A 68,043-nucleotide genomic window follows, 5' to 3' on the forward strand; every position below is an offset into this window, starting at 1 on the left:
ACAAAGCAGGCCGGGCCTTTTGGGAAAGGCTGCAGTGGGATCCGCGGGACAGGCCCTCACCCGTCCCAAGGGCTGCCCGCCCCGCTGGCCCGGCTGCGAATCTTCCTTTTTTTTTTTTTTTAAGATTTTATTTATTTATTCATGAGAGAGAGAGAGAGAGAGAGAGGCAGAGACACAGGCAGAGGGAGAAGCAGGCTCCATGCAGGGAGCCCGACGTGGGACTCGATCCCGGGTCTCCAGGATCATGCCCTGGGCTGAAGGCGGCGCTAAACCGCTGAGCCACTGGGGCTGCCCCGAATCTTCTATCACCACCCACCCCTCAGGCCCAAGCACCGAAGGCTGCACGGGGCCTCGCACCCTGACCTCCCAGGCCAAGTGCCGCCTGGGCCTGGGCCTCTCTGGGCTTCACGTGCCACCCGCCCCGGAAGAGAGGAGTTCGGTAGAGCCCCCCACCCCCACCCCGACGCTCTCTGGCCCAAGCCCCCTCCCCGAAGCCCCACGGCCCCACCCAGGGGAAGCCCGACCTCCCCGTGCACGGCCCACCCTCGTCACCCCCTCCTCCCGACTGATCGATCGGGACAGGCAAACGGGCTCGGGCCCCGGGGCAGCAGGGACGGTGGCCCAGAGCAGAGGACACAGGGACAGAGCCCCAGCGCCGCAGCCAGCACCGGGGAACTGCAACGACCTCCCGCCCCTTCCCCGGCTCTTAGGCCTGCTGGGCCCGGCGCCCCCACAGCCGTGATCGGGAACCACATGGAATTTGCCACATTTATGGGACGTGCTTGAGGCAACTTTTTCTTTTAAGGGCAGGGGAGTTGAGGGTTTTATGTTTCTTTCTCTAAGGAGAAAACAGAAACTAGATGAGATGGCTTACAACGTGACCCCAGTTCCTCCTCGCCGCCCTAACTCCCAGCGTTTCCCTCCGCCTCAGGGCCCCATAGGTATGGCTGCACACACCCTCCTTGGCCCCAGGAGAGGCTCCAGGCTCCAAGGCCAGACTACAGCCCAAGGTCCTCTAGTTAAGCCACTTCTCCCACCGACCCCCCCACCAGCTTGGCATCACCTCCTTCTTCCCAGATGTTCTACCTCTGTTGATGGGTCCTGCTCTCCATCCTCACTCTCCTGTGGCAGCTGAACTGAGAGGTCTAAGTGGTCCAGGTGTCTGATGCTGCTCACCGACACCTGCTGCCTGATGGGCCCCTGGGCTGAGTCCAGGCCTTGAAAGTTAGAGGGATTTATGTCAAGGCCACAGGGCCCTTCCCCCCTGCACTGGGTCTTCAGGTGGCTGACTGGGCTGACTGTCCCACCCCCCACTTCTGAGCTGTGGACCTCAGCAGGACTCAGCCAGGGGTCCCCACTGCAACAGCGAGAGGACGAGAGGACGCCAGCCACACAGTGCTAGCGAGCCACCTCCAGGGAGCGCTCCCTTCAGCCACCCCGAGACAGCCTGCTAGCAACCACGTTTCTGGGAGTACCTGGAGCTCAGCCAGGAGGCGACAATCGGGGGACACCTGGCCAGGAGGGGGCCGAGCCAGCCCTCCCAGAGGGCCTGCACGGAGGTCCGGAGCCTGGCCTTCTCGCCACGGCAGGGTCCGGCCTGCTCTACGCCGAGACAAATGCTCCCCGCTCTAATATCGACATTTCCCATAATGATGATCATATTTTCCCCATCGGTCGAGACCTGAATCAATGGCATTTGAGTAATTGGAGATTGATTTTAATTAAGTCTTAGAAGTTTTGTGACCGTGCCTTAGAGGACTCCTTCCTGGCGGCTGCGGAGGGAGCCTGTGGGAACGGGACCCTGGTCTGTCTGACCCTAAGGGGGTGGGGTGCAGGGCTGCCTCCTGGGGTGTCCTTGGGCCCTGGCCTGAGACTCCCCCACTGGCCCCGCAACATCAACCCTGTCTCTCGCTCCAGCCCGGTCTGAGTCTCACCCCAAGGGCCAGGGCTGGCTGGGGTGACTTCTGGGGAAAGGGCCTGGAAGGTGGGGCCGGCCCCGCTCCCACAGCTGAATCTTGGACAGTGCCTCGTGCCAGTGCTGGGTCCCTCTCCTCCCTGACCTCAGTTTCCTCAAATGTAAAGTGAAGTCATCATGCCCTCACCCCCCAGGCCAGTGACCCAGTCCCCACCCCCCAAGGAGCATCACCACCTGGTTTCTCTTCTGTCCCCTGATGAATTGTCCAAACAGAACATGCCCAAGCCTCCTTCTCCCCACACCTCAGCTTCTAACATCTCCACCATCCCCAGGTTCCTGCCCCCAGGCGGGAGCCACCCTAGCATCACACACACTGACCACAGGACACGGAGGGTTCCTCGCCTGGCACCCCCACCCCCACCAGCTGTCTTCTGGGCCAGGCCACTGCCCTTGCTGACCCTCCAGAGCTTCTCATGACAGTGCCAGGGCCAGGGGACCCTGCCCATGGCCCCCCACCCGGCCTGCTCACTCCTGGGGAGCCCGTGCCTCCCCGGCTGCCCCGGCAACCTCCCACCACCCACCACAGGTCTCATGCCACAGAGGAGAGAAGGTCATTAGCAGGAATGTATTATTAATGAGGAGGCCTAATTAAGCAGACCACTAAATCACTCGGCCTCACCCTGAATCCCTGAGGACTAATGGGGAGTAGTCAAGTCCTCGGGAGCAGCTGCCAACTGCTGGTGGGTGGGCCCTGGGTGCTGAAGACACCAGGGGGGCCCAGGCCCTAGGCAGGAGCTCAAGGATGATCAAGGCCACGGCCCTGGGGATGCTCAGCTCTAACTCCTGCCACTGGCCGAGCCCAAGTGCCCCCAGAGAGCCCGGTCACCCCACCTGCTGCGCGGCTGCCACTGGTTCAGGGGACGGTCATGGGCAGCACCTCCCTGGGCCTGATCCCACGGTGGGAGCTGAGTCAGAGTCGGTGGGACAGTCGTCGCCCAGGCCAAGGGTGTCTGAGTAAGACCCTCAGGGCTCTGCCCTGTGTCCCTCTGTCCCACCCCCCACTTCTGAGAAGGGAGAGCCCCCAGGAATAAAGCTGGCTTAGCAACCATGGGCCCCATGGGCCCCACGCTGGGGCTCCAGAAGATGTGCCCACCCAGCAGCCCCACTCCAGGACCACATGGAGCCTGCCACAGGACCGGCCTCATCTGTCACCCAAACCCACTTTACAGATGAGAAATTGAGGCCCATGTACAGAGCAGAGACTGGGCCAGGCCCCTCCAGGGACCCAGAAAGCCTGTTTCCATGCACCTCCAGGCTCCTGTGGTTACGGTGCGTCCTGGAGCCAATCCCCCAAGACCATCAGCCCTCCCAGGCCCACGGAAGGATGGGGAGCAGTGGGCAGAGCGGCTCAGCCTGCTGCGTCGCCCGTGGGGTCAGGGCCATGGCCCCTGGGTCTTCGCAGGGGTGGGAAGCCAATCCCTGAGCTGGAAAGGACGTGTGCCGGGCACAGGAGAAGAGCAGTGGGCCCGGGGAGGAGGCCTAATGAGCAATCAGGCTCAGCGGAGCTGCATCCGCTAATGGTCTCAGAGCCTCTGGCCTCGGAACAGAAAAGTGTGACGGGCTAATGAGGGAGCGCGGGCCGGCCGGAGGTTGAAGGGGCTGGACCTGAGGGCCTGGCTTGGGGGAGCAGGGGCCAAGCTTCTGCTTTCAGGACCTGGGGCCTCAGTTTACCCATCCAGGTGTGTCCTTGGAACAGGGGTGATGAGCGAGGTGGCACCTTCCTGCTTTCTAAAGTGGGGTGTGGGGAAACCGAGGCCAGGACTGCACCTGCCTGGCCCCTTAACCGTGACGGCCATCTGTGCCAAGCCACAGGAGGTCCCCCACGCAAGCCCTCCCCCGAGGGACTGCCATCGTCACCCTTTTGTTTCTCCAGCTGCTGCCTGTCACCCCTTTGTTTCTCCTGCGGCTCTGAAAAACTGTAAACTACCCAAAAATCGCTGCAAGAAGAGTTTAAGTGGCCACCTGCCAGCCCCTGGCCCACCATCAGGCACCGGATGCCACTCTGTCCCGTCACCTTGTAGCAGGCTATGCAGGGGCCAGGACTCTGGCCGGGTGGGCCCGGAACCAGAACAGACAAAATGACTGGTGGAAGGGGAAGCGGGTCTTCGGGTCCTGCCCCTACCAGGGCTCCTGGTATCCTCCAAGCTGCTGTCCAGGGATGACAGGGTCCATAGTCTCACGGCACCCAGGGCCAGGCCTCCTTTGCCTGGAATTGCCCTTCTCCTCTTCCTGCAGTTGAAGGCTTCCCATTGCTAAATTAATGAAACTATAGACCTAGAGAATTAGGGCGGCACCAAGCAGCCTCTCACACTTTAGTGAGAATTGATGGAGCAGCCCTGGACCAGACTCCAGGAGCATGACAGGCTAAGTCTGATGGTGGAGGTGTATTCCCAGGGCCTAAAGGGGCTGCGGGCAATGGGAGGATCAATGGGACTAACCCAGCAGGGAAGAGGATGTCCCCGCCTACAAGCCCTGAGACCCAGAATAGCTGCAGGTATGGGGTGGTGAATTCTGGGCCCAGGGAGGCAATCCTGTGGTCACTCCAGGGAAAGAGACGGGCTCCACCCACCTGGCCCAGTGATTGGGCAAGACCCTGCCTCTGCAAGTGGGTATGGGAGTCCCTACCTTCCCTGTAGGGATAATCCCCAGCCCTGGTATGTAGACCCCAGGTGGGGACCCAGGACTCCAGCAGAGCCACATCCTGGCCCACGCAACTTGGCCACGCCCAGCCCCAAGGTGTCTGAACTGTTCAGGACATCAGCAATTTAACTTTATCACAATTACTTTGAAAACTATTAAGTGTAGTTATTAATCATTAAGTAATTATATCTGCTCTTGTATTAATTATCTGGCCATTGGGAATGTCATCAAGATTTAAGATTTTTAATTGTTAATAACATTTCCCAAACACAAGGGAGCTTTAATACACCTTCGTATATTGTCCCTCTGCCTGCGGTGAGGCAGGGAGGGTCCCCTTGGGCCTCAGAAGGCGCTCTCCCTGGTGCAGGGAGATGCCCAGTCCTCACCAGCACCGCCAGGCAGGCTGCTCTCCTAGGAGTGCACCCCAGCCCTGGGTATGACCCAACCTTCTCTCTAGAGATCTACGGGGTCCCCAAACACCAGTCGAGGAGCATGGCCCACTCTCCCGCATCCACACCCAGCCGCACAACCTTCAGCCTCCATGAGGCCCACAAGTTGGGATGTGCCCTGGCACCCAGACCTACTAGGGAGATTGCATCGGGGATACTGCAAGGTGCCCCCCGCACGGGAGATGCCCACCAATGCCCACCAATGACGTCCCGAGGTCAGCCCACAACGCCCCACTCCAGACCCGTGTGCCCCCACAGGCTTCACTGACCACCCAGCCCCACTACAGTCTGCGGTATCCCCAGGAGCTCTGGCTTTGGCCCCATGGCCAGCAGATGCTGGAGGAGCTACCAGGAGCCCCCCTGGTGGTGGTGGTGGTGGTGAAGGTAGATGCAGTGACGGTGGTGATGGTGGCAGTGAAGGTAGAGATGGGGTGGTGGTGGCAAAGGTGGTGGTGGTGGTGGTGCTGGTGGTGGTGGTGCAGGTGCAGGTGATGGTGTCGAAGAAGGTAAGGAACGTGACCGTGCTCCTGGTGACAGCGCTCATTGATGAAAACCGATTCTCCACGGTCCCGAGCTTTTCCAACAAGCCGTGTCTCGCCCTCACCCCCTTCCCGGCCACCGGCCCCTTTTCTGCCTGGTGGGCTACCCCCCGGGGAGGCAGGAAGAGAGAGCGCTTTGACCAGGCCTGACAGGACAGCGGTGTATCTTGAGCTCACAGAGAACATTTAATCTTAGTTAAAAATAAATAAGTTCAATTATTGGAAAAGGAAAAAATAGCCTAGTATTTACTGCAAGTGAATCAAAGGTAATTACTCTGGGAAAAGTCCCCTTTACGGATTCTGGGCACCATCCCCCTCCTGTCGGGGTCACAAGTGTCAGGTGGGGTGGCTTCGTGAGCTCGATGGGAAAGAGCAGGGCAGGATCGCCCCACCTCTCCGCAGGGGTGCATCCCTGCCCTCGGTCCCTCGGGGGACATCCCCAGGCCTTTGACTCACCCACTCATCGCTCACCTGCTGTGCAGCCGCAGGCAGCCGTGCACCTCTCTGAGCCGCGTCCTCCCTTGGAAGATGGGTGATGAGGCCGCTTCCCCCGTCGGGGGCCGGTCCTTGTGGCAGGACGCGGGAGCCTCTGGTCTGTGGCAATGACCTGTCTGCTGTGTAGACAGTGGAGCCTTGCTTTCCCTTCCCCAAGCCCAACCCCGCCCAAGAGGTTCGGCTGAGCCCTCCCCTCAGGTGACCCCAGAGCCCCGAGCCCCGGAGCCCCCCCAAGCAGGATAGTAGCTCCCCACCTGCCTGTGCCCTGGGCAGCCTGGAGCCGGGGACAAAAGGGTTTTCAGGGGTGATCTGGTTTTCAGAACCAACGGCTCCGGGACAGGCCAGCCCCCGCCCCAAGTCTGCTTGCGGGGGGCCCTGCAGGTGCTCCCCCCACCCCCCAGTGTGACCCGGCCAGGCCTCCTCGCTCTCCCGAGATGCTGCTTCCTCCGGCTCCGCGGCCCCTGACTGCACGAGGTCGCCACCTCGGAACCAAGTCCAGGGGCTTCTGAGAGGAGGGGGCCTGGCGGTGACCCCAGGCCCAGGGGCCAGCCCCACGACGCCCCGGCACGCGGCCCCGAGCTGCACGGAGCTGCCGGGCGATTAGCGCGCAGGGCGCCGCCTTTGCCGGGGAGGAAAATCCCATCCCAGAAATGCACATCCGATGCCAGTTCAATGTCACCCGCGGGGTCATAAACCCCCTTCCAATCACCTGGTGCCGTCGGTTGCCAGCCCCGTTAATCCCAGAAATGTCATTTAGAGCCAAGACATCACTCGGGGAACAATCAGGTCCGAGCCCTGCACAGAGCCCCACTCTGCCCCCCGCAGAGGCCTTGGGAGATGAACGACACCCGGGGGGCCGCTGGGCAGGGAACCGGTGTCCCCGGGAGCCACAGGATCACCTCGTCTCCCTCGGATGGGAGTCCGGATGGGCCCACCTCGGGGGGAGGGCGGAGACGGAGGCCGGGAGGCCGGGCCGCTCAGCCCCCGCAGCCTGCCCCCACCTGACCCTGCCCTTCTCCTGGTCCCCAAACCACCGCTGGCCCCGATCCTCCTCCAGAGATTCATCCCGCAACCCTTTCCTTTAAAATCTTTTCCTTGATTACCGAGGGTAACAATGAAAACACGTAATTGAATCTCCAAGAAATTACCATTTTTATAACTTGCTCCCAGTTCCTGAGATAAATTAAACGTCTCCCTTGTACGGCGAGCCCGCTCGCGGCCCATCATCGAGGGGTGATACTGCCCTTTATCATCGATGTGGGGCCTTATTAAGAAGAAGGCCTCACGCCGCCTCCCGGGAGAAGCCAGGGCTCCACCGCACAGCCCCCCGCGGGCAGCTGGCCCCGTTGCCGGAGAGCCGGCTCCGTGGTGTGGGTGGTCGGCGGGGGGCTGGCGTGGTCTCAGCCCAGGCTCCCCGGAAAGCCAGGCCCGAGGCCGGAGGCAGAGAGGAGGGGAGGGAGGGGCCGCAGCAGGCAAGGCTGCCCCCTCCTGTTGCTGACCCCAGGGAGCCACCACCCACGGGGCTGCGCCGGGCACCCAGGGCTCCCATGGCGCCTCAAGGTCAGGCACCGGAGAGGCATGGACAGGGGGTGCAGGTGCAGTGGCAACAGGAGGACCAGTTGGCTGAATGGTCAGTAGGCTCCTAAGCTAGTTCTTTGCTGCGTCTGGCGGTCCCAGTTAGCCAGCGGGTGGGCTAAGCTCTTGCCGCCTAGGTGGGTGGGTGGCCTTTGGGTGGCGGGAAAGTCGAAGCCTCCAGACTGTGGATTGAGTTTGCTGCAAGTGTGTGCAGGCTGCACCCCGCAGACACACCTCAAGACAGCAGACCCCGCAGGGAGACCACTCACATGAGAGAGCCGAGTTGGGGCGGGGCGGGGGGGACATGGTTGGCCAGTCTCTGCTCTCTGGGGACAGGAGGGGTAAGGCCCAAAGAGCAGCTTTCCACTGAGGAAATCTGGGTGTACTTGGGCCAAGGGCAAGAACCCGGAGTCACCAGAGGACTGGGATGCTAGGTGGCCTTGGGGCTGAGTCCTCCGACAGAGCCACCAAGGGGACTGGAATGGAGCAGGCTGGGAGGATGACGGACAGTCCCAGGAAAGGACCAGATGCCCCGCACCCCTCGACTACGCACCCACCATCTCTCTAGACAGCCCCGCAGGAGGATCTGGAAACCCCATGGTCAGTCAGGTGGCAGCGTGACCTCGGTGCACTTTCCAGCCGAGCATCCTGGGCCTGAGTGATGGCAGTCCTAGGGCCCCCTTCTCACACCCTCGCAGCCAAGTGGGATTTACACTGAAGGGACAGTCTGCCTGGGGCTGCGAGGGGCAGCGAGGCCAGGCTCAGGCCCCCAAAACCCCAAGGTTGAGGGAGCCTGTGTCCCCCACCTTCTTTGGCCTGCGGCGCCCCAGCCCCAACCCAGGAGCCCCGAGCCCATCCCCAGGCCCTGCCCACTTCCCTCCAACGTCACAGGCCCAGCCAAGAGCCCTCAGGCCAAACTCACCACCTCAGCTCTCAGCCCCACAGCCCAGAGCCCATCACACCAGGCCAAGCCCAGATCCCCGGCCCGGCTCTAGGAACCTGGCTCGTGGAGCCGTGGGGCTGCCCAGGGGCCAGAAAGCCTTGATAAGGGCTGGGTCACCTGGGAGGTGGCGCCTTGAGGGTCCAGACCCAGGTCCGGGGAGCCTGCTCGGAGAATTGCCCCCCAAACTCTGTCCCCAGCACACAGGTAAACACCTGGTGCGTCCACCTTGAGATATTAAGGTGGGGGGGGGGGGCAGAGGGCTTCAGAGCATGCTCTCTGGGCCAGGTACCAGGAGGTCATGCCAAAACAGCGTCAGGGCCCGGGCACCTGGCCAGCCCTCCCCCAGGCCGAGGCCCAGGGTGGCCTCTCTGGGCGTCCTACCCCCACACACCAGGACCGCTGCTCTGCGGCCCAAGGCAACTCCTCCCTGTAGCTTGGGTCTGGTGGGCGACCCCTGTCCAGACGCCCTCACGGGCTCTCACCTGTGCCACGTTCTGACCAAGCTCCCAAGCACCGGCCAGGGTACCTGTGAACCTGGGGCGTCCTCACACCGACCACGGCTGCCCAGCTGCCCACGAACAAACAGGCAACATGGGGCCAGCCCTTCTCCTGGGAAGGCCCACAGGTGGGAGCCCCGGCTCTTTGGGGGAAGCAGGTGAGGGACCCCCCGAGCTAAGGGTGGTGAGAGCCCCACGTGATGTACATAGTAGAACTCGCAAGGGACATTCTGACCCCAAAGGCCAGCCAGCCGCCGCCCCAGGCCAAGCAGGAAGCGCGGACTCAAGTGGGGAGGAGGTGTCGGGCCCAGCCGGTCCCTGCTCCACGCGCCAGCCCCCTGCGCCCCCTCCTGGGGGCCCCTGAAACCTTCAGCCCGTCTGCAGGGTCGTGGCGCCATCTGGTGGTGGGCTCCGGGCCCCACACATCGGCCGGTTGGTAGAGGATAGGGTGTCCTTCAGAGAGAGGGAGCACCTTGGCACCCCCAGGGATACCAGCAGGCCTTGTGACCACTCCAGGTCTCCCCTCTTCACTCAGCCCCCCGTTTCTCACTAACTCCTGTGGGCACCTTGCCTGGGTGCAGTGATGGGCTCCAGGAGCCCATGGCCAGCAGCGTCCACTCCCAGCAAGAGCCAGGGTGACGCAGAGGGTGGACAGAAAGGTGGGCGAGCACCCGAGATCCTGGCCCTGGTAGGGCCCTGGCAAGGTGACCCTGGCACCGAGCGTCAGGCACTCAGGCCGGGCTGACTCCCCGGGCACCACTGTCCAACTGAGAGGGGCAGATGGTCATGGGAGTAATAGGAAAGGGGTGAGCTTTGCTGGATGGGATCTTCTGGGGGGTGGTCTCTGGGTACAGGCAGGGGGCAGGCACATCTAGTTCACTCACCCTGGAGCCCAGGGGCCCGGCAGCTCCACAATGACCAATCTCCCCAGGCCGGAGCCTTCAATGCCTTGGCTGATAGTAATTTATTGGGGCTGTGCATCCCTGAGAGGATTTTCCTTGACATTCTTATTATCCCTCTGATTCTTAAATAAAAAATGTGAGCAGTGGGTGTCCAGAGAGTCACCCTGGAAGGGAAGACAAATGGCCTGCGGCCGCCCAGGGACAAGACAGACACAGGAGCATCCCCTTCCACCCCTAAGAGTAGGCTTTTGAAATGGGAGCACCCTAGGAGGGCTTCATAGGCTCCCCCGCCGTGCCCTCCCTGCCCTTCCCGCCCTTCCCCTGCACCCCCATCCTAGGGCCTGCCCCCAGTCTGTTCTATGTCCAGCAAGGCTGCCCCCACAGGTTGGAGAAGGGAGGGGAGGCACCTCTCTCTCAGCAACCTGTGTGCCCGTGCCTGGAGTGTACCTGCTGGCCCCGGGGTGGGCGGTCATTCCCCAGGCTGCCCACCCCTCACACAACCACACCCAGTGCAAGACCACCCTTGGAGCTGCGTGGGACCCCAGCCACGGGCCACCCTCTGTGACACACTCAGAGCAAAGGAGAACTCACCTCCTCCCAGGCCATGGGAAGGAAAGGAGGGGCTCAAAGTGACCTGATGCCCCAGGTAAGAGGGTAACCCCCAGCCTGGGCTGCTTCAGGAAGCCCGCGGAGCCTGAGGGACAAGTAGGGTGGCTCTGAGGCCCGGAGAGGGAGGCTTTGGGCCAGGATCCCGGGTTAGAAGAGAGATGGGGCTCTTCCCGAGGCGCTGAGCTGGCCCTAGGTACCCCGAGTTCCATCTGCTCCAGGCCTCTTTCCCACCTTTTGATATGGACGTGGGGCATTGAATGCTGAAGTCACAGCGAGTCCATGCAGGAAGGGCAGGGAACCCCACACCTCCTCTTCCTCCCTAGCCAACCCTTGCTCGCAGGCTCCAGGCTCCCTGAGGCCATTGGGCATCATGGCAATTTGGGCAGGAAGCGGCTGCCATGGCAACTGGCGTCCAGGGAGGTGCGCTGCCTGGCAACAGGGGCCGCGGCCTGGTACTCGCTACAATGCACGAGAGCCACACTTCCCGCCCGTGGACAGGAATTCCGGCCAGTACCGGAGCCACCCTCCTGGGGGCATTCCTGAAGCCCAGACAAGGCTCAGAACCCCCACCCCCGAATCCAGGACACTGACTTGCAGGGCTCCTTGAGCACATTAGCATATCTGTCCCCATTCATGGGAACGCTCTCACAACTGTGGATCTCCCCCTGAGAGCACCCCCAGCACTTACGTGTTCTCCGGCTCAGGGCCACATTGCCAGGACCACAGGGAGGAGGTGAGAAAGGTTTCAGGGAGTTGGGGTCTGCAGGGCGAGGCTTTGAGCCTCCGGTGAGCAGAGGCACAGCCTGAGTAAAGGTACGGGTGCCTCAGGGAAGGGGTCCCCAGGCTGGGAAGGGAGGTGCCTCAGGGTCACAGGCAGAGCCAGAGCTCCTGTGTCATCAGGGTGCTCCGAGACCTCCTCAAACCCACTCCAGGGATTGCCACTGCCTCTGGGTCTGACAGCCTAGCCAGGGTGCCCACAGTGAGATCATGAGGATGCCACCTACAGTCACATTTCTGTACGTGACAGCCACGGTCATTGCTGGGATCACCAGTGTCCATGAGGACCTCTTCTCTGTCCCCCACTTAACATTCCTGAGCACCTGCTGGCACCTGGTAGGCTGGACACTGAGGGACACAGCTCCCACCTGGGCCCCCCGCACCCCCCCCGTCCGTCCCCCAAAGCAGCCACAAAGCAGCCACCGGGGGCCTTTGCCTGGACTCCTTCTCCATGGCTGCCTTGCCTCCAAGGTCCTCCAAGAAGCCTCCCTGAGCTCTAAGCTGGAATTGCCCCCAGAAGGGTACTCTGAACTGAGCACATCCTGACTCATGAGATTCCGAAGCAGGATTGTGGGAGAGAGGCTCCTTCCTCCCTCTGGTGGCTGGGCAGTTTGGGGGGTGGTAGTTTGGGGGGTGGGGGGACTGATGCCTGAGCTGAGCTCGAGGAGCCTCCTTCCCAGCTCATCCTCGGCAAAACCTGTTGTTACGGGCTGCAGAGATGCCACTGCCACCCTAGAAACACAGAGGGGCCTCCTGGGGCCAGGGCCACATGGGTCCAGCCTGGTACCTGGGCACTGTGCACACCGCTCCTCCGTCAGTGAGCCACCTGCCAGCGGCTCCTGCAGCACATCCACCCCACATGACAAAGAGGGCCAGAGGAAGACATCTCCAGACAAGGGGTTTGACTGACTTCTTCAGACAGGAAGTGAGGATGAGCTTAGTGGAACAGCCTGGGGGAACAAGCAGAAAAACAGGCCTTGCAAGGGGACAGCTTGGGGTGACCCTCCAACACTGAAGTGAGGCCAACAGTGCTCCACTGACCGCGATGTCAGGACAGCAGGTGACCCGGGGCCTCCCCTTCTCCTACTCCAGACCACAGCAATGCAGCGGGTGGATGTGTGCTCAGAGGCAGGAGGACCGAGGACCGCCTTCCTGGGGCCTGACATCAAGATGCTCCAGCAGCTCTTAAAGTTAATGGGGAGAGAACATGCCAGTCAGCTCTTTCCTGTCTCCCTTATACACAGGAGTAGAATAAAGAGAAAGCCAGTGTCTCAAAGGAGGTCCCAAGACCAAAAAGAAAAAAGGAGCTGCAAAGAGGATTAAGGAAAAATACAGGAAGCAAAAAGTTTCCCTTCCTTCCAAACCCCCAGTACCCCTAAAACGGGACAGGATGTTCTAGAAAAGAATAGGGGGCATCCAAAGAACAATAACGATGTCTCGGAAACTTAATACATGCCTGCTGACATTTGAAAGACCGGCAGCCTTGCCTGGCCTGCCCCCAGCAGCACTGCGGCCCCGGAGGCCCTCCCCACACCCTGCGGGGAAACGCTCTCTGAGCTGATTCTCTCCCCAGCCCCACATCCAACAAGCCTGAGGTCAGAGCATGGTGCTCCCTCGAGACCTGAGGTGTCCCATTATTCCCATGTGACAGGCCACTACAACTCAGTGGCTAGAGCAATCACGACGTAGCCTGCAGCTTGGTGACAGTGCTCCGGGGTCGCACTGGGCTTTCAGCCCCTTTGGGCCACCGGGGATGGGCTGGAATGACAGAAACCTCGGTCCCCATGACCTCTCACCTGGTGGCAAGGCCGTGCCTCCTCAAGGGCAGAGGGTCTGCAGGGCAGTGAGAGAGGTCCGGGCCCGGCACACGCACCCAGGCAATGCGCAAGGTTAGTCCTGAGTCCAGGCTGAAGGGACCCTGTCTCTTGATGTGAAGAGGGCAAAGTCACATCGCAGAGAGACAAGGGCCCACCAGGAGAAAAGGGATTCGTGGCCATCTCTGCCATGCAAGGACTCGAGTTTCACCCGATGCACCTTTCTGAGGATGTTACTTGAGGATCGGCTTCCACAGAACAAGGGAGGGCACTGAAAAAGGAAGATGGGGCCGGGACTTCCAGGAGCAGTGGGAAGGGCTGAGTAGCACAGGCCACAGAGTGGAGGAGCAACAAATGCTCCAGCAGTGGATGTGCGCTCAGTAGGCATTGAAGAGACCTGTCACAGAACTAGAACAGATCATCCTCAGCTTGCATGGACTGCAAAAGAGCCTGAATAAGCCAAAGCAATCTTGAAAAAGAAGAATATAACTGGAGGTACCACAGTCTCCGATTTCAAGATTTCCTACAAAACTATAGTAAAGGAGGGATCCCGGGGTGGCTCAGTAGTTTAGTGCCCGCCTTCAGCCCAGGGCGTGATCCTGGAGACCTGGGATCAAGTCCCACATCAGGGTCTCTGCATGGAGCCCTGCTTCTCCTTCTGCCCCCCCCTCTCTCTCTCTCTCTCATGAATAAATAAATTTTAAAAATCTTTAAAAAAAAAGCTATAGTAAAGGAAACAGTATGGCACTGGCATAAAAATAGACACTGATGAATGGAATAGAATAGAAAACCCAGAGATAAAAGCCATGGTTAATCTTGGACAAAGCAGGTGAGAAGACACAATGGGAAAAGGCAGTCTCTTCAGCAGAGGGTGCTGGGCACACTGGATGGACACATGCAGGAGAGTGAAATAGGACCACTTTCTTAACTCAAATTCAACATACTCAAAAATAAACTTAGAACGGAATAAGGATTTAAATGTGAAGCCTGAAACCATAAAAACCCTAGAAGAGCACTCACCGTAATTTCTCTGACACTGGCCATAGCAACACTTTTCTAGATAGGTCTCTTGAGGCAAGGGTAACAAAAGCAAAAATAAACTATTGAGACTACTTCAAAGTAAAAACCTTCTGCTCAGCGAAAGACACGACCAACCAGAAGATGACCCGCTGAACGGGAGAAGATACTTGCAAATGACATCTCTGATGAACGGTTAACATCCAAAATATAGAGAGAACTTACAAAACTCAATACCGGGAAACCAAATAATCTGAGTTAAAATGAGCAGAAGGGACGCCTGGATGGCTCAGCGGTTTGGCGTCTGCCTTCGGCCCAGGGTGTGATCCTGGGGTCCCTGGGATCGAGTCCCACGTCGGGGCTCCCTGCATGGAGCCTGCTTCTCCCTCTGCCTGTGTCTCTGCCTCCCCCTCTCTGTGTCTCTCATGAATAAATAAATAAAATCTTTTTAAAAAAGTAAAAGATAAAAATGGGCAGAAGACTTGAACAGACATTTCTCCAAAGACACGCAGAGGCCATCAGATGCACATGAAATGATGCTGAACATCACTCATCAGCAGGGAAATGTAAATCAAAACTATGAGAAACCATCTCACACCTGTCAGAACGGCTAACCGACAACACAAGGAACAACAGGTGTTGGAGAGGGTTGGGAAAAAGGAACCTTCGTGGGGCCCCGGGGTGGCTCAGTCAGTGAAGCATCTGCCTTCAGCTCAGGTCATGATCCCGGGGTCCTGAGATCGAGCCCTGGGGTTGGGGTCCCCGCTCATCGGGGAGCCTGCTTCTCCCTCTCCCTCTGCCCCTGCCCTGGCTCCACGTGTCTCTCTCGCTATCTCTCTCTTGCTCGCTCACTCTCACTCATGCACTCTCCCTCTCTAATAAATAGATTAAAAAAAAAAAAGAAAAGAAAAAGGAACTCTCGTGCACTGTTGGTAGGAATGCAAACTGGTGCAGCCCCTGTGGAAACCAGTGTGGAGGTTCCTTAAAAACGTAAATATAGAAATACCTTCTGATCCAGGAATTCCACTACTGAGTACGTACCCAAAGAATACAAAAACACCAATTTGAAAAGATTCATGCACCCTTGTGTTTACCGTGGCCTTGCTTACAATAGCCAACATGGGGAAGCAGCCCAGTGTCCGTCAGCAGACAGATGGATAGAGAAGGTGCCTTATGTGTATACAACAGATTACTTCAGCCATAAAAAAAAAAAAAAAAAAGAGAGTGAAGCCTTGCCATTTGCATCAACGTGGATGGAACTAATGGGTATAATGGTAAGTGAAGGAAGCCAGTCAGAGAAAGACAAATGACATATGATTGCACACATACGTGGAATTGGAGAAACAAAACAAATGAACAAAGAAGCCAAAAAACACTCTAAACTACAAAGAGTTGGTTACCAGAGCGGGGGTGGGCGGTGGGGTTATGGGTGGACTAGGTGCAGGGGATCAAGAGGACATTTCTCATGAGGAGCACTGAGCAAAGGACCGAATTGTCGAATCATCATATCGTACACCTGTATGTTAACCATACTGGACTTAAAATAGAAAAAAAAAAAAAAAAAGACCCCTGAAACACTGAAAAGCAGTCTTGCATCTGGTTCCATCCCTCAACAGTGTGTGACCTCGGGCAGGTCAATGTCTTCGTGCCTCAGTGCCCCCACCCATAAAGAGGATAAACCGTCCTTATAGAACCATTAATGTTCAATAAATGATTAAAAAAAAAATCAAATCCCAAAGATCGGTGAGGTAAAAAAGCCAGGCTGTGGGATGAGCTCTTCTGTGTGCAGAGGAGGTGGGGGTGCTTGACGCCCCGCCTGCGGAATGTGCAGCCCACCCCAGGAGGAGCGCAAAGACCAGGCGAGTGGGTGGTGGCTGGTGGGGAGGATCACACTGGATAACTTTGTTGGCTTTTGATTTTGTTTGAACCTTGTGTCTGCATTATCTGTTTTCCATTTCCAGAAAATAGCTCAGGCAGGTGGGGAAGCCGGGGAGGGCAAGATGCCCAGGCGGGACCAGTGAGCTGGTGGGAGGGGCCCGGCCAGCCCCCAGCCCCGCTCTGGCCACCACCCGGCCCATTGTGACCTCCCCGGCTGTGCCCAGGCCTTTGTGACAGGCACCCTTGAGGCAGACCTGCGAGCCATGACACCTAGAGGGCCCTCGATAGGAGGGTGGCAGGTCGGGCCAGGCTAGAGCCCGGACCCGGGGTTAGGAAGGGGTTACAGGGAGGCATGGAGGGGCCCAAAACCCTAGGCCCCTGTGGCCACTCCCACCCCCAGTGCCCCCAGCCTCAAGCTTCGAGCAGCCACGGAGGATGCCTGGATCCACCCTGCCAGGGCTTTGTAAGGTGGCCCTGCCTGGTGCCTCTCAGCTCCACTCACTCCATAGAATCTGCCAGGCCCTTCCCACCTCCGGGGGCGGGGGGCGGGGGGCCCAGGGTCGGGGCCGAGGTACCCGGGGGCTTTATGGCCAGCGAAGACAGGGAGATGCAGCGCCAGAGACCCAGAGAACCGGCGGGGATGAGGCAAGGACACGTGGAGGCGAGGCTGGGGTGGGGCTGGCCCCTGCACTCAGGACGAGAACAAGGGGCACCCAGGCAGGGGGCGCCCCCCAGCTCGGGGCCCAGACCCTGCCCGTGCCCACCCATGCCGTCGGGGTCAGGAAACCCAGCCTCGCCCAGGGCAGCCGCCTCCCCGCTCCAGAGCGTGGCCCTGGGGCCTGCAGAGCAGTCCTTCCTCCAGCTGGAGCAGGAGAACCAGAACCTGGTGAGTGAAGAGCCCACCGAGGCGGGGGTGGGGGGTGGGGGTGGGGGTGGGGGTGGTGGCCCCGGCTCCGAGCCCATCCGTGCAATGGGCTTGCGGCTTCTGCCTTTTGCCCCCCGCACCCCTGCCTCAATCTCCTGCCCAAGGAGCTCTATGATGAGCAGTCCCATCTGTGTCCCCCACTCTCAGAAAAGACAGAACCAAGATCTGCGGGAGCAGCTGGGGGCCCTCCTGGGGCCGGGGCAGCAGTTCCTGCCCCTGTGCACGGAGCACTCAAGCTGTACGGCCCTGGCCTGGGTAAGTGCGGGGAGACAGAGGGCCGCCGAGGGGAATGACCCCGGGCCTCGGGCACCACAGCCCCGCTGCTCTCAAGCAGCCCCTGACCGCCCACGCCGCCCCCGGCCTTGGCGCTGACCCCAGGGCTCTCCCACAGGCCCCGGAGCAGGCCAGCACCCGGCCCCTGGAGGACAGGGCGCCCCTGCAGCTGCTGCGGCGGGAGCTGTGCCGGGGGGAGGAGTCCTTCGTGCAGCAGTCTCAGGTGGGTCCCGGGGAGCTGGGCCAGGGGAGGGGTCCTCCGCGCAACACTCCTCGGTGGCCCTGCCTGTGCCCACTGTGCCCCTCCCCAGAACGAGCTGCAGCAGATCCGACTGTCCTTTGAGAGGAAGAAGATGGCCATTACCGAGGTGCCCGCCTGGCCGGGGTGGGAGGGCCGCCCGGGGGAGCCACCCGGTGGGACGCATCCGGGGGTCCTGCTGCTCGGAGCATGACCCGGCCTCTCCTCCGCCACCAGGTGTGGGACGGCGTGGCTGAGGTACACATGGCCCTGAACAACCAGGCCACTGGGCTCCTGGTAGGTCCCCAGAGGGTGACACCCAGGGGGTGACGGGAACAGGAGGCAGAGGGCGTGGGGTCAGGGGAGCACCGGGAAGCAGGGGAATCCGGCAGAGAAGTCAGGGTTAGGGGGCCTGTTTTACCTCCTCTGACCCCCAGAACCTCAAGAAGGATATCCGGGGAGTACTAGACCAGATGGAAGACATTCAGCTGGAGATTCTGGGGTGATGTGCAGGGTCAAGGTCTCGGAGGGGGGGCGCTTGGCTGAGCCCGGGAAGGGGCAGGTGTCCTGGCCAGGATGGGGTGGATCAAGCCCTAACCCTTCCCCAGCTCCAGGGCACCAGACCAAGGGGTGGTGCAGGCTGAGGGGGGTGCGCACCTGGCCCTGACTGCGCAGCACCCCCCTCCATCCAGGGAGCGTGCCCAGTGCCGCACCCAGGCCCGGAAGGAGCAGCAGATGGCGTGCGTAGCGGTAAGCCCGGCGCCGCACACCCTCACCCTCTCCCGGAGGCCTCACCCGGGAGGCCCCTCTGGGCGGGGAGCTGTGGGCGTCGGTGTAGAGGCCCCAGGGCGGGAGCCCCAGCAGGAGCGGGGTGGCTGGTCATCCCTGAGACCCGGCTGGCTGCGGCGCCTGTCCCGGGTGGGGAGGGGTGCGGGGGTGGTTGGGGGCACAGGGACGCCCCCCAGGCGCAGGCTCCGACCCCACCCCTCGCCCCCCACCCCGCAGAAGGCCAGGCCGCAGCTGGGATGTTCCGAGGGCCTCAAAGGCCAGCTCTGGTAGGTGGCGGCGCCCCGGGCAGCGCCCAGTCCCCGGCGGGCCGCGAGGGCACCCCCGCCCCTGACCGCCGCCGCCCGCAGGCTGCTGGCGCTGAGGCTGCTGCTGGGCGCCCTGCTGGCCTGCACCGCCGCCTACGTGTACGTGGTGGACCCCGCGCCCTTCGAGGGGCTGGTGCCGCCTCTGCTGAGCCGCGCCGCCGTCTGGAAGCTCCGGGCCCTGCTGGGCCCGTTCCTGCGCCTGGAGGTGGACGACTTCCTGCCCTTCTAGGCCGGAGGCCCAGCGGCCCCAGCGAGGAGGCCAGGCGGCCGGCCGGCCCCGGTGCCCACGGCACTGCCGCGCAGCGTCCCTGCCAGGAGCCGCGGAGAAGGGGGGCGGCGGGTCTGTCCTGAGGGCTGGGGCTGCTGCTGGACATACAGTCGTGACACACGCGGCGTGTGAGCCTGTTTCCATGGAAACGGGGGTGGGCAGGAGGTCTCGCTACTCTTGAGGCCCGTCTCACACCGAGGGCTCCGGGGGGCACCCCGGCCCCGCCTGCCTGCTGGGCGGCAGCCCCTCCGCCGGAAGCCCCCAGCCCACCCCGGCCACCAGGGAGGGTCTCTGCAGAGTGAGGACCTGGGGGCCCTCAGGCCTCCTCCCTGGGGCTGGGCCCAACCAGCAGACCTCAGCCACCGGCTGCTCTGCTCGGCTGACTTCACACCCGCCACCCCACCCTCCCCACACTTGACCGGCCACCACCTCCCCACCTCCCACTCCTGTCCCCTCCCCAACTAGGGTCCCTGTCCAGTCCAGCCTCCTGGCACTGCCCCAAGGCTCGGAGGACAGGGGGACCACGTTGGTGGACAGAGCCGTGGAGGTAAACACCAGAAATTTTATTTAGGGCATTAAATTGGGGGTGGAGGGGAGGAATACCTTTTAGAACAATAGACAATAGCTTTGTAGCTTGCTCATCCCCAAGTGGGAGGATTAGAGGCACCGCCCAGGCAGGAAAAGGACTGGCCGGAGCCCCGCCCTGCCCCTGGGGACGTCCAGGGCCCCGGCTGGCTGGCTGGCTGGCTGGCTGGCTGGCTGGCAGGGCCTGCAGGGCTGTGGGCAGCGGGGCCCTCTGAGCTCCCCCAGGTGCCACATCTCGGAGTGAAAGAGTGAAGACTGCCGGGCAGGGCTGGGCAGAGCAGTCACCAGGAACACACTGGACTGGCAGGGTCTCCTCCCCGCCCCGGCAGGGCCCGGATGGCTCACCAGGCTGGCGGCTCCAAGAGGTTAAGGCATCTGTTCATGTGCTGGGTGTGGGGAGGAGGGAGTGCAGTGACCTGCAGGGACAACCTGAGACCCCCGCCCCAGCCCAACCGGCAGAGGCCTGGGCTCCCTGGGAAGGAAGTGGCGTCTAAAGTGCTCGGTCAGGCAGGGAGGTCGGGGCGCTGGTGCGACCCCCCGGGGAAGGCCATGCTGGTCCCAGCAGCTCCAGGGCCCCTGCCTGGGGGGTGGGACGCCCTGCGGCAGGTGGGGACTTCCTGAGGTGGGTGGGCACAGGGTCACAAGCCCCAGTGAGCTGGGAGTCAGTCAAGGTGCGGCTGGTGGAGAGGGGACCCCCAGCCCACGGCCCAGGGGCTGTGTGGCTGCCTGGCTTCCCGGGCGGTCCTCTCGGGCCCCAAAGCTGCCTACTTGGCGTCCCGCTCAGGCCCCGAGAGACCGGGGAAAAGGCTGGAGGCGGCTGAGTGCAGGCGGCACATAGCCCCTCGGGGGGGTGCCCGGGCGGCCAGGCTCCAGGGGGCCCGCAGCGGCGGCCGGTCCTCAGGGAGGCCAAGGTGGCACAGGTGCAGGCCGGGGGGCACCCTGGGCTGGCCACGCCGGCCCCATCCACGGCTGCAGGTGCCGATCCGCCCCCTGTGGGCCGCAGCGTCCCGTGAGAGAGAAGCAGAAAGGTGGAGGTCAGCATGGGGCAGAGGTGCCCAGGGCAGGGTCCGAGGCCCAGCCAGCCTCCCACATTGGGCCAGCCCCTGCCCCAGACCCCGCTTTTGCCCTGGCTGTCTCAGCCCCAAGACACCGTGGATTCCCAACGCCCTCACCCCCAACACTTGGCAGTGGGAGGCTCAGGTTGCCAGGAGGGCGAGTTCCAGTGATGTAGCTGCAGGAGGCGGCAACGGCCCCCACAGGGCCCTCAGCCGACCGGCAGCCCCAGTGCAACCCCTGGGACCTCGGTCTCCTGCAAAAGCCCCTGGGATCGGCTTTCGGGGGCCCTGGGGCGGCTGCAGCCCCAACCTCTCTCCAAATGCCCTGTTGCTACCAGGGATGACGCAGACCCGTGGGAGCCTCATGCTCGTCAGCCAAAGACCCATCGGCCAGCCCCCACCTCCCAAGCTTCCAGCTCAGCTTAAGTCAGTGGAAACACCCACGAAGGCCGCCCGTACCTCTGGCCAACACCTCTCCCAGAGCCTGACCCACTCTGCTCCCCGCCCCCGGAGCCCCCGCATTGCACCAACAGCCCTAGCCTTGCTCAAGGAAAGGATCGAAATGACTCTTTTTCTTTTTTTAATAAAATTATAGATATATAGATGTAGATATAAAAACATAAAACAGACACAACGCAAGCGGACGCTGCCGTGTGCTTACTCTCGGGTCCCTGGCGCCAGGCGAAACTCTGACCCCCTCCCTGATGTGCTTCCCATGAGGGCCTGGACTTTGCATGCCTTGGGGTGAGGGATCTCCAGTTTGGCAGGGAGGGGGGGCTCCTAGGTCTCATGGGCCCCGGTGGCAGCGTCCGGCCCGGGCCTGCTCCCACCTGCCCCCCGTCGCCTCCCACAAGAGCATAAAGCAGAGGTTAAGGCTTCAATGAAAGCGAGTTTCCCGGCAGTGGGGGCAGCGGGGGCCCGAGCGTTAACACATGGGACGTGGCATGGCAGCTCAGCGCACAGACACGGGGACGCACCCACCAGCTGGGCGAGACAGGACACACGGAGCCAAGACCCCACCCACAGCTGGCTGTCTGTCCATCGTCCACCTGTCTGTCAGAACCCAGAGCAATCCCAGAGCGGGGTGCCTGTGGGCTGGGGCTGGACTCCCCGAAGAAGAACTGGCCTTGCCAAGCTACAAGCTTCCAGCGGGTCCCTGAAAGGCAACGAGTTAGGAGCAGCCGGGTGGTGGGGCCTTGGTCCAGTACGGCCAGGGACCCAGGCCTCTCTGTCCATCTCTGGGCCACAGTGGCCCCGTCTGTGAGGGGAGCAGGTGGGGACCAGCCTGGGGACGACCTCAGGGACACGGGTGCAAGGGTGCAGGTGCCACACCCCTCGCGGCCCCCGCCTGTGGGAACAGGGGCACCGACACACAGATCCTGCAGCCCGGAGGCCACTGGCCCAGCCGCGCCCTGGTGAGCAGATGGGTGGATGGACAGGCGGAGGAAGAGGGACAGGCTTGTGGAGGTGTGGTCTCTTCCTGCTGACGTGTCCACCGGGCCTGGGCCTCCTGGTCTCCCGGGGCAGAGAAGTCGGGAGGGGAGGGCAGCCGCTGGGGGTCCTGGTCCCCGGGGCTCCACGGCGGATGGATGGCAGTCAGTCCTCACACTGAGATCTCGTACGTGGTCCCACCCACGCCGGACACCTTCTTAACGAGCGTGTGCCGGGCAGGGCTGGCGGAGGGCCCCGGGGGGCCAGCGGCAGGCCCCAGGCGGGCCAGGCCCGGGGACTGCCCGTTAAGCTTACTTGGGGGGGTCTTCAGCTGAGGGTGGTCCCTGCATCAAAACAAGCACATACACGCACACACACAGTGAACACGGGACCACGGCGTGACAGGCCAGCGGAGGCAGCAGGACAGATGACGCAGACGCACACAAAGCCCGGGGCGGCCCCTGCCTCTGAGCTCAGCTGGTCCCGCCCAGACCCTGGGTAGGGGCACACCGCCTGCGGAGGGAGGGGGCTATGTTGTCACAGGACACACAGATGTCAGAATGGCCACCTTTTCCCTCCAGGGCGCTTGGTCCCTCCCACCGGCACAGACACCGGAGCAAGGTGAGGCCCCGGGGCCCCGCGTCGTCCTAGTGCCCCGAGCTGGGGAGCCCAGCGGGGACTGGGTGGCTCCATCCCTGCTCCCTCCTAGGAAGATGAGAGCCCGTCTTCCCGCCCTCCAGCCTGCCCAGGACCGACCAACAGCAGCTCTGACATTGCTGCCCAAACATTCACGAGCCTGGGAGCCTCCACTCCATCCCCCCGCCCCGTCCTTCACCTGCCGTCCCCCACCTGCCCAGGTAGCTGTCACCCACTGGGCCAGTTACATTCGCCACAGGGACATCCTCACCAACTGAGCCTGTGCTCCAGGGGCGATGCCGAGACGATACCCCCGCACTCACGGCGGGGCCCAGCACACACCAGCTACTCTCCTTGGGCCTGACCCCATGAGGCAGGCAGCCAGCCCAGCTTCCAATTACCCACCTGCTGGGGGTCTGGCACCAGCCTGCCCCTCTGGGCCTCAGTTTCCCCATCTCTGAGCAAGGAGGCCCTTACTTCCCGGGGCTGTGGGCACCCAGGGCAGCATGTTCTGCTGTGGGCTTATGTCCCCTGGACTCAGCCTCCTGGACGGACACTGTCTCCAGAGGAAGCCCCAGGGTCCCCCCGACACTCGGTTGCACCAGCTGCAGGAGAACATGCATCTCAATAGGTACCCGCCCCACCGACGTGCCCGGCATCCCTGGAGCTGGGTGACCCTCGCCCCTCACAGTCTGGCCAGGAGCCTCCAAGGAGGGTGAGGCCCACCCCCGTAGGCAGCCATCGGCCTCCCTGACGACCTCTGCGTGTTCGGCCAAGAGGCTCCACGAAGCAGCCGGACACCTGACCTGTGGTGGAAAGCCCCTCCCAGCCCCCCCAGTACCCCCCCGCCCCCGGGACCTACCTTTGCACGGCCAGCGAGGGTGGCGACTCTGGGAGGTCCGTGTGGATGAAGGCGACAGCTTTGGGGCCTGCATAGGAGGGTGAGCGGGGCGTGCTGGGCGGGGAGGGGGGGCCCTGGCGCACGGGGGACCTGTGCGAGCCGCTGCCGGGCCGAGGCCCGGGGGCGTTGTTGTTGGCCAGGTCGGCCTGGAGGGAGGAGGACGAGGTCCGCGGCGCCCGGCTCACGGCGCTGGACAGCGAGGACACGGAAGTCTGCAGCGCGGGGTTGCGCGCGCCGCCGAAGCCGGGCCCGGCCACCAGGTCGTCCCTGGAGCCGTAGCGCAGGGCAGGGCCGCGGGCGCCGTCGGCCAGCGCGCTGGCCTGCTGCAGGCTGTAGGAGCTGGGCGCGTCGTAGACGCCCGAGTCGCCGAAGAGCGAGTCGGCCTGAGAGCGCAGCAGCCGTTCCCGCTCCTCTCTGTCCTTGCGCTCCTGGATGGAGGCCATGATGGTCCTGGACAGGTTGTCGTAGCGCACAGGTGAGGGCTCCCGGGGCCGGGGGCCCAGCACCGGGCTGAAGCTGCGGGGCGGGGGCCGGGGCGGCTCACCCACCGCCCCCGGGTGCAGGTAGGGCGAGCGGTAGCTGGCCACGCCGGCCGAGGGGTGGGCTGGGCACGTGTGGCCCCCGGGAGAGCCGGGGTTAAGCAGACTGTCGTAGGACAGGCTGCCGTTGCGGTTGGGCAGCGCGTGGGGGGCGAAGATGCCGCGGTGCGGCGTGGGGGGCCCGCCCTCGGAGCGCAGGGGCTGCAGGGCCACGTGGTCCCCACCCCGCCGGCCCGCTGCCTTGAGGCTCAGGGAGCGCAAGGCGCCCGAGAAGGTGTCCGCGGCGCTGAGCGGCGGGGACGGCGGGTAGGCTGCGTGCAGGCCTCCGGGCGTGTAGTCAGGGAGGTCCAGGCTGGGCTCGGACGCAAAGTCCAGGCTGTGGATGCTGTCCTCCCCCAGGGTCAGGGAGTCAGGGCCGGGGACCTGCGGGGAGAGAGGGCGCACGTCCTACCACCGCCCTGCCGTCACGCCCTGCCCCAGCCGCCGGTGCTCCGTGCCCCACGGAGGCTACGACCTCAGTGCATCAGAGGCAGCCTCCTGTGTACCCAACAAGCTGTTTCTGGAAGTTGCCCATCCCCTGACCACGTCTCCCTTGCTCGCCACAGAGGGAAGTAGGGACGGGCTAGAACAGAGTCCCCGGATGCCACCCCCCAGGGAAGGCTGGGCACACTGCTCCTGCCTCTACTTCCCCACGGAAGGGGGCTGGCACAGGGACAGCCTCAGGAGTTGGACCTTAGGGAGACGTAATAAGCACACAGAGACCCAGAGCCCTGTCCTGGGCACCTCGTGGCTGAGGACTGCGGTCGCTGCCGCAGCAGAGCACTGCCGCCTGCTGCATCAACCCACCGCAGTGCCCCCAGAGCCAAGACACGGGAGGGGACCTCGGGGCAGGGGCAAGGGACCAGCCACAGCAACAAGGAGGCTCCGTGGACTGAGGGCTGCGGGCTCAGACGTGGGCTGGGGACGAGAGCCTACAGGACCTCACACCCCGGAGCGGGTGCTGGTAGGGACAAATGTGGCCTCACGGTACTTGGCCAACCAACCAGAACCCTCGTGGGATCCAGGACAGTCCCAGGAGGTGGGGCAGGCGAAGGACCTAGAGCCCCCTGTTCCCAAGAAGGGCTGATCGACACCTGCCCAGGAGGCCCAGGCTCCCTGCCCAGCCCAGAAGGGCCCTCATGAGATGCAGGGTGGAGCGGGGCATCGGCCCTGAGGGGAGGCGACCGGTCCAGGCGTACCAGCCCAGGCACGGGCTTGCCTCTCAGGCAGCCATGAAGGAGGGTGGGCAGCCTGGGAATGCTCAGGGTTCTGGACCCTTCCTCAGGCTGCCCAGGGTTGCCAACTGCTCCACAGTGATTGTAGAGTCAGAAAAAAATAAATATGCCTTCTTAAACAATCTCAAATTCTTCTGAAGCCTTCCCGTGGGCCTTACAGAGGGACGAAGAGTGGAATTCCAGGCATCCTGGCACACGCTGCTCCTGGGGGCAGCCGCCCACCAGGCCGGCGGGCCATGCTGGTCAAGAAGGGGCCAGCCAGGACCGCCTGTGCCAGTGCTTCCTTCGGGCCCGGCTGGGGTGCCCATAGGGTGAGGTTCTGCCGGCGCCCAGCAGGCTATGACCCCACGGCCCCAGGGTCAGGGCCTCCTGGGGCGAGGCCTGAGGAACGGGACCTCCGGGGGCAGGGTCTCCAGGAAGGGGTCGCACAGGACTTCCTGGGGCAGGGCCAGGCCTCCTCACCTGCTCACCAGGCCCGCAGAAGGGCGCCTTGGGACCCGAGGGGAAGGCAGGCCGGAACTTGTACATGGCAGGTGTCGGGGGGCTGGTCCTCTGCGCCGACAGAGCGCTCTCTGGGGAGATGGACCATGGTCAGCTGGGCTCAGTCCATGTCCCTCCCTCTGTCTGGCCACCCCCACCTCACCAGCACTGCTCGGGCGTGGCGTCTGCAGGTCACCTCCGAATGTGCCGGCCTCCGCCTTGGGGGGCAGTGGCGGCCCCAGGTCCAGCGGCTTCTCATCCAGTCGGTCCAGGCTGCCCTTGGACTGGGAGGGGGCGTGGTCAGTGGTGGGTAGGGCGTGGGCCAGGGGTGGGCCACAACTGGGGTCTCTGCCCTGGGCCTTGGGCCCTATACCGTTCTCCAGAACCTACGGGATTCCTCCCCCTTCTGCTTCTAGGCCCCCTCCAGCAGAGCCGCTTCCTGCCTTCGAGGGTCTGCCCTCAGCCCCACTCCCTACCTGCCCCCAGGGCCCCCACCTTGCTGCGGCCCAGGCCAGCCTTCAGCCCGTTGTCACTAAGCTTGACCTTGAGGGGGGCGGCTCGCTCCAGGAGCTCGGGCCGAAGGAAGGGCGGCTTCAGGCGGGCGGCCAGCGGCAGCCGGGGAGGCTCCACCACGTACCTGCACCAGGGGCGGAGGGGTCAATGGCCAGGGTGACCTGGCCCGAGCGCTCACCAGAGGCAAGGCCGGCCACACCTGCCAAGGGCAGAGGTCGACCAGGCTGAGGGGCCGCACCTGCCCGCCCCAAACCCGGCAGAGGCCCCTCGACACCCCGTCCAGGCCTCACCGGGGCGCCAGAGGGCTGCACAGCACGTGCTCCACATTCCCATAGCAGCCTCGGGTGAAGGGGTTCACGCCCCCACGGAACTTCCCCGTCACCTGTGGACATGGGACCCCTCAGCCAGCCTGGCCACCCAAGGTCCTGGCCCAGGCGGACGGGGGGACAGGCAGGGACAGCTGGGGTTCCTCAGAGGCAGGCTGGGCAGGGTCAGCCCATGGGTGCCCCCCATTCACCCCGACCGCCCCGGCAGGAAGCTGTAGGATCTCTGGGGAGATCCAGCGGCGTCCACAGGTGGGAGTGAGCGGGGGGCAGCGCAGGCACAGCCCGCACTCCAGGCGCCCCCAGGGACCCCGGGGCCAGGTCCCCCCCACCCCGGAAGCTGCGCAGGCTGCCTCAGCTGAGGGCTCCGGCGGCCCTGCCCTCACACCGCGCCCACGCGGCCCTCTCGGCCCACAGGGGCGCCCCCTGCCCGTCACCGCGTGGGCCCTCCCGGGGTCAGCACCTGCTCATTGGTGGTACGCCCTCGAGTGACCAGCACCACGTGGAAGCCAGTGAGGCCGATGACAGGGATGAAGAAGAGGCCAGCCACACACATGACGGCCATGCTGGCCCGTTAAGGCCAACGGCCGTGGGGCAAACACGCGGGGCGGGGCCTGGGGACGGCCACCCACCCCGGGGCATCCCAGGCACCCGCGGCCAGGCCAAGGATACGTGATGGTGGTGTGGGCGGCCCCCAGCCCCTCGGCGTGGTTCAGCACGTAGACCAGCCCGAAGGCGACGACGCCCACCATGTGCGCGCTGAGCGACAGCAGGAACAGGAAGAAGTAGCGGTAATTGCGGCGCCCGATACAGTTGTTCACCCAGGGGCAGTGGTGGTCGAAGTCCTGGGCGGGAGCAGCGAGTCAGGGCCGCGCCGGCGGGGGCGGGGGTGGGGGGCCACGGCCGGCGGGCGGGGCGGCGGGACCGTCACCTCTACGCAGTTGTCGCAGACGCTGCAGTGGGAGCAGCGGGGCGGGCGGTAGAAATGGCAGGTCGCGCACCACTTCATACGGACCTGGATGCCCCGCACGTCCACGTTCTTGTACAGCGGCGCCCGGAAGTCGTCCTCCTTATCCTCGTCCTCATCCGCTGCGAGCCAGGGCCAGAGGGGGGCAGCGGGACGGTGACTTCCCGGGCAGAAGGGTCCTTCCCGGACCGCTGCCAGCCCACCCGCCACGACCCCCGCTCACACACACAGGCTCTCTCGGATCAGCCACTCACACTCTAGTGCAAGTGAGCAGATGCCGTGCCCCAGCACAGGGCCCTACCTCGGGGGAAGACGCCAGGGTCCATGAAGGTGGCCATGCTGAAGTTGGCCAGGACAAAGAGGAAGATGATGCCATTGTAGACGGGAACAGCTGGGGACACAGCTCGAGTCAACCATGGGCACCTGCGTTGGACAGCAGGGCAGAGCTGGGTCTGGGGGTGCAGCAGATGGGTGGGGACAGGACATGGGGACAGATGCCTTAGGCACACCCACACACAGGCAGGCCGGGCCACAGAAGGCCACCGTCTGCACTCGGCGTGGCTGCGGGGAGACCCCTGCACATCGGCCCGCAGCTCCTCTGCTCGACCACTAGGGCTAGGCACCCACGGTACGGCACGCAAGCTGCCCACAGGCCAACACCGACTCCAGAACCCCCAGGTGCCCATTAGGAGTTCAAGTCACAGTCACAGTCGAGGGTCCAGTGGGGGCCTGGGCTCCCACTTTTAGGAGGCAGGAGTCCAGGATGAGGTCTGGGCCCACCCTGCCTGTGTGCCATGACAGCCAGAGGCCAGCCCCGACCTCACCCAGCCCGGCCCCCAGCCTAGCGGGACCCCTCCGCCAGGGAACATCCTGGGACATGGGGAGCTCCAATGCACGGTAGGTGTCACCCGTTTGTCCCTGAGGGGTGCAGTCTCAGGGTCTGGGCTCCTGGGCACATCCCCATCTAGGCAGTCCCTTCTTTTTAGTTCTCATTTTACTGTCCTTATGACAACGCACAACACCCGGAGAATAAAAAAGCACGATAGCCCCCACTCACCATCTCTTGCTACCCCCCAGCCCTTGCCTCCAAGGCTGTGCTCTCTCCAGGAAGCCTTCCCAGATTCCCCCCATGGGGCTCAGTCACAGACAGCGAGCGTCCTCGTCAGCCCTCTTGGGACCTGACCAGAGCCCTCTCTGTGGAGACGCACCGGTCTTTGGGCTCAGGACCTATGACCCTGCCCCAACCCTGCAGCGGGTCCCTGCGTCCACCCACTTGGCTCTTCTGGCCTCAGGCTCCTGATCTCTCCCGTGGCTCCTGGCCTGTTCTCCCCCCCATACCTCACCCCCTGTGCACTTGGAGGCCAGTGGGGATCCCCCTCAGAAGCCCTGACGGAGAGAACAGGGCATCGTGGCCTCCAGCAGGGTGAGCAGCGTCCATGGCCCTGCCCACCACCCAGCGCACGCCGGCCACGCGGCTGCGCCCACGCCTGTCTTGGCCAGGAGCCAGCCCCGCCACCCCAGCAGCCACCTCCATGGCAGCAGAACTTCGCTATTTTTAGCGGAAAGCGAGAGGCTATTTAAAGATTCCACTTCCCACGGCAGCAGGCTCAGCGGGCCAGGAGCCGCACGTTACCCCTTCCTCTTCCCTGGGACCTGCTGTGGAGGTGGAGGCACTCCTTGGGGACACAGGCTCCCTCTGCGGGGAGGGCCCTCCTCCCCCTCCCCTTGCCCGGGCAGCCGGGGCAGCCCACCAGTAGGTGCCTACCACGTTCCCCAGCCCTGTGTGCTAAAGCCTGGCATACAGACGGTGCTCAATGTATGTGGTGGTCCCTGATCCGATCCCATGGAGCAAGGTGACAGTGGGCCCCCGAGGCATGGTCTGCCCCGCAAGGCGGGGTGGGGGGCAGAAGCCAAAGCGCCAGCGGGGACAGCGGGGACGGGCTGCCCAGGCAAGCGGGGGCTGGGGGCTGAAGGGAAGCAGGCCCGCCAGGGGGGCCGCGGAGAAGTGGGGGGACCGCGGGCCCCACTCAGGTGGCACGAGCCAGCTCCCCACGGCGCCTTCCGGGAAGGGCTGGCTCTGCAGTCTGCACAAAATGAAAACGCGGGCCCCTTGTTTAAAAAGTATCAAGAATTTCAAGACAGAGACAGCGGAGCGTCAAAGGCGAGTGCGGGCTCTCGCGCACCTGTGCCGGAGGTGCGGCAGGCGGGTGGGCACCCCGGCAAGAGGACCCGGCCGGAGGGGGGTGCAGAGGCCAGGACAAGAGCCCCTGCGGCCCTGCTGTCAGGTTTCACAGCGGATACCGAGAGCCTGCTGCCTGCCCGCCCCGTGCGGCGGACCACGAAACCCACCCTTCCGGCCTCGGGGAGTGGGCGCTGCTGTTTTCCCTATTTTACAGACAAGGAGTGGGTATAGGACGGCTTGTCACATACCAGGGCCTTGGGGTGAGCCTACGTCTGGGCTGGGATTCAAAGTATTATGCAGGCAGCCAGGGCCCGGATCCCACGGGCAGCCCCCGCAGCCGCATTGACCAGAGTCTCCCCTGGCCCAGGCGGCCTGCTTGGTCCTCCCTGAGCCTCCGCGACCACCCCCAGGCTGCACGGGCTAGACAGCTGCCCTGAGTGAGACGCCTGGGGCTGCGTCTGGGCATCCGCAATGTGACAGGGCAACCTGTGCACCGAGGTGGTGGGCAGGCTCCGTCCACTACGGGCACCAGCCATCTGCGTGCCTGGGCCACGGATACCGGGGACAGAGGGCTGGGGCCCTAGCTGGTGTTGGGCGGGCTGGCGCCTGGGCGGTAGCAGCGGTGTGGGGGACGGGAAGGTTCTCTAACAGGGACCTGGGCCACTGCCCCCTCAACACCCGGCCCCCAGCTTGACTCACACCCAGCATCAAGCACTCCCATGCGGTCCTGCCCCCTCAGTCTCCCTCAGGGCGCCTTTACCCCTAGGCCAGGCCTTAAAGAGGGTCCAAGGCTGGGTCACGCCTAATGAGGACTGGCTCCCTGGCCAACGCCGACAGGCACATGCATTGACACAAACACACGTCCTCATGAACACGCAGGGACGCATGCATGCACACACATGCAATGCACACACAGATACACAAATATGCTCCGAGGCACACATGTGTGAACACACACTTGTACATGCATGTACACAGACACACTGCATCCATAGCCACGTTCAGAAGGCCCATGTGCAGGAGCACACACCAACGTGTGTTGACCAGCAAGACACACGTGCATAAATATTTGTGAGAATAGATATGCCCGCTTGTGCACATGCTGGCACAAATAAGGACACGGCCACCCGGGCACACCAGCACCCTCGTTTGTGCACAAACACACTCAGATGCACATATGAGCCCACAGAAACGCAGACAAGCCCTGCCTCAAACTGCGCCCCTTGCTACGCTCTCCATGGACCAGGCGAGCATGAGGACACGTGAGGACGTGCGAGCTCGGTGGGCAAGCCTGGCAGCCAGTGCAGCTCAGTCAACCTTGTGTCTGTCCTCAGCTCCCGGAGGGCCCCTCTGCCCACGAGGACAATACTCGGTTCCCACCCAGGGGACGGGACACCCTAGGCAGGGCCTGGCCAGCCCTTGCCGGCTGCAGCCACGCTGTGGGGCCCAGGGCATGCCTGGGCTGGGGGCGGCTCGGCCCCCTAACCAGCCCCCGCCTCCTGAGTATTAGGGCCACACGCCACTGCCATAGGCCCCACCCGGATGGAGGCCCCAAGTCCGCCTAGCCCAGCAGGGAGACACCACCCAGTGGGGGTGGGGGGTTCTGCAAGGACCAGTACGCGCGCCACAGCTAAATGTGGAATGGAAAATTTTAACTCAGACGTTTTCATTTAAATCGGGTTCTTCGTTAACACTGTTTGTGTTTAAGAGTGATGCTCCCACATGGGGGTACCTGGGACCGGAGGGTCTGTGGCCACTCTGCCCTGGTCAGGCTAGGCAGGGCCCCTGTCCTCGCGCACCCATCTGATCCCTGCAGACACCTGAGCAGATGGGGAAACTAAGGCTCAGGGGACCAAGGATACCCTAGGCCACGGGCAGTGAGGCCTGGGGTGAGACTCAACCCCTGCTCCCTTCCTTCCCCTGGGGCCCCTGCCAGGGGCTCTATCCACCTGGGCCTGCCCTTCCCCCGGCCCATGCTGGGCCTTCTGGCCTCTCTGGGCCTCAGCGTCTGGGGAGGGCTCAGGCCCATCCTGGGGACAGACTGTGGCCTCCCAGAAGTCAGCCCCCTGGTCCTGGACAGAGACAAGATGGCCCAGCCTGGGTCCAGGTGTTAGTTACCCAAAAGCAGCCCTAGTTCCTGATGTCTACAGGTTCCCTGTCATTCTGCAAAGTGGCTCTGGGAGGAGTAAGGGGTTGAGGTGGAGACCTGACCTGGGGGCTCTTAGAAAGTGCCCCCCAGCACCTGCCTGACACCGAGCCACGATGGGAAGGGATTCTGGGGACCGAGGGGACACAACTGGACCAGGAACCCAGGAAGCCTTCCTGGAGAAGCGCCTCTAGGAACCTGCCCCTCAGGGTGCTCCCCATCTTCTGAGGGAGAGGCCCCGGCCTCTGCTGATCCTACTCGCACCCCAGCCTCTCCTGGTAACATAGCTGAACATCCTGTTCTTCGTCCCAGCCCTCTCAGTGAGCTGGCCCAAGGGAGGGGTCCTTGGTCTTCTAGGCTCCTGGCTCCCCACCCTGCATGATGTCAGGAGCTGCTGCCTGCGCGGACCTGCCCCAAAGGGGCCAACTTGTGTTTACTGAGCAGAGAGGGGGCCTGGGGCCACGCAGCGTCCAGTGAAGTTCAAGGGGTAAAGGCAGAGAAGAGAGAACCCTGTGGGGGCCCAGGGGCAGGGTGGGGAAGACACAGGGGTGGGCTGCGCCCTCCTCAGCCCATGTCTAGGTCTGCAGCAGGCCTGGACCCAGCAAAAGGGTAAAAGTGTGGCTGCTACTAGGGCGACCAGCGGCCTGTCCCAAGGAGAGGACCACCGGGACCCCTGCTTGCCTGGAATTCAGCATGCTGTGAGGGGGGTCACTAGGCCCGGTTCACCCCGCAGAACCCCTTTTTAGGAACCCAGTTGCCCTGAAAGACCAGGGATGAGCCAGGTAGAGCCAGGGATGGGGCGGGCCAGGGTCCCCAGTGGGCTTTTGGCCCCGGGGAATGTGGCCTCGGTGGTCCACGGAGCCCTGTCCTAAGGGCGATCAGGGCTGCCTTGGCTGGGTGGTCGTTGTGCCTGGCCTGCAGCTATGCCCCTGCACCTCCATCTTGCTGCAGAGGCACATGCCACCTGCCGTCAGGCAGAGTGGGTCCCACACAAGGCGGGAGCCAGGGAAAGGCCTGCGGTGCCTTGCTGGGCTGGAGGCCTGGACGCAGAACCCCGGCTCTGGGAACTGAGGTAGGAAGAACTTGGCAGGTGCAGCAGCCTCAGCGCCCACCTCTTGGGACGGCCAAGTTCACCAGACCGCTGTGCAAGGGCCCTCTGACATCACGGGAAGGGCTTGGGACGAGCTAGGAGGAAGGGAGGCAGGGCTCTCCGGGCTACGGTGATTTCAGTACCTTTAAGGATTTCCCTGCGTTTCCCAAGTCCTTAGAGGAGAACGTGTATTACCTTTAACGTCAGGGGAGGACAGACACTGAATTGCGCTTCGGAAGTGAGAAACCAGGATCAGCAAGTGGAGGCCCGGCTCCCAGGAAGTACACGTGAGACTCCTCCAAGTCCCAGAGCCCGGCCGCGGGGCCAGGCCCCGGGAGCCCCTGCACCTGCGGAAGCCCTGCGCCCACCGCGCCTGCCCCTCTCCCCCCCGCCCCGCGGCCGGCGGCATCTGAGGAACAGGAACACGCTGCCTGCCAAAGCCAGAAATAAGCCCGTCCACACAGGCCTTTTTTAAACACGCTCTTGGCAGCCTGTGGCGCCCACCCAGCCTCGGCCTCCAGGTAGGGCTCGTGCGCCTCCACGGGCACCCAATGCAGACTCCCAGTCCCGTCGCCGCCACCCTCACTCTGGCTAAGGCGCCGGGGCCAAGCCGGCTCCCCCTCGGCCTGGCCTGGGCTCCTTCGCACCCCGGCGCTGACCTGCCCTGGATCAGAGGCCCCAGGGAGGGTGTCAGTGTGGTGCCTCTGGTCACCGGGCGGTGTGGGCATGGCACTGGTGGGAGGGAGCGTCCCGTCCCCGTGGTGAAGGCCCGAGCCCCAAGCCCTCCCGGTCCCTAGGGGAGCGCGGGCGGTGGGGGCCAGCCGGGGCATCAGCAGCCTGTCCCAGGTGACGAGGTTAGGGCTGCGCGGGCCTGCCTGGCCTCTGCCTCGGGGGTCCCGGTGCCCAACACGGCCGCGCCCCCGCCGCGACCCCAGCCTCCCCGGGAAGGTCACGGGAGGGTGCAGGGCACTGCCGGCGGCATCGAGGGGAGGGCGGCTCCGGGCAGGCACGTGGCGGCCGGGCCAGGCCACACCTGCGCGGGAACAGCTTGGCCCCGGCCCCGGCCCCGGCCCCGGCCCGGCCCGGCCCCGGCCCCGGGCTGGCCGGCGGGAGGGGGCCGGGCGCCCTGGGCTCCCGGCGGGGCTGGCGGCCGTGGGAGGGGGCTCAGCCACAGCCGGGCGGCCTGCACGCAGTCCCCTAGGGCCCGGCGGCGCTCGGAGGGCTGGCACCGTCCCCGTGAGGAGCCGCCGGCGCTCGGCCCCGCGGCGCCCACCCGGCCCGGCCCGCTCAGGCCCCGGGCGGCGCCGGCCCCCCCGGCACGGCCCCTGCCGCCCGCCTGTGCCCCGGTGACGCGGGGACTCACGTGAACACGAAGAACAGGGTGCTGGAGCCGACCAGCAGCGCGGCGGCCGTGGCCACCGGGATGTACTTGGCGGGTTTGAGGCGCGTCCCGGGGCTGCGGGGCATCCTGGGCGCCGCGCCGCCGCATCCCTCCCCGGGGCCGGGCGGGCGGGGCCGGCCGGGGTCGGGCCGGGGGCGGGCGGGGCGGTGGACGCGGCGCAGGACCCGCGGCGGCGGCGGCGGCGGCGGCGGAGGAAATCCCACCCCGCGGGGAGCGGCGGCGGCGGCGCGCTGATGTCAGCGCGGGCCTTAAGGTGGACCGGGCGGCGGGCGGGGGGGCGCGGGGCGGGGGCGGGGCCGGGCGGGGCGGGGCCGGGCGGGGGCGGAGCCAGGACCCTCGCCCCGCGGCCGCGGCCGCGGCCGCCCCCGCCCCGCCCCGCCCCGCCCCGCCCCGCCCCGCCCGCGAGCCACCGAGCCCGCGGCCGCGCCCCGCCCCGCGCGCTCCCGAGCCGCGCAGCCGCCGTCACGCACCTGCAGCCCCGGCCCACCCCAGGCCGCCGCGGACCACGCCGGGCTCCCGGGGCCCCGCCCGCAGGCCGTGGCGCGGCGGCCTGGGTGTGCCCGTGCGTGCGGTCCCCGTGACGTCCCTGCTCCACGCCGTTCCCGAGGAGGGCCAGGCCCCTCGTCTGGAGCCCCCTGGCAGTCACCCTCCTTGTTTACCTCTGGCCCACCTCCCAGCCCTCGGGCCACTCGGGTGCAGAGCCCAGCTAGTGAGCGGGGTGAGGGGGCAGGGCAGGGGGCGCTGGACTCAGGGAGAGGCCTCCTGGCCCCGGCTGCAGGTTTGGGAGTGTGCGTAGGTGGGAGAGCTGGGGCCGGGTGAGCCCCTCGGCCCCGCAGGGCGGAGCGCCCCTGCCCCTGCCCCTGCCCCTCGGCCCTCGCCCCTCCTGCCCTGCCTGGGATAGGCCAGCGGGCAGGCCCACCTCCTGCAGGAAATCCCACCCTCCAGCCCGGCTGCCGCTGCCCGCTTAAGGTGGACCTGCACCCTTGCAGTGCCCGGCGGCTGCGGTGTGGACGAGCAGGCTCAGCAGGCGGGCAGAGCAGTGCCCAACCGCTGGGAGGGTAGGACCTGGGTCATGCTCCGCACCCTCCATAGTTAGGGCCAGGAAGTCTCTGTTCCCTCTAACACACCCCCAGGGCCCTCTGCTCAGAAATCAAGACCCATCAGCGTCCTCCCCAGGTGGGAATCGCGGGAGGGGTCCTCACCCTCCTTGGCCCTGGGCACCTGGTCCTCTATGGCCAGAATCCCTTGCTGCTCAGGGCCCACCTCCCAGGCCATGCTGCCACAGGCCCTGGGGATCCTCGGCCTGGAAGCCCCTTCCTGCCTGTAGGTGGGCCTTATGAAGGCACCAGTCCGAGCGAGCAGGCTGCGGGCTGTGTGCCATTAGAAAAGACCTGGGGCATTAATACAGCTGCCTGACAGCAAAGATGGTGATGGGCTTTTCCCCATAACACTGCAGTTTTAGCCTCTGCCCTGCGGGGAGCCCACTTCAGGGGCCCCACATAGGGTTAGGGGAGCACCCTTGCACTGAGTGGGAGGCTCAGGGCACAAAAGTGAGCCAAGAGCAGACACCTCCTTACTTATGCCCACAGCGCCCCAGCCCTCCGATAGCCTCAGCGCCTGGAGCTGCAAGGTCCAGGATCCTCACAAAGACTCCAGCCAAAGCATGCCCCACCCAAGCTTTGCCCTTGTTCCTGTCCTGCTGCAACCCAGCCCTGGGACCCCAGGCCTCTGGAAGCCTCTGGATGCAGGCCCACTTGTGAGAGGCTCTTCCCCACAGGCTCCCAAATGGTAGCCCAGGCCCAGTCAGGTCTGACTCCAGGTCGTGCAGAGGCGGCACCAGGACAGCTGAGAGCTGAGAGCTGTGGAGTGTGCCAAGCACTGGTCACAGGAAAGGGTGCTTGGAGTCTCCTTGGTGAGGTCCCTGCAGAATCTCTGGGCAGAGGGGAGTCCTGGATGGGGGGAGGGAAGAGGACAGAGACCTAGAGAGGCCTCTGACCTGGGAGTCCTCCCCCTAAGGAGTTAAGATCCCCAGGAAAAGGAAAGCAGAGCAGGCTTGCCCAACCTGCAGCCCAGTGGACTGACCTGGAACGGAAAGGTTCATGTCTCTTCTCACTCCTTCCCCAATACCATCAGCACCTCAGTTGTAGCTTGACATTGCCGCTGTGCCACAGGGAGGAACCCACCTAAGCACACTGGCTGAGGGGCACGGGAGAGGCCCCGCTGGCATCCCTGTTCATCCCAGTGGGACCGTCAGGACCGCACGCCTCCCTTTCTGCAGCATTGCAGTGTCAGCAATCCACACCTTTACATGCACCCTGTAATGTGGCCTGGTCACAGCACAGTCCTGCTCCCCAGCCGTTCTGAGGGGCCTACCCTGCAGTCAGGGTTTCCCCCCCTGGGGGAAAGGGGAGACACAATTCATCACCCAAGAGGAACGTCAGCCTGGGCTTTTACATCAAGAATTTATCTTGTATGGGAGCCCAAAACAAGAAAACAATGTTCAACAACCATTCTATGATAAAAGGGGGTGTCCTTCCCTGAAGGATCAAGCCTGGGCCGGCCTTTCATACATCAGTGCATCTAAAGGAAGCCCATGGGGAAGCAACTGTCCTTTACATCAAAATTCCCCAGAAGATAGGGGAGGTACACGAACTTCAATGTACTTTCTTGGTGGGAAGAGCCCCTATGCCCATTGGGACTTCGAGAGGACCCAGACCTGTGCCTCTAGAGGACTAAGGCTGCCATGACACAATGCTGGCCAGTGAACTCTTCAGTGTGGCTTTTTTAAAAAAGAGCCACTTCCTTTGGAAGTACATCCCCCAGAGGGAACAACATCCCAAGGGATGGAACCAGACCCAGGTCCCAGCACACTGGGAGGTCGGACAGAGTAGGGGCTGGCAAGTAAACTGGCCACACTGTAAAGTACCCCCGGCAGGTGTTAATGGCCAGCAGCCGAACGAGAGGAGTATCCCAACTCCAGGGCCAGGTCATAACTTGCTCGTCCTCCCACTGGAGGGCAGCATGGCCACATTCCGCTGCTCCTTTGGCCTCCCAGGACAAGTTACCATGTGTCACCATGCGCCTTGAGAAGCCTGTCGGTGCACCAAAAACGCTTCTCCCCCACTTGGGACAACACTGAGACACAATTTGTTTTACAAAACGAACCTCCAAATGGCAGTAACCCATTTGCGTTCTTAAAAACGTCCCTTTATTTAAAGCTATTGTAGATGGCCACAATTCCACCCAGATGGACATGCCACGAGTGAGCGGGCAGGAGTTTCTTCTGAGGATGGCAGCAGGGTATCCAAGGAGGGCCGTGGGCCAATCCTGCACTCACACACTGCACCAGACAAGTGTGCTATGGGACCGGCCTTTCCCTCCACCAGGGCAGTCAGGGTACTCTGATAGTCTTCCTTTCCCTCCCCCAGAGGCAAAAACCAAAATGCCTACCTATTCCTGGCCACAAGCACACGTGCCCCACCTCAGACACAGCACGGCCCCAGGGGCCAACCCCCAAGCCCATGGTGGAGGAGCCAGTGGTAGAGGGTGGGACCCGCGCTGCTGCCCCCACGGCCCAGAGCCAGGGGGCGCCCACACTGCTCCCAGGACGGGCCGGCGCACACACGGTCCTTCCCTCCGTGCAGGTTTCAAATGTGTCGTTTATTCGCTATTTTTGATGACTATAAATAAGTGTTTCCACTATGGAAAAGAAAGTGAGCACAGTACATTTTCATGACTGGGGAATGGATTTTCTGAAGTCTTCTTCAATAGGGCAAAAACTTAGAAAAAAACAACCTGAATGTTGGAATTCAGTTCTTTATATAAAGTCCCTTGTAAAAACAAAACAGAATAAAAACAAACTGAAAAGAAGGGGCAGGGCAAAATTTAAAAAAAGAAAAAAGGAGGAAAAGAACGGAAGGAAGAGAAAACAAGGGGAGGCGGCTTATTGCTCCTCCTCCGCTCCAGCCTTGCTCTCGGTATCTTCTGACTCCTTGCTCTCCTCCTTCACCGAGAGAGCTTCTAGCTTCTCAGTCACCTTCTCGGCATCATCATTTTTGCCCGACCCTGCTAAGACATAGGGGGACGCAGTAAGAAGACCGAGAAGCAGTGCCCAGCCCAGCCCGCCCACCTCCTGTGGTCCCGGGCGGAGGCCGCAGGACAGGTCACTTCACAGTGTGCCAGCCAAGCCAGCCTCCAGGGTCACACTAACGAGGAAGAGCTCATGCCTGGGATGGCAGTCAGGGAGCTCAGTTATGTCGGGTCACCTGCTACGGCAGCCATCGTTGGGCCCCAAGTGACCAGGCGACTGTGAGGACCTCTTGAGGCCCCTCTGGCCACAGGCTCTAGCCAGCCAGACATCATGACTCAGCTGCCAGCCTGGGGGCTGTGAGGCCAGGCCGGGGAGCACATGCTTGGGGCCCTGATGGCCAGCTCACTCCCCAAGAGGCACCCTGTGTTCCCAGACGGCTGTATCACCCTTGACAGGACGAGGTGGTCACAGCACCCCGGGATGTTTCTGTGGCAGACGGAAAAAGCACCCGCCTGGGGCTGCAGCCGGATGCAGAGTGAGTCTGCAAGGAAGTCCCCTACCCACGACACCATGTCACCTTTCTTTTCTCTCTCTTCTATCTCTTTCCTGCATTCTTCAAACTTTGTTTTGAATTTCTGTGCATCTGCAGAAAGAAGAGGCGAGACTTCCTAAGATCCCTAAACAGTGAACAGGTCCTGGGGGGTACGAAGCATCAAAAGTCACATACGGCTCATCCCATAGCCAATTCTGATTTAAGGACATAGCCCTGGGCTCACTCTTACCCGGACCAAGCAGTTAACTATTCTCCAGTCCCTCCTGAGACTGGTGGCTATATTGGGTTGTCTCCCTCCATCTGACTCCATGACAATTTGGGCAGAGCAACACACGGTTCTGATGGCCGTGCACAACCATGGGGCAGGGCTCTGCCCAACACTCAACTCTCCACTCATGACAGAGTAGCTGCTAGACAAGGCCCACTGTGCACCTCTGATGATCCAGGGCTGGAAAGACGGCTAAGCCGAGGAGAGGTCAGCCTGGACCCATGCTGCCAGCAGACTCTGGGAAGGGGACGCCTGCCCCAGGTAGACTGGATGCCCAGCCCCCTGAGGTTAAAAGGGAAAAGACCCTGCTCGTGGCCTCAGAGCCTGGGTGAGGCCTTGACAACGCACGGCTCAACTGCAGGGCTTATGTCCCTCCTCCGAGGCAGCACAAGACAGCAAGGTGGGACCAGTCCTTACCACACACCTCCCAGGTGCTATCAGTTCTCCCCACAAAGCTATGCGGACAGACAGGCAGCCGCAGTCAGATAGTCCCCGGGGCCTGGTGCCCTTCTGCTTACTCTCAGCATTTAGGAAGCGGATGGCCAGCAGCTCTGGCTTGGGGCACTCGTCGGCAAAGTCAGCGTGGGTGTTCCAGACCCAGGCACGGTCGCTGCCCGCGTTCGGCTTCAGTTCCATCATCGGTGTGACTGGAGAAGAGGAGCCGTGTGAGGATCCTGTCAACTGCCTCAAGGTCACCCCACCACAAAAGGCCCTGGTTGCCAATGCAAGGTCCTGCTTTGGGGTCCACCAACCAGGCTTAAACAAAGTCCCATGGGATATGGATCTTATTCAAACAAGTTTCTTTGCAAACACCTCATATTCACTTAGAACCAGGACTCTCCTGATCTGGAAACGGGGTGGCCTGCTCCCTGACACAGTAACACCTCAGCAAGGGTCTCTAATTCCATTAGAACAAGGCTCTAACGCCAGCAGAGCCACTCACACTTAGCCCTTCCTGTGGAGCACCCATCCTGTGACTGTGTCCACGCTCAGTCGCACCATCTGGCCCAATGGGAGATGGGGGACAAAAACTGTACGCAGGGTGGTGAGGGGTTAGGGTTGGACCAGGGCAACCACTCTGACGTTGTCCAGGGACCTTGGGGGGTGAGGCCCCCAGAAGTGGACACTGTGGGCCTTGCGACATGCTCATACATCATGGAAATCAAAGCTGTGACCTGGAATAAGCACAGCCACCCCAGTGTCCTCAGGCTTTGCACAGCCCCAAGGAGGAAAGGGGAGACAGACTGTGTGAAGAACAAGAGCACCCCCAATGCCGCACCCACAGGTGTGCCCCTGCCCAGCCCCGAGCACACAGACCATCTAACCGGGAAGTCACACCATCTCCATGTAGATATCTGGAGAGCCCTTGAGCTGTAGAGAGCTCAGAAGTGCCACTGCCTCCTCCTGCCACTACCCACCTGCTACATCAAGGGTCTATGGTATGTATCGGGTCCAGAACTCCCACCTACAATGCGGAAACAACCTAGTGACCTGACGAGGCTCTGAAAGCAGCACAGGGTGTCCGAAGACCCCTGGGGAGAAATTCAAATTGAAATGGAAGTCAAGGGCCAGGGCAGACAGGCAGGAGCAGTGGGGTTCATTAGAGGACATCCAAGCGGCCCAAGCAGCATAAAAGAGGCACCTGGGTGGCTTAGGCTATTAAGCGTCTGCCTGCAGCTCAGGTCATGATCCCAGGGTCCTGGAATTAAGCACCACATCAGGCTCAGCGGGGACTCCACTTCTCCCTCCCTCTGCCCCTCTGCCCCCTCCACTGCTTGTGCTCTCTTTCTCTCAAACAAATAAAATATTTATTAAAAAAAAAAAAAAGGGAAGGGCACGAAGGCCCCTCCCTACCATCCCTCGAGTCTCTGTAAACCCGCTCATCCTTCCACATCATCCTCAAGGGCTGTTTTGCTCCGGTTCCCGCCTGGTCACCCTGTATGCCCATATGAGGGGCCCTGCCCTGCCAGACACGCATTCTCCCCAGTAACACAGACATGGCACTGAATGGCAATGGAGCCCAAAACGTGACTGCTTCCAAAGACACAGGGCACTGCAGGACAACCCAGCAGCCAAGTGACTGATATGGCCAGAACTTACTGTCATCTCTTCACAGGCCAGGCCTGCTATGGCTTTTCCCGGAACCCACTCCCACCATGAGGAGTCCAGGGCTGATGCATCACACCTGTCCAAAGGCCTCAACCTGTCACCACCCCCTACCTGCTCCATCTCACAGGCACCTAAGGATAAGGTAGCCACCTCCTCCCCTCACCCCTTTTCCCTTCTGTGTCCTCCTCCAAGGACACCCTGCAGGGACAAAACACATCAAAGAGTGGGAAGGTAAGGGCCCCTGGGTGGCTCAGTCGGTTAAGCCTGCCTTCGGGTCCAGGTCCAGGCCTGATGTCAAGCTCCCTGCTCAGTGGAGAGCTGCTTCTCCCTCTCCCCCTGCTTGTGTGAGCATGCTCTGTCAAGTAAATGAATAAGAACTTTAAAAACAAAGAGTGGGAAAGCTTCCTATGGAGCATGTCAAATACAGCAACAGCTGTCCTCACGCCACCCATTCCTGGGGCAGACCCTCCATGGTCCCGAGCCCACAATGGGGCTGTGTCCACCCCACCATGTCCTATCTGCCTGGACTCCACAGCGTATATGCCTTAAGTTTTTCTGTAGGTCTGCTCTGAGTTCAGAGAGTGTTGGAACACCTCATTTCCCACTTTAAGTCCTGAACACAATGCGAATACGTGCCCCATGTCACAGTGTGCCCCCAGGCTCCCGTGTGGCACCGAAGGCAGCCTGCCCGAAGACTTGAAGGCGTCCTTATGTGGGACTCAGAGTGAAAACTCTCCCCGAAAAGGTCACCTACTGTAGTGGTTGGCGCATATCTTCAGGGTCTTGTCCCTCCTCATAAGGAGACGAATGGTCCCTTTCTCCTTATGCTTCAGAAGCTTGACGTCACCAGTGCCTCGTTCCTTCCATTCTGGGAGATCGTTCTCTGAAGCGAATCGGAATAGCTTTGCCCGCCTTCAAGAAAAGCCATTAAGAGAGGGCTTAGATGTGCACAGAGAGGGGAATACACAGCCAAATGTTTGCTGGGAAAGAACACTTGTTTTCTGTGCATTGAACAAATGGCTGTTTCTAGCACCACCATAGACACCCTTTCCTTTCTTGGTACCTCTAGGACTGTTAGTTTAAAAACTAACAAAAGAGCAAGTCAACAATCAATTCCCAGGTTTTACTTGGAATAATCAAAGAGAAAAGAGATTTCCAACAGAAAGACCCAACTTCTCAGCAAAGACACCCCCCTCCCCAAGTACGCTAGGCTTGCCTGTGATCACACTGCAGGGCAGCCCCTGGTGTCCCATAGGGCCACAGGGGTAGCACTGAAACAGAGAGAGGTCGAGGACCCCTGTCGTCCACAGGGCCAGCCCTTCCCCCTGCTGTGAGATGCCCTCTTTCCCTGGCCCCCCAACACAGAGAGGGGGCTGTAGACCTCTACTCAGGCCACCAAGCTCTGGTCCAACACCCTGCCCTCCTGCCCAGAATAGTACCTCACATTGGGCCCAGCCAAAGCCCCGTCCCACCGGGCAGCAAAGCCCCCGTGGTGAGCCCAACAGTCCTGCCCTTAGGACTTCAGGCTCCATTTCCTTCCCCCTAGGACCCCAGCCTTGCTGGTCCATTTCCTGCACAACACCCTGCTCTCTTTCCCAAACTCAATTCTGTTAAGGGAAATAACTGCCCTCAAAAGGATGCCACCAGAGCTTTCACCTGACGCCCAAGGGCCCAGACGTAAAGGCCTGACCTGCTGGCCTCACCTCCCTCAGGAAGGGCCTATGTTCAGGACTGCCAGGAGCAGTTCTCAGTCCAGTGTGGGCAGGAGGGCCAGAGCGGGGGGTGAGTGTGTGTGTGACAGCACCAGCAGCAGTCCTCACCCCTGGGAGGGAACAGTCCCTGGCTGTGGCACCATTTCTGGGCAAAGCACACATGTGGAGATCCAGCGTCTTCTGGGACAGACCCACCACTCTCTTGAGATCAAAGGGATATATGTGACTCTCCTTTCCCAGGCCTTTCAGAGTAGTGGGAAGAGGCTGGTCTTCCCAATCTGCCTTCCTTAGAGGGAGGAGTCAGGAAAGCACTTGAACCCTCAACTGGCTTTTTGGATAGAATCTGAAAAGTGGGGGAGCTCCGTAAGCTTGGACAGGAAAAGCACTCCAGCCTATTTCCGTTAACTTGAAACAGAACCTAGCGTTCCGTGTGATGCTGAGCACAGGCAACAGGTCAGTCTCAGCAGCGCGCTGATTTTGTCACAGACATCTCAACAAATGGCTGGTGCCAGTGCTACTTAAAAATGACACCTGCCTTTGTAGCTTCTTACTGAAGGCGCCAAAAAACACATGTACAATGATTTTTTAGAAAATGATTTTGGTAAGTGTAACACCATCCCCTTTCATTTGTAATTTCAAGTGTCATTTTGTGCATAAAAACACTGATTTGGGAGTTCACAAACTTCAGGATGCCAAAGTCTGTAGCGCAAAAGAAGAAATGATAACAATGGCAGAGACTCCCTGTTCAACCAGATGAAAGGTGCAGTTGGAAACCTCTAAAGGCAGCAAGCCTGTAAGGTGGCAAGGACAGAGGACTGTGGCGATGCCCCTTTGTGGACAGAGCAGCAGGAACAGGACACCAGGGAGCACCTGTGCTCTCCACAGGACTGGCCACCAGAAGAAGGGGCACCAAGTGAAGAGTCGTCCAATAGCTTTTTGATTTCCACATAGGATTAGTTATTGCACAATCCCAACCAAGCCCTTTCCTCAGTCTCAGTCCAATTACAAGCCAGGCCAAGACCCTGATGGCCATAAAAACCATAAACTCAATCTTACACTAAAGATACCAAGGTCTGGAGCAACGTGAGCTTACTTACATCTTAAAAAGCTCTTCTTCATCTTCTTCCAGCGTTTTAATTTCTTGCTCAGGAAGAGAAACTATAGGTTCGAACTGGGGGTCGTGGTTGGACTCATCTGCATTCTCGGTGGAGGTGTCATGGTCCTCATGGGTGTCCTGTGGAGGGAGGTGCAGAGAAGTGACTCTGCTGGCTCCGGAGCCTGGCCCCCACCCAGAGCTCAGCTGTGCCCGCAGTGGGCAATCCCTCCTAGTGAATGGCCTCATCCCAGAGCAAGAGGTTAAGCCCACAGTCTTTCACACAAGGCTGGCACCCCCATTCAAGAGTGCAGGAAGATGCTGAACTTCCACGCCCTCCGCAGAGGCATCAGGCACGTGTGTGCAGTGTGGCTGGGGCCCCTCAAGGTGGGCGGCCTACTGGCCAGAGGCACTGCCTCATCACTTCCCACCTGTCTCCTCACCTGTAAAACCTGGATAAGGACAGCACTAGATGAAGATTAAAAGGCACAATGGTGGAAGAGAGCCTCATGGAGCCTGTCACCCTTTCACCAACGTTTACTGGTTGAAGGGAAAAAAAAAAACCAAAAAAAAACCCCGTGCTCTTGTTTAGCAGAAGGGGGTGAAAGTGGCTACCAACTCCTAGAGTTTACGTGAAATGCACGTCCTGCCGGCAGTTTTATCTTACATCCCAAAGTTGATGCATCGACAGAAATCATACAAATAGAAAACTACAGGCCACAGAAGAGCCCGTTTTAGGTTCAAGTCTCACAAAACACGTGGCTTGGCGATCTGCAGTCCGTAAGAACCCGGGGGGCTTTACTACCCGTCCCGGGCCGGAACAGCAAATACGAAAAGCTGCCTTCCGCGGTCGGCCAGCTCGCCCGGGCAGAGGCCCGCGGTCCCCGGAGCAGCCGCCGCCCCCGGGTCGCGCGGCCAGGCCGGTCCACCCGGCTGGAACCAGACCGCCGCCCCCGCGGCCTGCGGCCGTTCAGGGCGTGAGCACAGAATGAATGAAGTGCTGCGCAGGCGGCGGCGGGAGGGACGCTCGGTTCCGGTGGGAAGCCTGCAAGTGGGCCGAGCCGCGGAAGCCGGGCCCCCGCCTGGGTCTCAGGCGAGCAGCAGAGCGAGCGGAGACCACGGAGCCTGGGCGGCGGGCCGCCCCCCGCCCCGATGGAGCGCCCCGGCCTCGGCGGGGCCCGCCCCAAGGTCACGCGGGCGCCCGGCAGCCCCCGAGCCCGCGCCCCCAGGCCCCGCGGGCCCCAGGCCGCGCTCCCCGAAGCTCCGACCACGCGCCGCCGAGGCTCCGCAAGGCACGGAGCCCGCAAGCCGGCGGGGGTTGGCGGCGGCGGCGCGGGCCGCCCACGTGGCCGCCGGCAGGGGCCTCGGCCTCCCGGCCCCCACCCGGTCCCCGCCCGAGCCCGGCCGCACCTTGGCGGCCGCCATGGGGGCGCGGCGGCGGCGGCGGCGGCGGCTCGGCGGGCTCGGTCGTCGCTGGCTCCGCGGCCTCTCGGCGGCTGGTCGTAGCTCCTTCCCTCCGCGTCTGGCGCCGGCGCCTCCCGCCCTCCCGCTCTTCCCTCCGCCCCGCGACCCGAACCCCGACCCCTGACCTCGGCGGCGGGAAACGCGACGCGATTCAAAACCAGCGCAGCTTTATTGGCTCACACGGCGGACAGTCTCATTGTCCTGCCCGCCCCGCGCTTCCCGCCAAAACGCCCCCGGCGCATGCCCGGCCAGCCCGGCAGCCAGGGGACGTGCGCTCCCGGCGGCCCTCGCGCGCACTTCCGCCCCGCGGTGGCGCGCGCCCCTCGGGCTCGCTAAGGGCCAGGGGATCCGAGCTGGCGCGTGGCGATGACATCACCGGAAGTCGAGATGATAGAGACGCGCGGCCTCGGCGGCACGCGCTGGCTCACGGGAGAGCGGCCAACCAGGCGAGCGGCCGGCACGGGCCCCTGGCGGGCGGGCGGCGTACCCCACGTCGGGGACGCGAACCCGAGCGGCGAGGGTTCGAGTCCCGCCCCCGCCCTGGGCGGAGCCGGGAAGCGGCCTCGCGGCGTTGCGGCCGCCCTCGGAGCGCCTGCCTCCCTTCTGCCAGGCCCAGGGCCCGGAGGCGGAGGTGGCCCTCGCGGGGGCCCCGGGCGCGACGCGGATGGACCGGACGGTGAGTGACGAGCTCGGCGACGAGGTAAAGTGAAGGGAGATCGTGATGGGAGGCCGGGCGGGAAGCCGCTAGGAGACAACGTGGGGCGGGGGCAAGTTGGGAGCCGGGGGGAGGGGCGAGCCGGGGCGCCGGGTGCCTTAACGGGGGGCTCGTGGGCGGCGCCCAGGCCCTGGGGCCGGTCCTCACCCCGAGGCCCGTCTGCCCCTGCACAGCGCCCTGTGCCCGTGGACGGCTGCGGCCCGGACGGCGGCGGTGCCCGGGGCAGCCCTGCGGCCCCGGCCCCCCGGGAGGAAGCGCAGGAGCAGGAAGGGGCGCCGGGCGGCCGCGGGGGCCGCGCCTCAGCCCGGGCTCTACAGCTACATCAGGGACGACTTGTTCACCTCGGAGATCTTCAAGTTGGAGCTGCAGAACGTGCCCCGCCACGCCAGCTTCAGTGACGTCCGGCGCTTTCTGGGCCGCTTCGGCCTGCAGCCTCATAAGACCAAACTCTTTGGGCAGCCTCCCTGCGCCTTTGTGACCTTCCGCAGCGCCGCTGAGCGGGACAAGGCCTTGCGTGTGCTGCACGGTGCCCTCTGGAAGGGCCGCCCACTCAGCGTGCGCCCCGCCAGGCCCAAGGCGGATCCCATGGCCAGGAAGAGGCGGCGCGAGGATGAGGGTGAGCCCACAGCCACCTGCATCGCAGATGTAGTGACCCCTCTTTGGACCGTGCCCTATGCTGAGCAGCTCGAGCGGAAGCGGCTGGAGTGCGAGCAGGTGCTACAGAAGCTTGCCAAGTGAGTGTGGGTGCAGATCACCCGGTGGCCCCGAAGCTCTGCTCGGCTGCATGCTCGTCCAGCCCCCACCGTGCGCCGTGCAGACGTCCTCACGGCTGCACAGTCTCGTGGGCAGTAAGCCAGGAAGCCCCGTGTATAATCAGGGGGGCTGGTGAGGTCCCGAAGGAGGAGCCCAGGCACCTGGGCATTTGGAGAATGGCTGGGGGTAGTGGTGGGGGCTGGGGGTAGTGGTGGGGGCGGGGGGCAGCGGGCTGAGTCCAACCTTGGCCTCACCTCCTCCTGCAGGGAAATTGGGAGCACCAACCGCGCCCTGCTGCCCTGGCTGCTCTCACAGAGGCACAAGCACAACAAGGCCTGCTGCCCACTGGAGGGGGTTAGGCCATCACCCCAGCAGGTCAGGCCCGGCTGCTGCAACCAGAAATCCACCTCGTGTTCTAAGAGGAGCTCTTCTCTCTTACCTCTATCATAGCTTTCCCTGTTTTCTGTCTCTTTCTGGTGTTCGTCACGTGACTGTTACTTGTTGTCAGCCCCATCCCCTGGACCGCCAGGCCCCGTGGGGAAACTGGTGCCTCTCGCTCACCACCATCTCTCACTTGATGAGCTCTTTTGGCCGCTCACAAGTGCTGGACGGCCAGAGTAAGGTCAGGCGTGTCTCTCTGCCTCCCTCCACCCTTCCTGCAGACCGAGTATCGTAATAAGTGTGAGTTTCTGGTCGGCGTCGGGGTGGACGGGGAGGACAACACAGTCGGCTGTCGGCTTGGCAAGTATAAGGGTGGGACATGTGCTGTGGCCGCCCCCTTTGACACCGTGCACATCCCTGGAGCCACCAAGCAGGTGGTGAAGGCCTTCCAGGAATTCATCCGGTGAGGGCTTATGGCTGGGCTGGGGGCCCAGAAGTTCTGAGGTGGGAGCAGAGGATCTGCCTGGGGGGTCTTGGGATTGTGATCTGGCGGTTACGGCTGGGAGAGTGGGGAGGCGCTCACTCAGTCCTGGTTGGCCGATGCTGAGGGACTCAGGGCCACTCATGGCTCCCACAGGTCCACTCCGTACTCCGCATACAACCCAGAGACGTACTCAGGCCACTGGAAGCAGCTGACTGTGCGCACCAGCCGCCGTGGCCAAGCCATGGCCATTGTCTACTTCCACCCCCAGGTCTCAGGAGAGGTAGCCCTGCTGGGGGAGGTTGTCTGGGCCACAGTGAGCTGTGACACAGCCTTACAGGGCATTTTCTGGTGCTTACCCAGAAACTGGGCCCTGAGGAACTGGCCGGGCTGAAGGCCTCCTTGGCGCAGCACTTCATGGCGGGGCCAGGCAAGGCCACTGGGGTGACCTGCCTCTACTTTGTAGAGGAGGGACAGCGGTGAGGAGCCTGGGTAGGGGTGGGGCGGGTCCCTGCAAGGGGTGGTAACACTGACGGACTTACTCTGCCACCCAACAGAAAGACGCCCAGCCAGGAGGGCCTGCCCCTGGAGCACGTGGCTGGAGACCGGTGCATTCATGAGGACCTGCTGGGGTTGACCTTCCGGATCTCTCCTCATGCTTTTTTCCAGGTAGCCCCAAATCTCGGGGGATCGTGACACATGAAGGCCTCACACGATGTCAGGATGTCAGTGATGAATGGGGATAGGGGGTTAGGGCAGTGACAGCAGGTTAGCCTGGGGAGAATGTCAAGACACGGGAGCCACAAGGATCATAAGGTAGGAAAACAGTTATTTGCTGTTAGGTTGACAACCCTCTTGGAGGGACCTATGTGGGGTATAGAAAGGAGTTGGGATGATGCTAGGGCTCTGGCACCCACAAAAGAGGTAAGGGATAGGGTATCAGCATCAAGTTGCTTTTAAAGCCAGGAGACTAGGTGAGGTTGCCAGCATGATGGGATTGAAGGTCAGTCCAAGGACTGGGCCTCGGGCAGTCAAACAGCTAGATGTGCGGGAGGGATCGGGACCCCTGGGAAGAGGGCGAGTGGGCCAGAGATGGGAGCCGGGGGCTGTACAGGAGGGCATGCTGCCTGGGTGGGGAGGCTGCCCTGCCCTCCTCGACACTGCTTGTCCGCCCTGCAGGTAAACACCCTGGCGGCCGAGGTGCTCTACACGGTCATCCAGGACTGGGCCCAGCTGGACACAGGGAGCACGGTGCTGGACGTGTGTTGCGGCACTGGCACCATCGGCCTGGCACTGGCCCCCGTGAGTGCTCCCTGCCCCACCCCACCCATGTTGTCACCTGCCCTGTGATCCCCAGTGATCTCCAGCCCTTCCAGATCCTTTGTCACTCCCAATGTCTCCTGTTGTACCACGGTCTTAAAAGCCTGTGGGATGGGGCAGGGTGCCACAAGTATGTCCTATCTTGGTTTCAGAGGGTGAAGAGAGTTGTGGGGATCGAGCTGTGCCAGGAAGCCGTGGAAGATGCCCGGGTGAACGCCCGAGATAATGGTGAAAGCCAGCCCTCCACACAGTGGGCGGGCAGCAGATGCTCCTGCCTGGGACCTGGGACTCGCCGGGTGGTTCTTAGGGCCCGTGGTGGGGTGAGGGCAGAGGGTGCAGGAGGGCACCCACTGTGTGTCCAGGACACCAGAGCTGAGCAAGGATGAACAGGTTCCTTAGTCAGGCGGCTTTTCGTAAAATGCACCTGTGGCCAGGCAGGCCTTGTGGGGGTAAGGCATCCTGGGTCCCCTGTGACAGGACTATGGTGTCCTGTACAGAGTTGAGCAACGTGGAGTTCCACTGTGGGAGAGCTGAGGACCTGGTGCCCGCTTTGGTGAGCAGACTGGCCTCCCAGCAGCTCGTTGCCATCCTGGACCCGCCCCGTGCTGGCCTGCGTAAGTGGCCTCCATCGGAGCCTTATGGGGAAGAGGGGGGCAGGGATGCCAGAGGGTGGCACACCAGGCCACGCAGCCTTGGGCCTGAGGCCCATCCCGTTTGGACTTCCTCAGATTCTAAAGTGATCCTGGCCGTCCGAAGAGCTGAGAACCTCAAGCGGCTCCTGTATGTCTCTTGCAATCCCCGAGCGGCCATGGGCAACTTTGTGGAGTGAGTGTGAGGTGGGGGTGCCTGGGGTGGCCCTGGGACCTGCTGGATCCATGTGGCTGACCTTGACCCTCCTCTCTCACCACAGCCTTTGCAGGGCCCCATCTAACCGGGTGAAGGGTGTTCCCTTCCGGCCAGTCAAGGCTGTGGCTGTGGACCTGTTCCCGCAGACCCCGCATTGTGAGATGCTCATCCTGTTTGAGAGGGTGGAACACCCCAATGGCACGGGTGCCCTGGCACTCCAGGACTCTCCAGCCCAGCCCCCACCGGGGCCCCCAGAGGACACTGTGCAGGAGGAAAGCAGGGCTGCTGCCTCTTGCTAGGTCCCTGGCTAGAAACCCTTTCAGAATGGGGCCCTCTGTATCACTGGAGTGGGAGCCAAGGGGTTCTTCAAGTCCTTGCCTTGCCTCAGGACACTCGGGCAGCACCAAGAGAACATAAAACCTGGCTGACCCACTCAGGGTCCACCTGGAGCCTGTTCCCTCCAACCACCCCCAGGTTCCTTTTGGGTTAACTGGGGTACAGAGCGAGAATAAACAATTGCTGAACCGTTGCTGTTATTGTGATGAGAGCTTCAGAGTTCCAGCATGTGGGTTCCCTCCTGCCCCCCACTGCAGGTGTCGGGGACAAGGCTCTCAAAGCACCTGGAGCAGCCCAAGTCTGGGCCCCCAGCTCCCACTAGCCAACTACCAGCCTCTGGCACAGCTGCAGGTCACAGCAGTGTGCCCACAGCAACAGGGAGGCAGAGATGTGGATCTCATGGCCCAGGGCCAGCTGTACAGGTGGGCTGGAGCAATGGCAGGGGTAGGGCCCCATGGTCTGTCGAAGTTTCCTACACCCCCTGAGGGAAGCCACTGGAGCTGGGCCAGGGGGAACAGGACAGACACTGCCCAGCTGCTGCAGGAGCACTGTCCAGGCAAATGCCTCAGCTCTGCAGGGCAGACCGGAGGGGGTAGTTCTGGCCAGCAGAGGATCCAGAAGCCCCAGAGCCTCGCATGGTTATGAGAAAGAAACAGCAGTCATTCCCTTTTGGGACAGTTTTGCTTTATGCAGACAATCAAGGCTCACCCTTACAGCCATAGTTTAGCCACCACCTGGAAGGTGCACGATGGCCAGTGGCGAGGTGGGTGGCATTAGCACAGGCTCTCCCTGCCCTCTGCCCCCACGGCATGGCTGTGTGCACACAACACTCGTACCCACACGGGTGGGGGGGGGTACAAAGGAAGGACAGGGGAAGGCTGCAGCAGGGCTCGCTGCCTCTAGCTAACACGTGTGCACGAAGCTTTGGTTCACGATGGCGCATCTGGCTGTTGTGAGGGCAAACGGTCACAGTCAAATGATTATTCACAGCTGCAGACAGGAGGCAAGACAGAAGCAAGTGTCTAATTACAGCAACTTGATTTGAGGGTTTTATAAAGGTCAACACAGAAGCCAACCTCAGTCACATCGGTGGTAAGGGAGGGATACACTGTGGGTGGCACACAAGACTGACGGTCTGTTTGCCTGAAAACAAATGCCATCAACACCAACCATGGGGGACGTGATGGACAACAGGCACACCCGTGGGATGGGACCCTGCAGCCCACTGTGCACCAGGAGTGCACGGCACCCTGAACAGGCCCTCCAGACAGGGAGGGGATAGCTACCGTAACTACCTTGCACGTGCAGACAACCCGGGGCCCCAAGGCAGGGACACACCTACCCAACACCTGTCCACAGGAGCCACTGGGAGAGCACAGCCTGCTGGTCAGACCAGGTGGCCATGAGGCCTGGCTGCACAGGGCAGCTGCCCTTGAAATCCAGCGAAGCCATCATCACAGGGAAGCCCACTGCCCTCCGTGTGCTTGTGCCAGCTCTGGAGAGGAGCGCCACTTTGTGATCACGGATGGATTGCACGGAGGGTCCTTGTTTCTTCTAAAATCCTCGTGCTAAAATGCTTAACTTTTTATATCTGCTACGTGATTCCAAATCTACCTTCTACTCTCACTGTAAAAGTTTCTTCTCAAATGCTAAAATATCATAAAAGCTTTAAAAATTGATGGGTGGACAGATGGACTTGACTGTGCAAAAATCTTGAGTAAAAAGTTGCCAGAGGCCAGTGAGGGTGAGGGGCCTCCGTGTCTAAGAAGACGTGTTTTTAGGACATTAAGACTTACTCAGAAAAAATGGACCACATGCCAGCCCAGGGCCAGGGCCGGCAGCCAGGCGGGGACCTGCAGACTTCATACACTGGCAGCATGTTTCAAGGATGGAAAAGAATCACCTTGAGGGCTCGCCTAGTCTCTGAAAAATAATTGATTCTAAAATTGTGTTTATTTTAAGCCAAAAAGGTCTAAATTACTCCTTCCTGTTATAACCTTTTCAGAGAAAAATGGAAAACACAGGAGGTAGGGAAGGGGAGGGGATGCCAGACCGCTGCGGTGGCCGGAGGGGGCCCTGGGCACAGGTGGGCGCCACAGGGCTCGGCCACTGCCTTCTCAGTCTGTCGCTTCTTGTCTGTGCAGGTAACATACTGACACTCATGGAAACCTTCATAAACCAGTCTGCAGCAAGTCCACAGAGGCAGAGGTCATCCACAGCCATGCCAAGCTCCTGGCTTCCACCTGTGTGGGCAAGCGGAGTCCGTCCTTGAACACGTCCACTCAGACCTGTGGGCAGCCCCCAAAGAAGAGCTGCATGGCCCTGCTGTCCCCGCGCACAGAGCCCCACCCCTCTGGCCTGGGCCTCAGATGCCTGGCCGCAGGGGGGGAACTCCGATCAGAGGCCTGAGGCTGCAGAGTGAGCGGCGCGTGGTGTCCCTGGCGGCAGAGCTGCCAGTTCCCGCGCCTGGCCCTGCCGCCTCCCTCACACATCCACAGTGCACAGGGGTTCGCCGCCAGGCTGCGCAGATGCCACTATAGACATCTTGGGCTTCTTCCGGGTTTCCTCCTGGAAGAACAACAAAGGTCAGGGATGCCAACAATGTGGAACACGTGACCCAGCCCAATCTCAGGCAAGAGGCTCCGGAGACAAGGGGTAGAGGTGTGTCGGTGGGGGACAGGGAGTTCAGCGCACTGGTGCCAGGTAGCCTCTGAAGCAGGAGGGCACCACGGCTCTGCAGTGCCAGGTGGAGGGAGGGGAGGCCTGAGGAGTGGGCTGGATGGGGGGGCTGGCTGGGTCTCCCTGGATGACGTCTCAGAGGACTGCTTCCCTGGGAATTAGAACACACACCCAAAAGTAAAAGGCCAAGGAAGTTACAGCCACTGGGAACAAGCCACATGGGTGGGTCTCTCCCCACTCCAACTCGAGGGCAAGAGTGTGGCATCTTCTGGGCCAGACAGACCAAACAGACAGCAGATACCCCTTTCTCAGGGTTTTACACAGGCCCTGGCAAATCCTACAGCTTAAAGAGATCCTAGCCTCCAACCACTCAGACTGGTGGCGTTAGGAAGCTTCACCAGGACGGAGCCTTACCCGGGTTCAACTGTTCTGTGAAACATGCTCCTTCCTCCCAGAAATGCCAAGAACCCAAGGAAGAGGTCCAGGATGGCAATCTGTTGCCCACAGGACCCTGAATAAGGGAGGCCTGGTGGGTGTACTATCTCTGCCTTCATATAGCTGATACTGAGTGGAAATGGCCAGAAGCCTGGGCCTTTCACAACCGCAGGCAGATAGCTCTATAATAATTACTAAAAGATGAAGCAATTGGATTCAAGTGTCATGAATGCTGAAATCCAAGAAAAAGGAAATCTACTCTGAAGTGCTGAGGACTCACTGGGAAAGAGGAGCACTACCAAGGTATTGAGGAGCCAGGAATGGGTTCCTGGAGGCTGATTCCCCCCGCACCTGCCCCCGCCCCCACTTTTCCCCTTTGGCCTTTAACTCAACGGCCCCCCCTCCACTGAGGGCAAGGTGATGAGGGCATGGAGGAGCCGTGGCCTGTGGTGCCGGCCAAGCCTGCATGCTCACCCTCTCCTCGGCCAGCCTCTTCATCTCCTCCTGCAGTTTGCTCAGGATGTGCAGGTTTGGCTTGTTCTTCTTGGCGTACTGCTGCAGCTCAATCACACTTTTGTCCGAGGTCTCCTGGGGGAGCACAGTGCCTCACTCTCAGGAGTGCCCAGGGCAGGCCTCATCAACACATTGTGGCCAGCAGGCTGACGCACCTCAGAGAACATAGACCAGTCCATGGCTGCCCAGCTCACCTTCTGAGCATGCCATCCTCACTTTTGCCTCCCCCTCAGCAGGAAGCAGCAGCCACGGCCTCCCCGCTTCATAAGGCAAGTACCCTGGCACCCACCTGCCTCCACTCCTGCCATCGGCACTGGGCACTCAGGATGTAATGACCACAGCACAGCCTCAGCCAGCAGAACGGCACACTGCCAGATGGGACACACCCTGGCACTGGGGCCCAGCTGGAAGCCCATCAACCTAGACACATGCTCTCTACGTGTCTGCATGCCCTATGGCTTCCAGCGCAGGACCAAGCTGTCCCTTCCTCGGGTAAGAAGCCATCTCTAAGGACGCCTGCCATGCCTTGGAGTGTCAGACACCACCTGCCTTCCAAAAGATGCATGCTGGGGCTGTGCCTAGACTGGACCCTAGTCCTACAACCGAGGGAAGGTTTCCATTCATGGGGAGAGAATGAGAAAGAGAAAGCAGGCTTTCTCTCTCAATCTTAGCCCAAGCAAGATGCTGCACAAAAGTAAGGCACATAGAGGCGGAAGTCAACCTCATCTGCACTGCATCCAAGTTTTCTCAGTAACACCTATCTTGAAGTTCCTTGAAGCACACCCTAAGGGCCCAGTGTCCCCTCCTTCACCCTCTCTTGTCAAGTCCAAAACAAGGGCCTCTTCAGGGATGCCACAATGACCACCCCTACTCCTACTGGGGTGCCAATAATTCAGACTGTTTCTGGAAACCAGGGGAAAAATTAAAAACCATAAACGCACAGGATCCCCAGGTGGCTCAGCAGTTTGGTGCCTACCTTCGGCCCAGGATGCAATCCTGGAGAACCAGGATTGAGTCCCACATCAGGCTCCCTGCATGGAGCCCACTTCTCCCTCTGCCTGTCTCTCTGCCTCTCTCTCTCCCCCTCTGTGTCTCTCATGAATAAATAAATAAAATCTTAAAAAACAAAACAAAACAAAAACATAAATGCCTCACAGTACTTCCCTCCACCCCACAAAGCACACAAACCTAAGGGTATTGGTTTAAATCTCACGACCTCGGCAAAACAGCAGATACCAAACATGACCTGTACAGTTTAGCAAAGGTAAACCAGTATTCATAGCCAAGAAAAGCTGCCCTGCATCTCTTACTCTCCCTCAAGCTCCTAGGGGTCCTCAAATTAAACCCAGGGCTCCCAGCCCCGTGAGGGCACAACAGCAGGGCTCAGCTCAGAAGCTTCCTCTCCACTGGGGCTGGCATCACTCACCACCTACACCTCTTGCAGAATGGGCCATCCCCACACAGCCAGTGCCAGGCCCAGGCTTCTCAGGGAGGAAGAAACAGCACCAACGACCTGCCACCTCCCAGAGGTCACAATGAAGGCCCAGCAGTGCCTAAGAGGTGGTGCTGAACAAGAGCACAGCTGCCCAACTTTGTCCCTGTGACAGTGGGACCCCAGACAGGTGCTCCGGGGTGGGAGGAGGATGAGAAACAGAGGCTGCCCTAGGCCCAGGGGAGGGGCCCCATTACCTGTTTGACCATCTTGCTGCTTTCACGGCCATACATGCGCAGCAAAGACCCCCAGTTTTTGACATGTGGGTGCAGCAGCTGAAGGATTTTCTGAGAGGCTAACTGTTTTCCAACTCTCTTATTCTTACCTGTGAGGAAGGAAGATGAAATGTGGAAAGGGAGTCCCTAACATACAGCTGTCAACATGGCCACCTTTCCTAAACAGGAACATACCTGCTGTCCTCCCACCCCCCAAGCTGAGGGCATGTTCAACAAGAGGGGGAAGGACGACACAGAGTGTGGCAGGGCAGCAACTCTGCTGCCATTCCGGGACACCCCTCCTCTGGCCACAGGGACCATGGGTTGGATGGGGGCACGGGTGGCAGGAAGGGAACACGGTCTAACCCAAATACCAGCCCAAGCCCAGACTAGGAGGACGGGGATGGTGCAGGCAGGACTACCACAGTCCTGCCTTAGGCTGACTGGCCTTCAGAGGTCAGGAGGAGATGCTAGTGGACACCATCGCAGGCGGTCAGCACACAAGGCAGGAGCTCGGGTGACGCCAGAGCAGTGGCCCAAGACCAAGCCACAGAGGCTCAGGCTCCCAGAGAGGCCACACGGCAGGGTGCCATCTCCCCAGCAGTCATTGGAAATTGTGGTGGGGTGGCAGGAAGTGAAGGAGGCAGTCCTTACACCAGCCGCGCACTGTGTGTTTGCCGCACGCCATGACATATTCACTCTTCTGGTTTTTACCAGGAACCACTTCAAACTTGATGGATGTGTCACCCATTCCATGGTTTCTTTAAGAAAAAGTATAGACAACAGATGACATTGGCTGAGGAGGAGGAGGAAATGGCAGCTTCAGGAAAGTCTTTGAAAGGCCCTTTGAAGACAGTGCCAACCCTCTCCCCAAACTGCTTCTCAGCTGAAGAGGGGAGGACATTTTCTGTGTACCTCATCTGATCTCACAGGCTCTGACTGACCACCAGACACGAGGGGCTTCTGTGCACACATGGAACAATTGCAATGGCTCAGACTTTAACCTCCTAGCTCTTAAGCTAGGATAAATGGCTAATAAAGACACTGGGTACCAAAAGAGAAGCCCCCATCACCCCTACTCAGAAGGGAAGGCACCCACCCTACCTTTTAAGGCACTCGTGGAGGATCTGATAGGGAGACAACAGTCCGGCCTTGCTGGTCAGCTCGTAGACCCGTGAGTCCTCGATACTGATGTGGTTAAAATACTACAAAACAAAGCAGCCACTCCTAAGTGCTAGACCTAGCCCACTGGCCGCGCGGAGCTGTTCCCCATGCTGTCTGCTTCCTCCAGAAATTTCCTGTCCTCTTTATTGCCTCAAGGAGCACCTCATACCCCCACCTCAGTGTTCAGCTGCCCCCCTGAGACAGGACGAGCAGCACTGTGCTAGGTTGGAGAGAACATGTTGTGATGGTGGCAGAGCCTGGTGCTGCCGGGAAGCCTTTTCTGAATCTGAGTCTGATCAGACAATTAGAAATCTAAAGACAGACAACCTTAGAAAAAAAAAATTGAAGATCATCGTGAGATTATAGGAGAGAAGGTAAGTCAGACAGAAACGACTCTAAAAATGGCAAGCTCCCTAAAGGCTGCAAAGGGCCTGGTCTGGCTCCTGTTTCAAACACAAAGTCGTCCCGTCCCGGCTCTGAGACCAGTCACTATAACCAGAGAACAGAACAACTAAGAAGCATTCATGAGAAACCACATAACCCATTTAGGGGGAAAAAGGGAAATTCTATACAAGAGAGGCAGGCAGGCAGCAGCCAGGAAGTGGCTGTGACCCCAACCATGCTTGGGCCTCTGCCGAGCCACGCCAGTGAATGGAGGATGTGGCCTAGCCCACCCAGCATAGCCCACCTCCCTAGTGGCACCTGCTGAGCTTCTGGGGCTACTGTAACAAGGTATCACAAAGTGGGTGGCTTATTTTCTCACAATTCTGGAGGTCAGAAGTCCAAAAGCAAGGAGTCAAGGGGCTGCATCCCCACCTTGAAACCTCTTAGGGAGATCCTTCCTTGACTTTCTCAGGTTCTGATGGCCCCAAGCTTTCCTTGGTTTGTGGCAGCATCATTCCTATCTCCACATGGCCTTTTTTTCCATCTCCCTCCCTCTTCTTGTAAGAACACAACACTGCTGCTCAGAGCAGGGAGGCAGGGGTTCTTCTCTCTCCAGCAGAGACTCACTATGACTGAGTCAAGGAGAGCAAGGTGCTATTTCTGAGGAAGATTGCAGACTTTAGTGAGCTGAAAAGCTAACTGCCCTCATTTGGTTATTGTCTTCCAATAGGTCCACACAAGATACCTCCATTTCCAAATATCTGTACCAGCGTGGATCAGTTTCCAGGGAAAGTTATTCACCAAGATGTCAGGTCCTAGACCCATCCTCAATGGCTGGCCAGTAGCTGACGCATCGGCAGTGACTGGCTCTCTCACCCAATCTATGAGAACCCAGTCTCTAACCAGCAGCCAGCACCTGGGCTGTGGACCTGTGGTCAAGCTGAGAGGTGGAGAACCACCTGTGTGCCCAGGATCCTCCTTGAAAGAGCAGAGGCACACACACACTCAGAAGCCAAAGACATCCAACAGCTGCTGGCAAACACCCACACCACAACTACCTGCGCTGGTGCCACAGCCACATGTTGCTGATGGTTAACCTGCGAAGGGCATATAGGAACCACCACACAAAAGGTAGAAGTGACCCACAGACGACAGTACAGCAGAAGCCCGGCCGGATACTCGGTGCTTAAGACACTGAAGGAACCTGAGGGAGTACCACAGACAGCCCAGCACCCATAAATTCAACGACTTAGAGAAAATGGACCTATTCCTTGAAAAATGCAAACTACTCAAATTGCCCTATTCAAGAAGTTGAATTTGTAGTTAAAACTTCCCTGTAGAGAAAACTCCACGTGCAGATGACCTGCCTCATTGGTGATAACTGCCAACCATTTAAGGGGGGAAAAAATGACACCACTTCTAGAGAATCTTTCAAAAACCTCAAGAAGAGACCATTGCCAATTTATCTTATGATGTTAGTAGCAACACATTATTAATATCAGACAAAAAGAAAACAACAAACTGATTTCCCTTGAACACAGGTGTCAAAATCCTCAATGATATTAGCAATTCACAACCAGCAATACATAAATATGCTGTCCCCAAGGAAGACTTACCCCAGAAATGCAGTTTTTAAAAACCAATTAACATAATTCATTATCAACAACTTAAAAGTTTGAAAAAGCCTTATCATATCAAGAGATACAGATACACTTGACAAAGTGCAACACCCTTTCCATGATAAAAACTCTCAACAAACCAAGAACAGAAGAAGAACCTTTCCTTGACCTAAGAGGTACTGACAAAAAACCAACAACTGACTTCACACTCAGTGGTCAGAGGCTGGGTGCTTCCTGCCAAAGATCAGGAACAAGACTAGGATGTCTACTCTCCCCAATGCTGCTCAATGTGTAATGGAGCTTGCAGTAAGAGCATCATCCAAGAAAAAGAAATAAAAGGCATCTAGATTGGAAAGGAAGAAACCTAACCATCTTTAATCATAGTCAACCTGGTCTGTACACAGAAATTCCAAAGAAATCTCCAGAAAAACTACTGGCTATTAACTAGTAACACAGTTTGCAAAGCTGCAAGACACACAGTCAACATACAGACAGAACATTCCATCTCTCTATATTAGCAATCCACAGTCAAGACTGAAACTAAAGTGCTTCCCACAATAGCTCCAAAACCTGTATGGAAATACTTACATCTAAATCTAAGAAAATGAGTGCAGGATCTACACACTGGAAATGACCAAGCAGCAATACAAGACATGAAAGAAAACCTCAATAAATGGGGAGACAGGGACGCCTGGGTGGCTTAGTGGTTGAGTGTCTGCTTTGGACCAGGGCGTGATCCCGGGGTACTGGGATCGAGTCCCGCATCAGGCTCCCCACAGGGAGCTTGCTTCTCCCTCTGCCTATATCTCTACCTCTCTCTGTGTGTCTTTCATGAATGAATAAATTAGGGAGACATTTTTTTTAAAATGGGGAGACATACCGGGCTTGTGAGCTGAAAGATGCAATACTGTTAGAAGTCCATCTTCCCCGAATTTATCTACAGATGTAACACAATTCCAATCAGAATCTCAACAGAACTTTCCATACTGACATACTGTTTCTGTATGGAAGGGCAAAGCAACATGAATAACCGAAAAGTAGTTTTGAAAAAGAACAAAGTTAGAGGGTTTACACTATCTGATTTCAAGATTTCATGTCATCGGGGCCACCTGGGTGGCACAATTGGTTAAGCGTTTGACTCTTGGGTTTATGATCTCAGGGTCTTGAGATCGAGCCCACACAAGGCTACACACTCAATGGAATCTGCTTGGGATTCTCTCCCTCTGCCCCACCACACTCACTGGCTTGTTCTCTCTTAAATAAACCAATCTTAAAAAAAAAAAAAAAAAAAAAAAAATTATGTCCTCAAGAAGATGTGGCATTGGTGAAAGGACACAGATCAAGGAGGCAGAACTGAGCACAGAGACAGACCCACACATACATGCTGCTCCCTACAGATGTGTAAAGGCATCCAGTTGAACACACAGCTACCGAATAGCCCAGCAAAGCCATTCTGGGTGCTTATCTATGCTCACATGGAAACCTGGACAGCCTCATAGCAAACAAGTGCTAACCACCCAAAACTAGAAATGCATTCAACACTCCTCAGTCAAGAAGGAAGAACACACCCAGCACTGCCCTGTGGTGGGCATGCTCAGCAGCAAAAATGACCCAAACACTGACACAGGCACCAAAACAGTTGGTGCATCACTGAGTTGGAGCCTGGTTCTAAGGCCATCTGCCCTGTAACTCCACTGTTAAGACATTTGGGAACTGGCTAACCTAGGGAGGCAGCTCAGCGCCTACCAGGTGAAAAGAGAGAACTGGGATGGGAGAAGATCTGAAAATGTTCTGCTTGACTGTACTGTGGGTTACGTAACAAAACTATACACGTTTCAAAACTCCTCTAAAAAGTACCTGTAACTCTCTATAAATTAAAAAATAAATTGGGGAAAAAAACAAAAAGGCAAAAACAACAGATCACTCACAAGTAAATTCTAGAATAACCATGAACCAACCACCTCCAACAGCTATCTGAAAAGCAATAACATACTGAGAAGAAATCACCCCAGGTCTTATAAAGAGGCATGGTGCCAGTTCTGGTCACCTGCTTTTGCCTTTTCAATGAATACCAAACACGCCTTGCCCTGAGCCTCTGCTTCCATGGCAGCTCTCAAACTCCAGACATTCTATATTCATGCCACCACTGTGCATGGACGTTGTGTCACTGTGTCTCAAGGACAGCAGTGCACAGCAAGAACTCCCAAAGAACCAGCATCCACACCTGGAGCTCACACAAGAAGGAAAAGCTGCCCCCACCTCCAGAGAAGCATCATGGGGGAGATAAGTCACCACCTGCTGAGCTACTCAGAAGAGTGTGATACAAACACTGTCACAATTCTTTAGGAGCAAGACAGCAATTCGTTTCAGTCAGGATTGTGCTGCTGTAACTCATCCAACCTGACAGAGAAGCTATTTTTTTCTCTGACAAATTTTAAAACAAGGGGGACACCTGAGTGGCTCAGCGGTTGAGTGTCTGCCTTTGGCTCAGGGTGTGATCCCAGGATCAAGTCCCACATCAGGCTCCCTGCATGGAGCCTGCTTCTCCCTCCACCTGTGTCTCTGCAGCTGTGTCTCTCGTGAATAGATAAATAAAATCTTTAAAAATTTTAAACAAGGGATCCCTGGGTGGCGCAGCGGTTTAGCACCTGCCTTTGGCCCAGGGCGTGATCCTGGAGACCTGGGATCGAATCCCACATCAGGCTCCTGGTGCATGGAGCCTGCTTCTCCCTCTGCCTATGTCTCTGCCTCTCTCTCTCTCTGTGTGACTATCATAAATAAATAAAAAAAATAAATAAATAAATAAAATAAAAATTTTAAACAAGGGAAAAAGACAATGTGTGTGTATACGTGCACATATACAATTAAATTCCAAGTGAGAAAAAAGAGGATAAGGACATTTTTGGGTCATTGGACTCTTACTTGGTACTTGTATTGCGTTCCTGGCATGGAGCTCCTAAAACCTTTAGAATTTCCTGAATGACAAGAGTAGCTCTGGTTATTTAAGAGAGCCTCTGGACCTCACCTGAGTTTATGGCAATGAGAAGGCTAGGGGCAGGGGCATGTGGGGAACCCTGGTAGTTTCAGGATGGGACCTTTATGATGGGACTGGTCATTAGAAAGACCAAACACAATTAAGGACTTGTTCATCTGACTGTCCATTTGTATCCTTTATAATAAACCAGTAAACATAAGGTGTTTCCCTGAGTTCTGAGAGCAAATTCTAAAAAAGTTCTAGTTTGGGATCCCTGGGTGGCACAGCGGTTTGGCGCCTGCCTTTGGCCCAGGGCATGATCCTGGAGACCCAGGATCGAATCCCACGTCAGGTTCCCGGTGCATGGAGCCTGCTTCTCCCTCTGCCTATGTCTCTGCCTCTCTCTCTCTCTCTCTCTCTCTCTGTATGACTATCATAAATAAAATAAAAAAATAAATAAAAATAAAAAAATAAAATAAATAAAAAAGTTCTAGTTTAAGCAAATTAATGAGCCTGAGGGAAATCATGGGAACCCCTGAATCTGCAGTAGGCTGGCTAATGTGGGTGGCCTGGGCACCCCATCTGTGGCTGGAATGTGAAGTGTGGGCAGTCTTGTGGGACTAAGCCAGTGCCACGTAGACATTGTGAGAACTGAGAAGAGTTGTAGATACCTCACTAGTGTTAGAGAACTGGAGAACCAGCACTGAAAAGCCCCTTATATGTACGAGGGAACTTTTACCTGGGATTTCCAAGCTGCCCATGTGGCCTCCTCCACCTGGGAAATTCTTTCTCAGGCTACATTCTGAGATCATTTCTGGAAAGATCCCTCACTTTTCAGAAGAGCCCCAGAGTACATGGCCAGAACTTGAATTTTAACTACTATTCAGTACAACCTGAGGCACAAATTCCAGAAACCCACAGCATTTGTCATGGCAGATGCCTAAGGCAAATGCCTCATTAGAGGCCCAGATGGGAAAGGCTCCAAGGAAGAGGCTGTAGCCCCAGTGACCTCGCAGATTCAGGGCAGGAAGAAAGGCGGACGATCAAAGAACCAAGCACAAAGACTGCCAACCGGTCATCATCAAAACCATGCGCCTCCAACAAATGAGGGAACTACCAGCCTCTAATCACCAAGTGTCCTCTGATCACCAAGTGTGAGGCAGTGACAGGGTTGGTGGTACAGTCTGGGGCAAGGCTGAAGCCCTCCAGGTGCACATCTCACTGCATGGCCACATATGAGGAGGCCACAATGCAGGTGGAAGGACTACAAAGGGCAGCTAGGACAGAGCAGGGAACTGGAGCAACAGGCCACTCTGCAACACACATGTCCTGTCAAGGGTGGGAGAGCATGGAACGCACCCCTGGGTCCTCGTGCTGACCAGAATGAAACTGGGTGGTCCCCGCTTAGGGAAATACAATGGTGCCAAACACTAAAGTAACCATAGACAGAGCAAGCAGAGACTTCTAGATTAAAAACTGGACTGAACTGCTTATTGATGCAACCACCAAACAAACAAGATGCTGGTACCTTAGAAGCCAAAACACTAAATAGAGACTGTCTTGGATGTTATCTTGAAGCCAAGGGAAGGCATTCCTAACCCTTGCTGTTCTACTAACCCTGGAGAATTTACTATTATCTCAACATGTCAAAACTTTCTCAAGCCAATAATAGCCACAGGTGAGGGGGTGTGGGTCCGGTAAGCTGAGACTGGTCAGACACCTTGTCCCCACACCCCTGTCCCCCTCCCGACCAGGGATCAACAGCAAAGCCTGCTCAGATCAGCTGCTGGGATAAAGCAAAATTCCATCCTCCTAAAAGGCAGCCTCGGCCCAGGACAGGTGGACTCCCTGCACCAGAACCACAGTTACCCTTCCAGCTTCTGCTACCTTGTATCAGAGGACAGTGCAGTGCAACCAACAGAGCCCACATATCATCAAGCACGACAACAGACCCTAAGGGCCCTGGCAGGCTGTGAGGAGGGGTCTCGGTAAAAGGTTCTCCAACATGCCTTGGAAGCCTCCCTGAACACCACTGTTCACAGTTGGGTTATTTAGAAATTAGGCTGAAAATGTGATTTTTCCTGGAGGAGCTAATCCTTTTGAGATTATGTCTGCTGAATGGGCTTTGTGACCTGTTGCTCATCTACAACAATGAAGCACGGAACACATTTAACACTGTGATGGGCACTTTACCATATTTTATAACAGCATCTGTCTAAAAAGATTAGAAAAAAATTTTAATGCATCCTGAAGCACTTACAGAGGAGCAGGATAAGGGACCTCTAAAATTTGTTCCTCCATAGAATCAACAAGAATGCTGACTAAATTGTCAGAATCAAGTTTTTCAAAATTCTGGAAATTAAAAGGCAATCTGAGAAGCATTTATTCAAAAAAAATGGCTGAATCTTGGCAAGTCAATGAGCTTTGTAGCATTTTAACTTGACCCATTCCTATCTCCTCTTCCCAGCTCTGTGGTAGCCTGAGCAGCCTCACAGCCACTGAAAAAGGCACGAAGGTTCCCCAACAACCCAACCCCAAAGAACCATTGCTATCTGGCCCAGGCGCTGGCAGCTCTATAGAAAAGTCCCATTTTTTTTTTTTATTAAGGTTTTATTTATTTATTTGAGAAAGAGAATTCAAGAGAACAAGCATGAGGGGGGTCAGGAGCAGAAGAAGGAGGAGAAGTGGACTCCCTGCTGAGCAGGGAGCCTGACATGGGGCTCAATCCCAGGCCCCTGGGATCATGACTTGAGCCGAAGGCAGACATCCAACCAAATGAGCTACCCAGACATACCTGAAAAGCCCCATTTTAAAACTTGCCTTTGCATGACCCAACTCAGAGCTCACTCAGAACAGCCCAATTCCCCAGGAAATTTGTCAAAAATAATCAGTGGCAACTGTTTCATATTGCAATTGCCTGAGGCTGGAATACCAGCTGGTAGGCAAGAGGCAGGTCAGAAAACATAAATGGGGAAAGCTAGAGAACGTGATGCCCATAAAGGACACTGAAAAGCTCCAACTTATCTGGGGATCTAGATGGCCACATGCATGCCCAGGAAAGACCCAAGAAGGCCCAAATCTCTCACACGATTGACTCAGAAGCTCTGTGCAAGTGGGAAATAAAGGCTAAAATATAGCTGTCCACTACTAGAGCGCTAAAGGTGACTGCACCCCCAACATGTATAAAGAGGCCACTGGAAAAGGCTAGGAGACATATTGGTTTAGGTCAGGAAATCTCTGATCTGGATTTCACAGAATAGTCTAGGAGAGTCACTGCTATGGGTTGAAATATGTCCCTCCAACAAATTCATATGTTGAAATTCTAATTCCCAGTACGTCATTATGTGACGTTTTTTGCAGACAGGCTCCTTACAGAGACAATCAAGTTAAAATTAGGTCATTAGGGTAGGCCCTAATCTGACTACTATTCTCATAAAGAGGAGATCTGGAAACACAGAGACAAAACCAGTTATCTCCAACAGCTATCTCCAAATGACAGAGAGAGGCCTAAAAGACTTCCTTTCCTCCCAGCCCCAGAAAGAACCAAACCTATTTACAACTTTGATTTTAGACATCTAGCCTCCAGAATCATGAGGCCAAAAAATTCTGTTGTTTAGATCACCCAGGTTGTGATAGCCATTATGCCAGTCCTAGCAAACTAACAAAATCACTAAATAGACAGCAACAAAAATAGCAAAGCCAACAAGTCTTGGGAAAGGGAGATAACCTGTTATCCACAGTTGCCACATTATTTAAAATGTCTAGGTTTCAACAAAAGAATTTATGAGACATGAAATGAAACACAAATGTATATGCCCTACAAGATAGGGAAAAGCAGTCAATACAAACCATCCCTGAGGAAACTGGACTTACTAAGACTTTAAATCCACTATAATAAATATGCTCAAAGAACTAAAGAAACAAACAGAACATCACGTCGAAAGAATTAAAAGAAAGCACAAGAACAATATCTCACCAAACAGAATATCAATAAAGACATAAAAACTATTAAAAATTCACCAGAGGGTTCAAAAGTAGATTCAAACAGTCAGAAGAAAGATCAGCAAACTTAGGCAAATTGAAGGGATGCCTGGGTGGCTCAATTGGTTGAGCTTCTGACTCTTGATCTCAGAGTGGTGAGTTCAAGCCCCAAATTTATTAGGCTTTACTCTAGACACAGAGCCTACTTGGGGGAGGGGGGGTAGCGGGGAGGGGGGAAGACAGGCAAATCAAAAATACCCAGTCTGAAAAATATTTTTTTTTTATTTTTTTATTTATGATAGTCACAGAGAGAGAGAGAGAGAGAGAGAGAGAGAGAGAGAGGGGCAGAGACACAGGCAGATGGAGAAGCAGGCTCCATGCACCGGGAGCCCGACGTGGGATTCGATCCCGGGTCTCCAGGATCGCGCCCTGGGCCAAAGGCAGGCGCCAAACCGCTGCGCCACCCAGGGATCCCCTGAAAAATATTTTAACAAAACATCAACAAAAAAACAAAACAGGCCAGTGTCTATGAGGTCTACGTGTCTATGAGACCTGTGGGATACCATGGGAATGTATCACCTTACATAATAATGGGAGGCCCAGAAAGAAGAATAAAAGGGGAAAAAACAATTTGTTAACAAATTGAGGATATTACAAAAGGTAATGGTAGCTCCATGCAGGGAGCCCGACGTGGGGACACTGGGACTCGATCCCCTGTCTCCAGGATCATGCCCTGGGCTGAAGGCGGCGCTAAACTGCTGAGCCACCCAGGCTGCCCAGAAATTACATTTCAATGGACTAAGCACCCCAACCCTCCTGGAAAAAAAAAAAGTTGATAAACTGAATTCAAAAGGATGCCTGCCTGGCTCAATCAGTGGAGCAGGCAACTCCTGATCTCAGGATTGTTGAGTTCGAGCTCCACACTGGGTGCAGAGAGTACTTAAAAATAAAATCTTTAGGGACACCAGGGTGGCTCAACTGGTTAAGCATCTGACTCGGTTTTGGCTCAGGTCATGGTCTCATGGATGGTGGGATCCAGCAGGGCAGGTCCGGGCTCAGTGGGGAAGTGTGTGTGGGGATTCCTTCCTTCTGCCGCTCCCCCCACTCTCCTTCATACCGTCTCTCAAACAAATCTTTAAAGACACATCTGGGTGGCTCAGCAGTTGAGCATCTGCTTTTGGCTCAGGGTGTGACCCCAGAGTCGTGGGATCGAGGCCCACATCAGGCTTCCTGCATGCAGCCTGCTTCTCCTTCTCCCTCTGCCTATGTTCCTGCCTCTCTGTGTTTCTCATGAATAAATAAAATCTTTAAAAATAAAATAAAATGCAATCTTTTTTAAAAAAATTGCCTAAGCCCTCTGCTCAAAAGGCAGAGATTGACAGAGGATAAAAACAAAACTCAATTATATGCTGCCTATAAAAGACATGATTTAGATTCAAAGTCACTATTAGGCTAAAAGTAAAAAACAAGGAAAGACATGGCAAAGAATAAGAGAGTTTGAGTGACTATATCAGACAAAACTGACTTTAAAACAAAAAATGTTACTATAAAGGATATTTAATAATAATAAAGGGTCTATCCATCAAAATGACCTAACTATATGAACATTAAACAGAACTGACTTCTGGGGCAGCCCGGGTTGCTCAGCGGTTTAGCACCACCTTCAGCCCAGGGCATGACCCTGGAGACCCGGGATCATACGTCAGGCTCCCTGCGTGGAGCCTGCTTCTCCCTCTACCTGTGTCTCTGCCTCTCTCTCTCTCTCTCTCTCTCTCTCATGAATAAATAAATAAAATCTTTAACAACTACAACAACAAAAAACTGACTTCTAGTTTCAACATTTGTGACACCAAATGTGTGAGCTTCCACAAGCAGTTCTAAACAGTAACTGCCAGGAGTTGGAGCAGACTCAAGGGCTCAGTCCCACAAGACTGCTGCCACCACCTGATGCTAAATAACTTCAAGTCCAGGTTGTCGCTTATGTTTGTGTCTTTTATTTTTTTTTAAAGATTTAAAAAATTTATTTACTGAGAGACACAGAGAGATTGGCAGAGATAGAGGGAGAAGCAGGTTCCTCGCTGGGAGCCCAATGTG

The 68,043-nt window shown here is 59.1% G+C and overlaps 4 protein-coding genes and 1 non-coding gene across 28 annotated transcripts; 2 read left to right on the forward strand and 3 right to left on the reverse strand.

The window, feature by feature from the left end:
• Positions 1-16,322: 16,322 nt before the first annotated feature.
• On the forward strand, positions 16,323-21,182 carry CCDC188 (coiled-coil domain containing 188). Of its 23 annotated transcripts, none has more exons than XR_005379457.1 (11): positions 16,323-16,996; positions 17,183-17,290; positions 17,427-17,531; positions 17,620-17,676; positions 17,784-17,843; positions 17,954-18,048; positions 18,155-18,296; positions 18,555-18,601; positions 19,374-19,455; positions 19,719-19,858; positions 20,887-21,023. XR_005379457.1 is itself a non-coding variant. In XM_038575864.1 (10 exons), the coding sequence occupies exons 1-10, from the start codon at positions 16,463-16,465 to the stop codon at positions 19,743-19,745; spliced, it is 1,260 nt and encodes a 419-aa protein (XP_038431792.1). In that variant the 5' UTR covers positions 16,323-16,462; the 3' UTR covers positions 19,746-19,890. The 23 variants fall into 23 exon arrangements, 15 of the variants coding, with proteins under 15 accessions (XP_038431792.1, XP_038431786.1, XP_038431789.1 ...); XR_005379456.1 differs by having other exon boundaries at positions 16,324-16,996; positions 18,552-18,601; XR_005379460.1 differs by having other exon boundaries at positions 16,324-16,996; positions 18,239-18,296; positions 18,552-18,601.
• Positions 21,124-34,692, reverse strand: ZDHHC8 (zinc finger DHHC-type palmitoyltransferase 8). The gene is given in 11 exon segments (NM_001110770.1): positions 21,124-22,323; positions 23,478-24,478; positions 25,792-25,901; positions 25,973-26,093; positions 26,305-26,446; positions 26,613-26,704; positions 27,109-27,211; positions 27,318-27,490; positions 27,577-27,734; positions 27,914-28,035; positions 34,394-34,692. Coding segments are annotated over 11 exon segments (2,298 nt in total). The 5' UTR covers positions 34,498-34,692; the 3' UTR covers positions 21,124-22,151.
• A 3,379-nt stretch (positions 34,693-38,071) lies between these two features.
• Positions 38,072-45,754, reverse strand: RANBP1 (RAN binding protein 1). 2 transcript variants are annotated; one of them, XM_038575874.1, is made up of 6 exons: positions 45,608-45,754; positions 44,202-44,338; positions 42,147-42,304; positions 39,802-39,930; positions 39,040-39,105; positions 38,072-38,497 (listed from the first exon to the last, which is right to left on the reverse strand). In XM_038575874.1, the coding sequence occupies exons 1-6, from the start codon at positions 45,620-45,622 to the stop codon at positions 38,376-38,378; spliced, it is 627 nt and encodes a 208-aa protein (XP_038431802.1). In that variant the 5' UTR covers positions 45,623-45,754; the 3' UTR covers positions 38,072-38,375. The 2 variants fall into 2 exon arrangements, with proteins under 2 accessions (XP_038431802.1, XP_038431803.1); XM_038575875.1 differs by lacking the exon at positions 45,608-45,754 and adding an exon at positions 44,641-44,659.
• Positions 38,882-39,007, reverse strand: LOC119866289. The gene has a single exon (XR_005379610.1). It is a non-coding gene; the product is annotated as a small nucleolar RNA SNORA77 (small nucleolar RNA).
• Positions 45,755-46,027: 273 nt separating the features above from the next.
• On the forward strand, positions 46,028-50,686 carry TRMT2A (tRNA methyltransferase 2 homolog A). The gene is made up of 12 exons (XM_038574512.1): positions 46,028-46,337; positions 46,504-47,110; positions 47,396-47,504; positions 47,792-47,973; positions 48,148-48,262; positions 48,355-48,470; positions 48,549-48,660; positions 49,171-49,293; positions 49,464-49,539; positions 49,809-49,925; positions 50,040-50,136; positions 50,222-50,686. The coding sequence occupies exons 1-12, from the start codon at positions 46,028-46,030 to the stop codon at positions 50,454-50,456; spliced, it is 2,199 nt and encodes a 732-aa protein (XP_038430440.1). The 3' UTR covers positions 50,457-50,686.
• Positions 50,687-68,043: the final 17,357 nt, after the last annotated feature.

Source organism: Canis lupus, chromosome 26 (genome assembly GCF_011100685.1).
Source record: "Canis lupus familiaris isolate Mischka breed German Shepherd chromosome 26, alternate assembly UU_Cfam_GSD_1.0, whole genome shotgun sequence".
Taxonomy (NCBI): Eukaryota; Metazoa; Chordata; class Mammalia; order Carnivora; family Canidae; genus Canis; species Canis lupus.

Excerpts from the sequence above, each read along its gene's own strand:
- CCDC188 (XM_038575858.1), top strand. The coding sequence starts at position 16,463 with ATGGAGGGGCCCAAAACCCTAGGCCCCTGTGGCCACTCCCACCCCCAG. Across the intron at positions 17,677-17,783 it reads AGAAGATGGCCATTACCGAG|GTGTGGGACGGCGTGGCTGA; the intron begins GTGCCCGCCTGG and ends CTCCGCCACCAG. Across the intron at positions 18,049-18,154 it reads ATTCAGCTGGAGATTCTGGG|CTCCAGGGCACCAGACCAAG; the intron begins GTGATGTGCAGG and ends ACCCTTCCCCAG.
- RANBP1 (XM_038575874.1), bottom strand. Across the intron at positions 39,931-42,146 it reads GATATGCGCCAACCACTACA|TCACACCGATGATGGAACTG; the intron begins GTAGGTGACCTT and ends CCTCTTCTCCAG. Across the intron at positions 38,498-39,039 it reads AGAAGAGAGAGAAAAGAAAG|GGTCGGGCAAAAATGATGAT; the intron begins GTGACATGGTGT and ends ATGTCTTAGCAG.
- TRMT2A (XM_038574512.1), top strand. The coding sequence starts at position 46,028 with ATGACATCACCGGAAGTCGAGATGATAGAGACGCGCGGCCTCGGCGGC. Across the intron at positions 49,926-50,039 it reads CCCGCCCCGTGCTGGCCTGC|ATTCTAAAGTGATCCTGGCC; the intron begins GTAAGTGGCCTC and ends GGACTTCCTCAG. Across the intron at positions 50,137-50,221 it reads GCCATGGGCAACTTTGTGGA|CCTTTGCAGGGCCCCATCTA; the intron begins GTGAGTGTGAGG and ends CTCTCACCACAG.